Genomic DNA, 72,089 nt, shown 5'->3' with positions numbered 1-72,089 from the left:
TAGCTCCAAGATGGAGAGTCCACAACCTCTCTGGGCAACCAGGTATGGCATTTGATCACCCTTACCATAAAAAAGTTTTTTCTTATGTTTAAGTTCAGTTTGCTGTATTTCAATTAATGCCCCTTGTCTCTTGTCTTGTCACTGGATACTGCTGAGAAAAGTCTGGCTCCGTCTTCTTTACTCCCCTACAATCAGGTGTTTATACATGTAAATACATATTCAGACATATATATACACATATATACACATACATATGTGTATATGTAAAATCCTTCCTGAGACTTCTCTGCTTGAGGCTAAACAGTCCTAGCTTTTTCAGCCTCTCCTCATATGAGAGAAGCTCCAGCCCCCTCATTGCCTTTGAGGCCCTTCGCTGGACTCACTCCAGTATGTCCCTGTCCCTCTTGTACTGGGGAGCCCTGGACTGCACACACCACTCCAGATCTGGTCTCACCAGGGCTGAGGAGAGGGGAAGGACAATGTTCCTCTGCCTGCTGGCAACACTCTGCCTAATGCAGCCCAGGACACTGTTGGCCTTTGCCGTAAGGGCACAGTGCTGCCTCATGGTTAGCTTCCTCCACCAGGACCCCCAGGGCCTTTTCTGCAAAGCTTCTCTCCAGCTGGTCAGCCCCCAGCCTGTTTTGGTGCATAGGGTTGCTCCTCACCAGGTGCAGGACTTGGCATTTCCCTTTGTTGAAGGTCATGAGATTCCTCTCTACCCATTTCTCCAGCCTGTCAAGGTCCCTCTAAGGGCAGCACAACCATCTTGTCTATCAACCGCTCTTCCCAGTTTTGTGTCATCTGAAAACTTGCTCTGCCCGGCATCTAGATCATTAATGAAATTGTTGAACAGTATTGGCCCTGGTACCAGTCCCTGGGGTACATCACTAAGGAGTGGCCTCCAGCTGGTCTTTGTGCTGCTGATCCTTTGAGCTTGGCAGTTCAGCCAGCATTCAGTCTACATCGCTGTCCATTTATCTAGTCTGTACTTCATAGTTTGTAAATGAGAATGTTATGGGACACACTGTTCAAAGTCTTGCTAAAGTCAAAATAAACAAGAACCACTGCTCTCCCCTTGGTCACCAACATAGTCATGTCATCATTAGGAGGCTATCGGATTGGTCTGGCATCATTTCCCCTTCAGAAATCCATGCTGTCTACTACCAATCACCTTTTTGTCCTTTGTGTGCTTGGAAATGGTTTCCAGGATTATTTTGTCCATTGCCTTCACAGGGATCAAGGTGAAGCTGACTGGCTTGTCATTCACCAGGTCGTCCTTCCGGCCCTTCTTGAAGACAGGAGTGACATTTGCTTTCTTCCAGTCCTCAGGAACCTCTCCTGATTGCCATGACCTTTCAAAGATGATTGAGAGTGATTTTGCAATGACATGAACCAGCTCCCTCAGCCCTCATGGGTGTATCCTGTCAGGATCCAGGGACTTGTGTACATACAATTTGTTTAAATGTTCCCTAACCTGATCCTCCTCCACTGAGGACAAGTCTTCCTTGCTCCAGACTTTCCTACGGGTCTCAGGGGCCTGGGATTCCTGAGGGCAAATCATACCAATAAAGACCAAGTTGAAGAAGCCATCAAGTCCCTTGGCCTTTTCCATGTCCTTTGTCACCAGGGCTCCTGCCCCATTTAGCAGCAGGCCCATTTTCCCTAGTCTTCCTTTGTTGCTGATAGACCTGTAGAAGCCCTTCTTGTCGCCCTCGCCAGATCCCTGCATCCTTGGACAGTGTCTCTATTTTCCTCCTCGGTCACCTGTCCCTGCTTCTGCCTCTTGTACAGTTCCTTTTTATGTTTGAGTTTTGTCAGGAGCTGCTTGTTCATCCATGCAGGCCTCTTGCTGCCTTTGCTTGGCTTTCTGCACATGGGACTACAGCATTCCTGATCCCAGAGGAGGTGATCCTGGAAAATCAACCAGCTCTCCTCAATCCTTCTTCTCTCCAGCACTGTATCCCATTGACCCTCAACAGGCCAAAGTCTGTTCTCCTCAAGTCTGGGGTTGTGATCCTGCTTTTTGCTTTTTTCCCCTCCTCTCAGGATCCTGAACTCCACCCTTTCATGCTCACTGCAGCAAAGACTGCTGCACCTGACCTTCACCTCCCCAACCAGTTTTTCCTTGCTTGTAAGTATGAGGTCCAGCAGAGCACATAAGCTCCTCAATCACCTGTGTCAGGAAGTTTTCATCACTGCACACCAGAAACCTCCTGGATTGCTTGTGCCCTGCTGTGCTGTCCCTCCAAGTCCCCCACAAGCACCAGAGCATATAGATGTGAGACTTCTTCCAGTTGTCTGAAGAAAGCCTCATCTGCTTCCACCTAACCTGTAGCAGACACCCACCACAACGTCGCCTACATTGGGCTGCCCTCTAATCCTGACCCATAACCTCTCAGCCGAGACATCACCCATCCCTAGGCAGAGCTCCATGCATTTCTGCTGCTCTCTCATGTGAAGGGCAACTCCCCCTCCTCGCCTTCTTGACCTGTCCTTCCTAAAGAGTCTCTATCCATCCATGGCAGCGCTGCAGTTGTGGGAGCTATCCCACTATGTCTCTGTGATCCTGATAAGATCATAGTCCTGCAGCTGCACACAGAAATGTTCATTCTGTCTGCCCCAGCCCTGCTTCCTGCAGCCCCAGACCTGGAGAGCTGCATTCTCCCATGGGAGCTTGGTCTGAGCTGAGGCCTCTGACATGATGATAATTTCTGCTCCAGTGGGTGCTGGGGTGTGTCGCCACCAGTGCTGAAGCACAGCGATGGTGCCCTCAGCAGTCCCATCTGCTGCTGGAGCTGGCTAGCGGTCCCAGATGCCTGTCCTTTCCCAGCGGCAGCAGGTACCCTGAAGCTCCTTGTGGAGTCCCCAGGAGTCCTTCAATGATCCCAGAAGTTCCCAGAAGATCTAGAAGGAGGGCTGAGAAACTTTTGCACGAGCAGCTGCATCTGTTGGATGCCTCTGTTAGCTGCTCTGTTCTTTAGTATGATGCACAAAAAGGATGTAGGCATATACGGTAGTCCTTCGGCCAGCTTTGCATTCTTGTGCGGTTTCTTATTATGCATGGCTGTGTGTTTTTCTCTCCTATAATTCTACTCATGTTTTTTGTATAAATAAATATTCATTGAACCAAAAAGGACAGATTCTATAACTACTGTTTAGGGTACATGACTCTGCTGCAATGATAATTTATTTATCTACAGGAGAATAACAACGGAAAGACATATAGCTACATCAACCATAGGCTGCCAACTAATAGCATTAAACACAGAAGTTTCTCTGACCCGACTACCGTGTATCGATTGCTTCTGCAGAGGTTTTCTATAACCAGCTTGAATCCACATTTCCTACAAATCCCATGTTTCTTTGTGGCAGCTGATGCTAGAAACTTTCAACCATCAGTCTTTCTTAGACATATTCTCTCCTTGTTTGTTTTTTGTTGATTTGGGGTTGAGAGATTTTAGATTTGTTCTGAAGGAGAAAAGGAAAAGTAGTTACACATATTATTGGAAGAATAGTATTGAGTCAAGTAATGTATATCATTCCTATAAAATGCAATGGTACTAAAGATTCCAGCTTATGCGGGTAACAGAATTATGAAGGGATTCTGTATTTTTTATTTACTGTCACTAAACAACATTTCATTTCAAGTTAGTTACATAGGTTTTTCTTTTTCTTTTTGTATTTTTCCTTTTCTAAGAACTTTAGAAAGCAAAATGAGAAAAATAAAGTGTCTTACTATGTGTTCCTATTACACTCTAGACCTACTTCTTTTGTATATGAAAAATAATGTCCAGGAAAAATTTATTGAAAAATCTCTTTATAAATAATAATTTAATGGTCATGTCCAGCTCTTGTTAGTGCAAATGGAACCAAGCTGTTACAGGTAATGACAAAACTGAAGTCGATATATTACAGTCTCAAGCTTGTCAGTATACTATGTGGCAAGTTCGTATGTTCAAGACTGGAGTTCCAGTGCTATCATTATATGTCAGGCTAATTTCACTGTACTGTAGACTTCACTTCATGACTTTGTATGAGAAACAATGAAGTAATAAATTTTCAAGGTTGTGTGTCAAAGGGAAGAATAGGACAAAACATACCCTCCCCCCCGGAAATTCCCAAGCAATCCAGACTAACTAAACATTCAGCTAAAAAGACTTTACTGTGATGAAAATGGATACTAGAAGTTACAAGCCGTAATTAAGGTTGGAGAACCTTCATCTTTTGACACATGTCCATGGCTGACTGTATTTTCTCCTCAACGTAGTTAATATATTAGACTTCAAAATAAGAAGATGCCTGCATTAAATCTAATTTTGACTTTAGGGAATCTGAGCTGGCATATCTCATTATTTTCCCCTAGAGCTAAACAGGCTTCTTTGAGCTTGAGCAAAAGGTTTATTAGTTTATTGTTTAGAGGCATTTGGGACATAAAAGAATCCTGAATCTAAACATCAGCTTTTAAAAAAGATCACCCTGCTGCTATCACATGTTGAATTATAGATGCAGTGATATTTTTATTACTTATAGTATCAAGCAAGCAAAACTAAAATAGTATTCTTGTGGAGCTTTTGAACATTTTACATTATATTCAAAAATGTGAGGTGAGACTCTGCTGACCTACTAAAAATTGTGCACACTCATCATGTTTGTTTTCATCAGCTTCATGGTGTGGATTATTCCTTGCAACATTCCTGCTGACAGAGATTACCACTATCAGACCAATCTTAACTCACTATCACTGCTTTCCTGTCTGTTACTCTCAAGTCTGCCCATGGCTTTTGTGATCATTTCCAAGCACTTTCATCACATTTAAATGGACTTACTAAAATAGTAGGTCCTGGCTAAGCTGCATTGCTTGCCATCTTCCCTCCTACTTATTGCTTCCTTTGATCCTTCAAAATTCACCAAGAATGTAATCCCTTTTTCTCCTTTGTATCCACAAATTACAGGCACCCTGGATAAAGACTTCCCAGAAGTTCAAATGCAATCTACTGTTTAGTATAAATTTGCACAAAAATGGTGGTGAACACTCTGCAGGAAACTGAAGGGTTCTGGATAATAGATTAATAGGTAAGTTTATACAGAACAGCTTCCAGCTGGAGGTAATGAATTTTAAGTCTCAGCCAACAGTACAGAAAATGTTTTCATTTACATGTGACCATTGCATATGGCAGTTATTTTGAAAATAAGCATTGCTAGCCTTTAAAGTGCTGTCTTAATCCAAATATGGTTAAATGTCATGAGAAAGGTATGTCTTTAAAATTGTCTTAGTATTTCTTTTACTTCTAAAGGACATGGCCTCAAGCTGCTTAAATTGGTCTCATGGCATCGTGCAGCTATAGCAATTTACTCCGCTAGAGAATCTACACCTCAGTAATCAAGTGTCCCTGTCTTAATTGAAGCTTCTAAATGTTGAGGCATTAGCTTAAAGTTCACTTTCATTTGCACAAAACTGGAAGCGATGTAATCGCATCTTGTAGGTGTAGGTCTCATTTCGATTAGCATAACAGTTTGAGAATAGATGTCAGGAATGTCAAAGAGTTTTTCCCCTCTTGTTCAGCAAATAGTAATTAGTTATGCAGCAGACACTTGCATGGTGTTTTAAAAATAATAGATACTTTAATTATACAGATCTTTCCACAGCTATTTGACTTAATCAAAATGCTGCTTATTTGTATGTAAACAAATGCATAAGAGGAATTGCTCTGACGTGTTTTATTAGAGGAACTCTTAAAAATATAGCTGAAAGTACTCATGTAACCAGAGAAGTACCATCTCCTACACCCTGAACTTTTATAATTTACAGCTTTCTTTTTAAAGTTATGGACATTTTAGAAAATGTAAAAGATAAGACGGAGAGCTCAGCTGAGCTGCTGTACAGATATAATTGTCTATATGAACTTGTACCTTTCGAGCAATGTCTGTCATCCTTGAATCACAGAACAAGATTTAATATAAAGATTCCTGTTGATGCTGCAGTGGTTGGAAAATATCCTGGATACTGGAAAAGGCAAATTAGACTTGCCCTAAACAGGCCTTTTAAGCCCTCGTCTGTTCCAACCTCCTCTGATCTCTCATTTTACAAATGGGTCACCTTGAACGAGAATACTTTGCATCTATGTCTATTATAATTAGGCTAGATTTTAGTAAGCTTCTTTTTGGTAGATGAGTATGTGCTTTTTTGATAAATGCAAGGTCACTGCAGTGAGTGTATTGAAGTACTGATTAACTGATGGTTTTACAGATGAGGTTCACACCCTTGAATAGAAACTACTGAAGGGTACAATCTACAACAAAAATGTTGATCTTGGTGGTTCATTTTGTTAGGTATGCTGGCCTTTATGTTTAGCTTTAGATGGTGTCTATTTTTGTTTCTGGTTTTGGCAGGTTTGTTTCTCTAAAAGAGGAGCTGCTAATTTCCATTAGCAACGGAACAAGCCATTCATCATGGGACCTCATCAGGCAGAAAGTCTACAAGTCTCTTTGTCAGGTGTTCAGTCTTAAATGTCTTGGCTTCCTGCAATTCTTGATGTGTAATAAGTCCATAGCTAGTCACAGAGGATGACAGCTAATGCACCTCGATGATACATTACGTTGAGTTTTCTTCTTCAAAAAAATCATCCTATATTTTATCTTACTTTCTGGTACAAAGGTTGGAGCACGTGATGTGAGTAATAATGTCTTGCTTGACTGCAACCCACCATTAGTGCATTGTAGCTCTGTTGGCTTTCCTTTTGCAACTGTCATGGTTTCAAGAAGATTGGTGGAAATGATGAAAAAAATGAAAAAACAATGAACAGAAATATAAATAATCAATAGACTGGGAACAACAAATGTGCTTTTTGTAAAATAAGTCTTTCCTCACCAGTCACTTAATGATTTTTACTGTAGTCAAAAGCATGCTGATGAGGATGATCCAGTAGCTTTAGTGTACTTGGCCTTTCAAAAAGCTTTCAAAAATTTGCACCTATGGCTCGTATAGAAATTAAGTTCTCACAAGCTAAATAGGAAGGCTATAAGTTACTAACTAGAACAAAAAGGTAGAGAAAAAAAAGTAGGAATATATGATTATTTTTTACAGAAATTGCTTCCCAATCAGAAATGCTATTTGTGTGCTTTTTATTTCCTCCCTACTGAGTTGCCTGGCTATTTTGTGAACACAGCTGACTGCAGCCAAAATGTGGAAGGGGCTATGCTGAGATGCTGTTTAGCCCTATGAGGGCCACAGAATGAACAATTGAATAAATAAATAAATAAATAAGCTTCCCTTTGATGCTATCTGTATATTATAACAGCAGTTTGTGCAGTTTGTCACCGATACACATCAAGCTAAGGCAAATATAATATAGTGAAGTATTTGTAGCTCCAGCCCAGCTTGGTGAGGTGAGGCTGAGATAGGTCGTGCCTCAACGCTATGGTCCCATCTCAAACAGCTTCCAGACAAACGAGTTCCCCCATTACCCCTCCTGTCTTCAGGTGAAATAAATCGCAGGTCCCCACGGCACAGCTCTGTCTCTGAAGCATTTCTTGACCAGACTGCGACGTGCTCCCCTCATTGCACAGGGCTGTTGCTGCAGCTGGCTCCAGGCTGTGCTGAGCTTCATGGAAGACCCTTTCCAGCCTCCCACAAAAGGATATCATGGCACTTGCACAGCTGCCATCTCCTGGATCCTCTGCACAGCCTACATGTCATCTGCTGCTGATAAACTTTGCCAGTTTTTAATCGTTTCCTGCCATTTGACTATCTGTCTGAGTTGTGCTGCCACTAATTAACTCTGCCACTTTTCACCTCACTGTTGCCATTTGATTAACTTTTCCATTGCTGCCTTTTGGGTTTTGGCCTGTTTTTAATTCATTGCTGCCATTTCATTAACTTGCTCTGCCATTTAATTTAACTTTTGTCTTTTGATTTACTCACTGTTGCCAGTTGATTTAACCTTGTCTAACCAGGCAGCCTGACTTTGTCTTCCAGCTCTTCCTCTAACCCTTACCTATTACTTTAGCCAAACGTTTCACCAGTTCCCTCCCCCAGGCTCCACCAGCTCTTTTATCACCTTCCTTCCTGTTTCTTTGTCTTCCTTTCTGGGTAAGGTATGTTCTTGAGGCACTAAAGATTAAGTTCATCACGTTTTTTTAAACTGAGTCATGTGTCGCGTATCAGGTGATAACACAAATTTACATTGTGAGCGCTTCAGTCCTTCCTTTGTTTTAACACTCACCTTTGGAAATTACTTTTAGTTCAATTTGCTCTAGGTTTTAATCTGCAGCTACTCTGTGCAGACTCCATTTTGCCAAAGGAAAGCGAAGTCTTTAGAGCTAGAACTGTGTCCCTAAAGCATCATGAATATATATCCTGTTTGCAAAGAAAGTTAAATAATGTAAACTAAAGATATAACAGAATTTTGGAGATCTAGGAAATGCCTATAATCCTCAAACTTCAATCTAACATGCCTTTCATATTTTAATAGATAAAATTAAAATGTATTGCTTTATTTTACAGAACAGCTTGGGAAAAATGCACTTCCTAGGTGCTTGGGATTATTTTTAAATGAAAAACTGTTTTTTGCTGTTGTTATTGTTGTTGGCCTGCCCTCATATCTCTCTTTCTTTGTTTTTTATCTACATATTTTGACTGTGTCTTTTTTAACAAAGATCAGAAAGTAAATAGGCAACTCAAATATATTTCCTTCTTTGTTGCTTAGCTGTTGATGTAGACTACCCTTAGAATCTGTCTGCTCAAAAACTAATGCATAGGCAATGGGAAAGATAGACGATTACTTTTTAGCTTAGAGAGGGGCTATATTCTACCACTGATTCTTCAAGAAAGATTGTCATTCCCAGAGCTAACACTACATTTTAAAAGCTGAAGGCAGTTCAGCGACAATTATGGACAGTGTATGATTGATTATACAATTCTATATTAATCTTCTGTAGTGATTTTTGAATCATCCTGGGATTTCGGAGATGACTGTGTGAAGAATGGGAAACATTGGGATCCTGTTAAGAATTAATCTTTGTTATTTATTTGTTAACGTAAGCTCACTTAGCTTACTTCCCTTAACTTTCTATGGTTATTACTGAGAATTATGCCTAGATCAATATACTTTTGGAGAGATGTGCATAAGTCTTAAAACCTATGTCTTCCACAACCCCACTTTCTCTTTTCTTCACGTTTGGATTTTATTTCCTTAACTCAGTAAAAGTTTAGTGGATGTGAAAATTATTACCCCTGCACTGTTAGCTATCATCACTCAAGGAGAAGGAGGTTAAGGAGTCTGGCCCATCCCCTCCATGCATTCCCTTGGATGACAACCCCCTCCACCACCCATGGGTGTACAGCAGACACTCCTATGGTCAGAGCAAGGAGTTTATTGTCCTATTTTGCTGTGCTGATTTGGCACCAGGCTGCCTGACAGCCCCTGAACAACCTAAATAGCATGATTTGCTACCCCTTGTACTCCCTTTTCCTCTTTTTCTCTTCCCATTTGTTCCTCTTCAGCATCATTATCCGCCCCCAAATAAACAGCTCACCTCTGTTTTCACACTGTTATTCAGTATTTGTGACATGGTTGCTCCAGTAATTACTACCTTAGGTCAGCAAATCTGTGAAGCTACCACCCCACTTTGTTATCTATAATATTTCCCATTTCTGCCTTTTCTTGTGCTGCTGCCTTGTTAGCGCAGTCACTGGTCAAGGTTGGCCAGCTGCTGCACACGCGTTGCTCCCCTTTGCTCTCTGTAATACCTTGTAATTCCTCATGTTGTTATCTTGCTAGTGTAGTTACAGGCCTTCTGCACTCATTGCCTAACACTTCCCCTCTTAAAGATATTATGAGATAATATGAGAAGAAGCTATACCGCCCCACCTCTCTGCCCCAGAGCCTGCATGCGCCTCCTGTTGTCCCCCTCTGTGGGCTGCACACATGGCAGCAGAGGCCAGGCTCTACTGGGCATTGCCTGCAGCACCAGGGTGCAGGTAGCTGCAATCGGCCTATCTCCTTTTCAGGCTCTGCCATGGCTTGTACAGCAGACACTCAACAAACACTTAAAATCGGTAACGCTGCCATAAGGTTAGTAGTCCAACGCTGCCGCAAAGGTAATAGTCCATGTAGAAAAGCCAGGCTCTTCGGGTCTGATAGCACACCCCATGCTTCTTCAGTCACCCAGGCGCGGGACACTGGCAGCTGGCACTGTCCCATCACTGATGCATGAAAGTGTGCTTGAAATCAGGAGTCTTTGCAATGGAATTGGTCAAAAAATATTGTGTGCCCTATCATCAGGCATCTGAATCTATCCGTTTTCCTGTTTGTCTCCCTCCCCCTCCCCCTTAGCCTGGCCTATTGGAGATATTTAATATATTCATTGTAAGTGAGAGTCTGAGGGAGACTATAGCTCTTGTCTTGAGCCTTGGTCTTCAGCACACTGCGAGAGTGCCCTTCACTGTGATACCAATTAGGCTGGGATGAGACTCTCACCTCCTTCTCCTCCCACTCCTTCCCAAATGTAAGCAAATCTTCCTCAATTTTCTTTTCTGGAAAACAGAGTTGATGCTTTCTAGGGAGCATTTTGCAAAAGATGTGGGAGGTGGGAACTGAGGGCATTCATCACCTTGCAATGTTTAGAGCTCAGCCAGGTAACAGTCTGAATATGTAATTATCTCAAACCCAGCTGTGAGGGATTGCAGTTTTAATTTAGGAAGAAAGCAAAGTAGCAATCAGATAGCTCACCTTATTCTTCAGAACTGTGGTCCCACTTTGAGAACTGGAAATTTTGATTGGTTTATGATGTGCTTTATTTAAAGAAGAATAAGTAAAAATAAAATAGGATAAAAGGAACATGCTGCTGAGGTCAAAACTACTATATCATCACAGGAATATGTAGAATAAAACAAGATGATGGCCAAATCAGGGTAAAAAACTGAAGCTGAATTAGAATATTAATGAGCTATGTATGTATGATATAATCAGCTTATTGGAACATCGTGCTAGTATAGGAGGTTCATTTCAGGTGGGTTTCATGTGGTTAAAGCTAGGAAGTATTCGGATTTATCTTACACCAAAAGACTAAAGGAAGAAACTGTTTTGTTTTACACCTCACTAGTGAGAGTAGCCGGTTCAGTACTAGACAGTGTTCCTAGCACAGGATGCGTCTCATCCATTTTGAGTTCAAAGTGACAAAGAGACAGTCCAGACAGCTTTAAAATGAGTGTATTTTAGGGAAGTAAGCAAGTTCAGAGACTTCAAATTGTTTTGTTTAATTAAAATGTTACTATTATTACACCTCACCTTACACCTTACACCTTACACCTTAAACTTTATTCCTTAGCCAGCTCTACCCATTTTTATTTTATACTTCCCTCTCTAGTCTTAATTTGACCAAGTGGTTTTAAAACAGTGCTGACTTTTGATTCAGTCTCATGTCTTCCAACGGTAGCTCTGAATATCACCTCTTTAAAGGCTGAGGTAATTCTTAAATTATGGCATGCTTTTTGAACTTGGGATGTAGCAAAATCTTTATGATACCATTTTTTAAAAACAAATGAACTTGAATGCTGATATCACACTGTAGTAGGTAACATCTCCATAACCAAAAGAGTAGAGGGTTCAAGCATCTTTTGCTTTGTGTTTTGGGAACTTTGACCCCTGTGGCTATAATTCCCAGGCAACACAACAGTGGACCCAAGTTCTGGTCCTGCTCCGACTGACACTGTCAATGCAAAGGCTGATTGCTCTGACAAGGAAAGCAGGAAGAGGCATTTCATTTCAGATGTTGCTGGTAGATTCAAATGGCACTTTTATGAACAATGATGACCTTTATAGAGGACTTCTGCTGACTCGATTTCAGGGACAAACTTCATAGCTTTAGGCCAGTTCAGTGATTCAGTGCTCTAGAAGCAGTAATAGGTTTAATCCTCACAGAGGACGCTCATCTAGCCTGAGGTCACTGTGAAATATTTCCCTTTGGTGTGACCATAGCCTAGAAACAGCCACTGTTTTAGCTACAAATCACAGGCGCTCCATATATATGCCACCTGTGAAGCTGACTCCAACTTTCCAGCTGGGGTAGACAGACTTGTAGCCCCCTCCTGCATCTACCATTACAGGCCTAAGCTATTTCTCTTTAAAGTAAGTAATGATTCTTACAGCTATATAGGTTCATGTGTACATTCTTTCATTAACCTATACAAAGCAAATCTGGGGGGAAAAAAAGGAGCTCCTTGTACATCTTAGCAGTAGAATTTCCACTGGTATAACAGAAAAAAAGATGTCATTCCCCAAACCCTCACTTGATCCTACTCACATGTATGTAAAATGACTGCTCAGGATCTGGGACTTTGCCTTTTAGTATTGAATGGATTTATTGAATACAGCCTCTGATACCCAGCTGAGAAGAATCCCTATTTTCAATAAATCAAGTACCTGTATGAAATAATATGGGATGACAAGCCATTTGAGCATCCTATCACACTGTATGAGATGAATGTGCAGCTACTAAAGTGTTGAGAGGTTCAGACATATTTCAATGCTGAATTTGTATTCATTTGCCAAAAATAATGATCTAATTGGAAGATATATTTTTAGGAGTTCTCTGCAAAATGCACAGATCTAGATAGAAACACAATTACAAGCATGTGAAAAGAAAACTTGATAGACAACTTGTACCTTCCATAATGATGACATTTTAGTTTTTCTAGGATGTTTAATTGCTCTTGCTGAATTTGGAGAGCTGTGATCTTGGGCAACAGCATTGTTTTGAAGAACAAAAGCTATATCTATAAGATTGTTTGGCTTTGTATAGACATTTCTGCTTAGATTAAAGTTATGCTTCAGGGAGCACATCATATAACTCTTCTCCCCTGGTTTGTGCTTTACACAGATATGAACCAGAAGTGGAGAGAGCAGGCACATAATCAAAGTTAACCTGGCAATTTTTAGCAATGAGCTTTTATGATATGGCTTGTAAGGGACAAAATCAGATGTTCTCTGTTAGTATGATGAGTCAGAGCTTTTTAATATTGCATTAGCAAGCTGTATTTGTTCCTATTCTCATTGAGATGAATAATCAGCTTCACATGATGTTTGAACATGAATTTTGGTACAGTTCCTGGGGTTCACAACAGTTCATGTGTTCTTGCAGAATCAATTAAAATAGTTGCATGTGTTCAGCAAATTTTAGGAGTGAGTACTGGTATTTACCTGATATTTACCTTAATCAGTGCAGTATTTAGAAGAGGTGGGTTCACTGACTTTGTATAATTCAAAAGCCTTTAAAAAATAAACAGCAAAAATGCTGCAGATTTAGCTGGTTTTATTTTTATTTAGTTGATGCAAATGGAAACAATCCAATTGTATTATGATTGTTTTGCAAAATTATATTTAGATCTTGTTTGTATTTTGATTTCTGTGTAATTAGATCATAATCAAATAATTGAATTTGAACATATTTCTTATCTCAACTCCCAGTGAACACTACCACTGAGGCAGATAATGAGCTATGAAATCTATCATGTTGGTGAGAAAAGGTTTGCTTCTGAGATAACAGAAAAGCTGTATGATCACTTAGATCACTTAGAAAGAACGAGGTCGAAGCTGGGAATTACAGTAAAACACGATGATATGCTGTTTGAGTGGTTTGTTAGTGCAAATATTGTTGCTTGTACTCCACTTATCCTTTAGAAAGGGGTAGGGAAGGATTTCCAAAGTTCGAAGTGACTTAGCGGCTGCAATCCCATATACAGTGCTGCAGGTATATAGGAGCTTGAGTCGCGTGAACTTTTAGTGAGATATAAGCTAGAGCTGTGCTGAAATGAGAGGTGTGACTGTAGGCCTGAGTGGATGCAAACTGAACCAGCTTCCTGGTTTTGATCCCTGCTAAGTCAGGCAGGAACACTTTGAGATTTCTCCAGTGCCACCTGGGAAAGCTCATAGAAGAGCCCAGGTGCCTCGCAGGCCTGCGCATCCTCTCCTTCCCGGCACTGTTATAGGGGTGCTTACTCTGTCCTCTGGACTTCTTAGGCCTCCTAGGCTGCTTTCCAGAATGCAGTTTATGTCTCCTCTATACATGATGACTGTATACAAGCTTTAGTTGAAGCAGAGTTAGTGAAGCAGTTGCCAGGCCCTCTACCTGGCCCTATTTTGAGGATTATTTTGTATTTTATCTAGTCAGTGCTTGATGTAACAGCTAAAACCAGTACTGTGAGAGGAGTATCCAGCACCCAGGATGCTGCCTAGCCTACAGAATTGTGTCTGTCTCTCTTGGCCTCTCTAATTTGATGATTATTTCCTTGGCAAGGGCATTGCTCCTGCTAAGAAGCAGCCGGTGCTCTCTCACTGCAGTGCAGAAGTGAGGAGGTTGTTGCTCCTTGTCCTCTCCTGCCTCCCAACAACCTATATCCACAGCAGTCTGTATGCAGAGGAAGCTCCAGCTTCTTTGGCAAGTGCTTTGTTAAAGCTAAAAATGAAATAAAAGAAATGAAGGAAAATGACCATAACTTCAGTCTGTAAAGGATCTGATCTTATTGGGTCTTAGGTGTGGCCCAGTAAATATGATTTTTGCCATTACCAGGGGAAGGCAGCAGGCTCTGGGGCACCCTGCCCACGCAGGGTCTCCAGCAGTGGCTGGGCTTGCCGTGTCCCGAGCTGGGCTGCGCTGGGCTGACCAGGTGCCTCGTGGCCGAGTGCCCATTGCCCAGCCTGTCTGAGCCGCAGCTCGGTGAGTGCCGCCGGGGAAGGGTCTGACAGCCCCAGGCAGCCCCTGCCCTGCAAACAGCCCCCGAGACCGGGTCTGTGGGGCAGCTTCACCCCTTCGCTGGCAGCAGGTGGGAGTAGGAAAATGTATCAAGGGAAAGTCAAATGGACCCCAGGGTCCCCACCACCAGCATCACAGTCCTTGCGTGGAGACCTGGGAACACCAAGGAGCAGCCTTGGCACCCCCGATCTGCTTGGGGAAGGGTGAAACTGCCGACTGTCAGATCCCAAGGGTCTTTGGGAGGGCGAGGGTCACACCAGAGGAAAGGGGCTGGTGCTCCTATATTTTCTTCTGTAATGATTTTAAGGGTATTATTAATGAGGCTTTTCTGTATTAACTTGATATATGAGTGTTAGTATTGTCGTAACTGGACTAACAGTAAGTGTTGTGTTTTGATTAGATTATTGAGATTTTAATTACGCTAACAAAAATACTTGGCTCCACATATAGCCCTTTTGCCCATAACAAGATTTTGAGTATAACGCAGGCAACACAAAAATATACTTTCTGGATTGTTCTCCTCACATCTGCTTTCTAGATGCCTAACCAGGTTTGGACCAGTGACAGGCAGAGCGCTCACAGCAGGGCAAACATAGAGACCAAAATCCAGGTATCTGGGGAACGTTCCTCAGTGACCTATTTGAATTTAATTACTTTAGGCTTCTGCAGGTTTAGAAAACAGACAAGCAAGGGGTTTCAGGATTTATATTTCAAATTTAGGCTCCTCAGTTTGGAGTCCTTCCTGTTTTATGCACTTATGACCTTTATTGAGCACAATCCTTAGTCACTGCAGGACTTTGAGATCTTTTAGCCAATGCCTTGGAAAACAAGCAACCTCTGAGCACTCTTTATCCAGTGCTTTATATTAGTAAGTAAACGAATGAGCTCTATTCAAAACTGGCAATGTTTGTAACCCTCAGCTGGGGCTGTTTTTTCTCTCATCTCCTTCGTAGTTATTTTCAGATATTAACAATATTCGAAGCGTTCCAGATTAAATGCATGACAATAAATGACCTTTTCATGTACTGAAATAGAAATGCTAGCATTATTTTCTACCAGTCTCAGAACAGAGGTTTCCCATTAGGTATTAATTTTATGTGTGATTACTGTTTCACCTAAATGTTAGAAATAAGATCCTATTCGTCAGCTGTAAATAGCTTAAGCTTGCTTCAGCATTGCATAAAGTTGAATAATGTGGTCACTGTCATCAGCAGCCTGCCTTTTCAAGCATTTATGTTTTTTCCTGTAGCAATCACCTTTTTTCAAACAACTGTTTATTTGGAGGAAACTGTTAGTATTTCACAGTAATAATGGTTGTTGTTATTTACTTCCTACTTAGAGTTGCCTCAGATTCTTTCTTTAGTGGGCAGATAAAGTGCATCCCTTTGAGTTTTCCTAGTTAACATATGTACAGTCCAACAGAGTATTTCTTGCAGCAATACAGAAATGTGGTCACATAATAACATTTCTCTGATTTAAATGGGTAACAACAGCTCTAGAGAAGTTAAATCACGAAGGCCATTTTTCCAGAAAGAATATGTTTGCCTTTTTTCCTTGCAGACAGTGACAAAGGAATCTCAGGATAATCACAACCCTCATGAAGCAGAATAGGAAAGAGACTAGAACTGTCCTTTTTATTTTTCTTTATGTTACACATCTCTGTGAAATTAATTAGGAAAAAAAAAAGAGTTGGTGTGCACAGTGTACACATGCAGAACACTCAGATGTATGTTGAGTGTCCGGGACATGGTCTTCACTTATGAACAGAGCTTAACTTTCAGAGTGTTCACACTTCAGTGAAAAGCAGTGTGAATAGAATCACAAACACTATTTGTAGCTTGCGTTTGGGGGTCTCTATAACTTGCAAGAGCTGTATTTATTATTATTTTGACTGCTTACAAATCTATTAATTTTTCCATTGCATCATTCAACAATTTTTAAATAAATTAACTATCCACTAGAAGTTTGGCAGGGGGATGGGGACGGGGCACCAAGAGTAGCAGTAATTCATGTTTGCCACAACCAAATTATATTGTGCTCTCAGCTAATAAGTTTTATGTATATTTAACCATTTACAGCAAGGGTTGTCCTGCTGAAGTTTCAATCCTTTCTTCTGTAAAGAAAGTAAAAAATATACATATATGTAGATATAGTGCATGTAAGGTGAATGGTTGACTTAATGAGTAACTGTACAATGATTATGTGATCCCCAAAAGAATGATAAATGCATTTTTGCAACTATTAAAATACCTAACTTCAGTATCTCAGATATCTGAAAATAAAGATGATGTTTGATTAAGCATATATTGAAGTTATGTTTGAGAAACTTCTCATAAATAGCATTTTTATTTCCATGATTTTTAATTTCCTATTGAAGGAACATGTTTTGAGACAAAGGTGGTTCCTAAGTAGCTAGCTACTTGTGACTACTGCAAGAGCCAACATTTGTCTGCTTGTGGGCATGAAATACTGCTTTCTAACCTAACATGTTCAAAATTGCAAAGCTGTGTGGCATTACTCAACATCACTCTTGACCTCCTGTGTCTTGTTTAAAAAGTTATCAGGTGAACAGGACAAAACATACTATCTAATTTCTGTGATCTGCGATAAGTGACAGACACAGAAGGGCAAGTTATCACTGAAGAAAACATCTTAATTAAAGACTATTATGAAAATGTGGTGGGAAAGATAATGATTTCCCCAGTACAATTTCAGGAATTATAGTACACTCACTAGAAAAATGCCACTTGGTCATTGACGAGATATAGAAACTGTCTTCGTAAAGGTCTTATATTGCTCTACTCCTTGCCTTCCATGAAGTCTTGTGAAGTCTGTTTTCTTTTAGCACTGCCACGTACAAGTCAGACAGGTGATAGACGTGCTGGGCTGCTCTATCATCAGGCACAACTTTGACTTCTAGGCATATCTTTCAAAGAATCATCATAACTCCCATGTTCACAGAAGTTTCAAACTGCAGTATTTTCCCTGGTTCAATATCTGTCCTTTACATACTAAGTTAATTCTAATTTTTTTGCCCTACATTAGGGAAAAGAAAGGTAAATCCTCTCTGCATCACACTGTACAGGCATACTACAGTTTATAGGAATATTTCATTTTTCAAGTCTTTTACCTTTTAGCACTTTCATATTTTCTAAGTATTTCTTTTCAGATTGTGTTTTCCTCATTATTCTTTATCCATCTTTATCTTCCTCATCATTTTGTCATATTTTGATTGATTTTCTGTTTAACATCATGTTTCATTTTCCATAAACATGTTTTAATTTTATTCACTCTATACACATCTCTCTTTTTATAGCTTCTGTGTCTTCTTGTAACATTTGTGTAGCTCTCTCCAAAGTTTTGCTATTGTCCCTCGAATTAAAATGCTACTCTGCCCTGAATTAACATATGTATGTCTTTTTTTCCCCCAAGTTTTATATGATATTTGGTGTTTAATGTTCAATGAGTTTGTATTTCTTTCCTGTCCAGAAAGTTTCTTGTACATGATGAAAGGTGAAAGAGGCATCCCCAAAACACTATCCACTTAGCTATGACTAAAAATAAAAGTTGTTCTGTATGACTCAGAGAGAATATTAACAAGCTTTCTCTTGTGTATAATTCATTGCATGGTCATTGTTCAGGGCAAATTCATAAGTACATATTTAAATCCATTTCTGCATAGCACTTAACTGAATTCTCTTTTTTAAGAATGAATTCAAATTCCATTGTCATCATGGAAATTCAGTTGAGAGATTATCAACCTCTCTCTAATTCTTTAGGGATTTTCTACAGCACAGGCAGATTGTGGGAGTTAGCCTTATAAGATCAGTCTTTGAGGATATCTAGTACTCGTTGCACTAGAGAGTAATGAGAATATCCTGTTCTTGTTGTTGCAGCCTTTTCTGAATGCTACTGAGCTCTTGTCTTCCATAATATCTTGTGGTGTTCAGCTGTGCAGCTTATTCTGCTTCTGGGAAAGTATTCTCTCCCACAAATTTTCTGAACTTTAATTCCATTGAATTCCTTCTTTCCTTAATGACAAGTGTGAATGAAAGAAAAAAATAAAAACAAAAACCAATTTTTTTTATCTCCCAGTTTCTCTACTCCAGAAGGTTCCTCTACTCTGCTCTTCTACTTTAGCTACTAAACTAAACACTTAGCAGAGATTCAATTTATATTCATTATTACTGAATCTAAACTTTATAATCTGTTAGGCTTTCTCTTTTACCTAATCACAGAAACTTGACTAAGTAGCACCAGTTCTTAGACATTGAACTTGAAATATTCTTCCAACATATGACTTTTGTCTCCTTACCAGGAGGCATGCTGATGTACAAAGTTTGTTCCCTCAGAGAGACTCTTTCAAGTTATTTCTAGATGCAATTTTACTTATTACAGTTTCAGCCTGACTTTCCTGTATGATGTTGCATACATAATTTATGTCAGATGCTCATAATTACTGTTGATTTAAGTTTAGGAAAGTTAATAAATAATGTTTTATCTTTATGTTTTTAATTAATATATTTATTTTATCTTGTATATTAATCTTCTCTAGTTTACTTATTCAAAACAGTCTTAAGAGGTGTTGATATAAAATCAGACCATCTTGCAGACATTTGATACAACAGATACATTATTAATTCATATCATATTGTCAGAAGGCCATTATCTCTGACTGGTAATTTTCTATTTTGATCAATTCCTTTGAGGACAAGGTATTGCTGAATTACAGGACTAACTTAGAAAACAACAACATTTGATGTCCTATCTAACTTTCTCAGTCTTGCAAAGTCCGAACCCAGCAATGTTATATATAGTTGGGAGACACTTAGTATTCAGAAGAGGTTGTTTACAGTAAGCATGCATGCAGGAGAAGGCAGAGCCTCTTCTGAAATATGCTAACGCACTTTTATTTTCAGTATCAGAACTGCTGATTTAAAAATGTTTTAAATGCCAAAATATATGTAACTCTCTGCATATTCAAATTATAAAAACATCCTTGTTCCAAATACTTTGTTTTAACAGACAAAGCAATCATTATCTTTATACTAAAGACATTTAGATTCATTGACATTTATATGTTATACAGCCATTTGCTAACTACACATACATTGATAACCCATGATTTATTTCGGTTTACTAATAACCAGTTCTGAAATTTAGACCTAAGCTGGATTAGACTGGTGGATCTGAGCAGTGAAAATTTAACCTCCACCGCCTTAAAGCACTTCACTAATTTGCAAAGAGCCGTGTTGATTTACATCACTTGAGCATCTGGTCCTCCTTTTGGTACAAATCACCTGAGAGGCTCACTCCTATTTATATGTAATTAAGATCTTTCCTCACCACAACAACTTGTTCTCTTGTATTCCCTCTTGTCACAGCGAGAGTGTGGATCTGAAGCAAGAGCAGACTTCCACCCTTCATCCTCCGTTGCTCACTCCCCTGTCCTGGTGCTAGCATTCTTGTGGCCATGTAGATTTGCTTGTTTGTTGGTTTTTAGGGACAGTTTTCAGTAGCATCCATCCCAGCTCAGCTCACTACATGGCCATACAAGAGCCCCTGCTAATGCAGGAAAGGTGAAGAAGCAGGAGAAGCGGCAGTTGCTCTTTCTGTGGCAGCCCATATGGTTGTCACATTGCAGTGACAGTGGAACTGCATCTTGAGTACTTTGGATTGAGTCGATAAAATATGAGTTCGGTGAACTAGAGCAGTGAGATAGCTTAGGATCCTTGTGTTGTTCTTTTTATTAAGTAGTCCAAATACATTTGGTTTATTGCATAAACTGGCAAATATGTATTTGAGTTTTTAGTATCTGAAGTTAACTTGATGATGGCTTATTTGAACAATAATTTGTGACAGTTTGTCTCTTAGAATAACTTGAAGCCATATTCCACTACTTCAGTACATAGCTTCAAAGACACTCACAGAATCACAGAATGGTTGAGATTGGAAGGGACCTCTGGAGATCATCTAGTCCAAACCCCCTGCTCATGCAGGGTCACCTAGAACACATTGCCCAGGACCCTGTGTGGGAACAAGAGAGAATTCAGGGAGAAAGATAAGGGGGCACACGGGAAAAACAGTACGTGGCAGCCAAAGCACATCACCCTTTTGCAACATGAGTAACGAACTAGCTGGTGAAGGCCAGACAGTTTGTTCCAGCTGCACGGCGGAGGAGGGAGCGATATGGAGGTATCACAGTCCTCCCCTGTTCGCAAAGGGTTGCATCCCAAAAAATAATTGCTGCTCACAGACTAACTGTTGACCTATAGTACCCCCAGCCTCATTATCCCTGCTTACCATATTAAAAATCACGCCCTTTGCTGCATAATGATATGTAAATAAGGGGGACATACCCCCAACAACCGCGCAAATGGCAATCTGGCCAATGAAGTATGTCTGCCGCGCTTCCACATCCCACCTTCAGCAACTATAAAACAGAGGATAGCTCACTAAAGTTTTTGGAAGGGAAGAAAACTGAACCGCTGACCTGTTCACCGGAGATTGCTGACGAGCGAGCCTCCTTCTCCCCTCCCCCAAACAGGGACGCCTCTTTGGTAAGACTTGCGCCTCCGACAAACGTTGGACGTTACCCGGGAAAATATATTATTATTGAAAGCGCTTAATTGTTAGTTTGAGCTCATAGAAAGAACATTTGTAGCAGCAAGTGCATTTATCAACGGCAATTCCGAACCTGTTGTATCTGTCGCTTTAATAAAACCTTATTCTTTTTTTTACTTTGCGAAACTGTCTCAGGGAAAGTCCTCAAACAGGGGGGGCTCTGGCAGGCAAAGGTAAATTACAAAGATTCTTTTTACTTTGCGAAACTGACCCAGGGAAAGTCCTCAAACAGGGGGGCTCTGGCAGGCAAACGTAAATTATAAAGATAAGGAAGGGCCTTCCGTCCCTCCCTTTCACGCGACACCCTGTCCAGACAGCTTTTGAATATCTCCAAGGATGGAGACTCCACAACCTCTCTGGGCAACCTGTTCCAGTGCTTGGTCACCCTCACAGTGAAAGTTTTTCCTTACATTCAGACACAACTTCCCATGTTTCAGTTTGTGCCCATTGCCTCTTGTCCTATCACTGGGCACCACTGAGTCTGGCCCCATCTTCTTCACACCTTCCCTTCAGGTATACACACTGATAAGATCCCCCCTCAGTCTTCTCCAGGCTAAGCAGTCCCAACTCTCTCATCCTTTCCTCATCTAAGACATGCTCTAGTCCCTTAATCATCTCAGAAGCCCTTCGCTGGACTTACTCCAGTAACTCCATATCTCTCTTATACTGGGGAACCCAGAACTGGACACAGTAAAATGTTGAAAGCTTTACTGAAGTCAAGGTAGACAACATCCACTGCTCTCCCCTCACCTACACAGCCAGTCATCCCATCATAGAAAGCTATCAGATTGGTTAAGCATGATTTCCCCTTTTGAATCCATGCTGACTACTCCCCATCACCTTCTTGTCCTTGACGTGCTTGGAAATGGTATACAGGATGAGCTGTTTGATCACCTTTCCAGGAACCAAGGTGAGGCTTATTGGCTTGTAGTTCCCTGGGTCCTCCTTCTTGCCCCTTTTGAAGACTGGAGTGACACTTGCTTTCTTCCAGTCCTCGGGCACCTCTCCTGATCACCATGACCTTTCAAAGATGATTGAGAGTGGCCTTGCAATGACATGGGCCAGCTCCTTCAGCACTCATGAATGCATTCCATCAGGGCCCATGGACTTGTGGATGTCCAGTTTGCTTAAGCGATCCCTAACCCAATCCTCCTCCTCTTCTTTCTCTCATCTTCCTTTCTGGTGTCCAGAACCTGGGATTCCTGAGTGCCAGTCTTACCAGTGAAGACTGAGGCAAAGAAGGCATTCAGTATCTCTGCTTCTTCTGTATCCTTCGTCACCAGGTCACCTGACCCATTCAGCAGTAGCATTCAGAGCTGCTTGTTCATCCATGCAGGCCTCTTGCTGCCTTTGCTTGGCTTTCTGCACACGGGGATATAGCATTCCTGAGCTTGGAGGAGGTGATCCTGGAAAATCAACCAGTTCTCCTCAACCCCTCTTCCTTCTCTAGGATCCTATCCCATGGGATTCTTCAAAGAAGGTCCCTGAAGAGGCCAAAGTCTGTTCTCCTGAAGTCCAGAGTTGTGATCCTGCTCTTTGCCCTGCTCCCTCCTCACAGGATTCTGACCTCTACCATCTCATGGTCACTGCAGCCAAGGCTGTCCCCAACCTTCACCTGTCTTTGTTTGTAAGTACAAGGTCCATCAGAGCACTTCTCCTCTTTGGTTCCCGTACCACCTGTGTCAGGAAGGTGTCATCAGTGCTCTCCAGGTACCTCCTGGATTGCTTGTTGCCTGCTGTGTTGTCCCTCCAGCAGATATTGGGGTGGTTCCCGATGAGGACCAGGGCCTGTGAATGTAAGGCTACTTCTAGCTATCTGCAGAAGGCCTCATCTACTTCTTCTTCCTGACCCAGGTGGCCTGTAGCAAACACCCACAACAGTGTCACCCATGTTAGTCTGCCCCTTAATCCTTACCCATAAGCTCTCAGCCAGCCCATCATCCACCCCTAGGCAGTGCTTCATACTTTCCTGCTGCTCTCTCACATAAAGGGTGACTTTCCCTCTTCTCCTTCCTGGCCTGATCTTCCTAAAGAGCCTAACTCTGACTTCATCTCTCTGCTTAGTGTGAAATGGAGGTGGTATCTTTCATTAGTGCACCACACAATAATTTTGAGCTCTCATCTTTTATCCTTTCTGGGATTTTTCTTTTAAAAAAGAATGCAACAGAGCCTCTGCTATCAAAGCATAGCTCTGTAGACAATGTACAAACAAGGAAGAAGAAAAGATGATCCTTCAGCTGGAGCTTGAAGACTATTCTAACTGCAAAAGTCAGCAAATAGGAGAAACAACAAAAGCAGAGGGAAAATAAATATCATCTATAATACTTTTGCATATAATAAAATAATTTTAGCTTTCCATCTCTCTTCAGGCAAAATACTAGAGAAAAAAATCTATAGTTACGCAATAAAAAAGTACAAACTCTGTAGCTGGCATGCAGCACAGATTTCCATGGAGAAAAACATGCATGCACAACTACTCTACTAAAAGATGTTAGTGCTGAATTATTAAGGGTTGTTTTATACAGATGTTCTTGCCAGGGCTCTGTGTGCACTAACAGGCTCTAATTGCCCTGACCAAACTGTCTTTCTGTGTAATGTTCTTCTGCAACCTTTCTCCCCTTATCCTTCTTTTTGACGAAAAATACCCCTAAAAAATATCCAAAAATTATTTGCAGGGGCAGTAGTGGGGTAGATGAACCCATGTGCTGGGTGCTCCCTGAGGTACACTGCTAATTCAGAGCGTGCCAAAGCATTGATACAGCCGAAGGGCACCTTGTTTCCTGAGAGCAAGTCAATAGGGTGGTGCTATGGGTGGAGATATTTCCCTTCCTTTCTTCTCAAAGGTGTTGGAAAAGTCACTGTATTCAGCTGGGGATGTTGCTGGTGGGGGTGGAGTGGCCAGGGCAGAGGCATGCTCCAGGGCTGCAGAAGAGGGCAGAGCCATGGGGGGAGCAGAGAGCTTGGCCCTGAGTTGGTGCGGTGAGGATAGGGCCATGGTTTGGGGATATCAGGCTTGGTACAGCCATGGTAGGATTTTTATCCTCAGTCACAGGCCTCAGGGCCTTGCAGGGGTCTCTTCAGCAAACAAGGCCACGGCAGTCCTGTGGCTGGGCAACATCTCCCGTGGTGCGCAGGAATATTGGCACGAAAGCAGCTGGATGGCTGTGCTGGAAGAAGCATCTCCGAGAAATCCCAGAACAGGTTCATGCCCTCAGGCTTTGGGTCCCCATTTCCCATAAGGAAACATAAAGTTTCCCGCTGCCACTTAAAGACCAGGTTGTGCTCCTGCAACCAGGGCAGCCTGAGGATGGGGGAGAGGTTGCACAGGAGGTTTACAGAGGAAGATGGCTACAGGTTGGTGAGAGCAATCAGCCTGCTGGTGTATCCACAGCCCTGGCAGTTCTGAACTATGTGTATTTTGAACTATTCACAGTTTGCTTTGTTGGGAAAGAATAAAATTTTTACTGTTTTAACTAATATATCATAAAAAACTTAGTTGCTTGACTTTTGCAGAAGTGGATTTTGTACATCACTCAGACTTTCTGAAGAAAAGGCTGTGTACATCAGTGATTGACAACAGGGATGGTCTCAAAATAAAGATGTGTAATTTCAAAAGGAGTGATTTTAGGAGTTAGTCAGCCAGGTACAAGTGGCTCTAGATAAGAGAAATCATCTGCTAACTGTTTGGCTTCTAGAGACTAAATCATGAATAACAGATGTTTCCCGATGTGTAGTGACTAGGAGCTAAGTATTTCTATGAGAGCTGAATATTTTAGACCATGATTGCTGTAGCTGGGGATAGCGATAACTACCCTTCTTCTTCCTGCTCTCAAATCTAACACTGGAAAAGGGAGTGAAGCCTGGAATTGCTGCAGTGGCCTTGCTTCTGATTTTTTAACATATCCCTGTAATTTTATTAAGAAATCTGATTTTAACTATTTTTCCAATAATCTTCCAGAAGCTTGCTTTGGAAATCTCTAATCAATCCTTTGGCATTTTTTTTTTCTTTGTTTGTTTTTATGTAAAGCACTGTAGCTCACCTAGGAAACATCTGTCATGGCAAAATGTTCCAGAGCAGACAGAATTTACCCTTTGGCAGTTGCTCCTCTCCACTGCTGTGATGCATGCAAACTCTGCTTTGTTGCATAAACAATGGCTTTGTTTGGAAAATGAACAAAATTGCACTGGCCTAAATTATTTTGTTTGGCTTTCTAGAAAGCTGTCAGAAGGCTAAAATCATCATTTTAATTATGTGCCAATCTTTTCACAGCTCCATTCATATGGTGATACAATCTAAATAGATATGTGTGTTTAGAGGTGTGAAAGGCAGAGTCCTACTAAGCACTGGATAAACAATAGTACCTTAATGGTAACATAGGGTCAAATCTCCATTGATGAAAATTGTCGTAGGTGCATTGACTTCAACTGAATATTTGCACCGGGGAGATTTTACTCTGTGTATTTTCTTCATTTGTGCGTTTTTAAATAACATTTTCTAAGCCTCATTATATTGATAACAATACTACTCAGATTAGATCATAACTACCACCAGAAAGTGCATATTTTGAGAACTATCATGTAAAGAAGTGGTATTTTAACCACTATAATGATACTAGTATCCACTGACTAGAACTTTATGTTTGCCATCTATTTTCTGTGGAAGATTTTGAGCCATATGCTTCTTATTTCCAATAGGCACATAACTCAGCTCTTGCACTACCAGTTAAGGTGGAATTCAGGCACCTACTGTTCACCAGAATCAGACTCAGCTACATCTTCATTACTGCAAAGATGTAACCGTGACAAAACTTGCTGCCTTTTTGACCTCAGGCAACTAATTTGGTCCTATATAGAACATAATGGAGTACAGCTCCTCATGCTATAGTGATAGGTGTCTGTGTCAAATTAAACGACTGTTAACATAAGATATACAGTACATGTGAATTACAAGTTATAAGTGAAGACATATTAGCCTAGTTGTTTATTATGCATGCAGTCTGAGTCTCTGGGGGTCTCTGGTGGTCCCTAGTGGTGTCAGAAGAGGTGTCACTCAGCATCTTGCCATGAACTTTGCTCTACTTTTCCATACATGGTCTCAACTTGGCCTGCTTCCTTGTTTGAGAAAAACTGTTTCAGTCCTAATCTTGGCTCCAACTGGCTTCTGCTGGTTTATCTGTACTTTCTCAGGATGTATCAGTCCCAGCTGTACTGGTGTCCTTGGGTATGTTTGTCTGAGGCTTCTGTTGAGACTCCTTCTTGTCTGAGCTGGTAACAGTTCCCCCATTCCCACCCCCCCCACCCCCCTTTGAGACTGCTTCTTGTCTGGGGTCTTTTGGTAACACAGTAGTTCTTCTTTATGCTTTCAGTCATTTGAAAGTATGGTACCTAATTATATTATTTCTCAAAAATATCACCTAAACTGTTTTTTATTGCTTACAGCTGCAAAAGAGGAAAATCAATTTTATTTTAGTTAGTTAGTTAGTTTAGCCTCAAATTTTGTTTAACCTTTATATAGTCTCCAAAATCATGCTGTGTCATGGTGTGTTTTGATGTTCAAACTTCAGCACTATGAAAAAAATATAATTTGGTGACAGTACTGTGACCTGTGATGCAAGATTTGTGATTTTTACAGGTATTCTTTTCTGTCCATTTGTCACTTTCATCAATCTCATCATAAGTAGGCAATATCTTTTTTTCTGAAGTTCAGTTTCAACTTTTTCCACTTAACTGATCTCCAGGTGTGTAGTGCAGGCATTAGCTATAAGCAGTGCTCATCTAACAGTCACTGTATTCCCAAATCCTTTATCTGAGTGGAGAACATCATGTCTTAATCCCATTTTAACCTTCAACAGGATGACAGTCCTGCTGCAACATTCAATCACAGTAAAAAACAGGAGAAGGTGGGCAAACTCATATTTCTCTGGCCAATGACTTATGAAAGAAATCAATCCTTATCTTCTTCAGGCAGCAGGTGTCCTTTGTTACTGACAGTTCTGCTCTCAAAAGTGATTTCTGGATATGATAGCACAGAAATAGAAATCATGCCTGTCCCTGGCAGTCATGATTATGCCATGTGGTTGTGAATAGGTATATTAAAGCTAGTGAGTGGACAGGTTTGGCAGGCCCTAAACTTCAGATTATCCAGAGAAATAGCACGTGCTTTGTTGCCACCCCCTTACCTTTTGAATTTACTGAAATGTGCTTAGGTGGTTCCTTCTTTTCACACCCTTTCCTTTCAAACGCATCAAGTGAGTGTTCTCTCAAGAGCCATCTAGCAGTGCTCCTTCCCAGCAACAAGATAGAAACTTGTGGAAACAGGCCTAACCAAGGCCTAACCTATTCTTAATTAATCATATGTAAAGGAAGATTGAAATGAGGTTCTCAAGATAATTTATGTGCTTCTTTAGGAAAACAGGATGTCTATTTTACTGCTTTCAGACTCTCAGTTTACTGACAGAGAGATATACATCTCTTTTCGTATCTGCAGGCTCATGAGGCTTCATTTTAAGCTGATGATTATATTACTTGTTCTTGTTCTTCTTGTTCGTGTTCTTCTTGTTGTTCTTCTTCATCATCATCATTCCTAGTTAAGCTTTGAGCAACATTCAAAAAAAGCACTACACTTGTTGCAGCTGATTAACCTCCTCCTGAACACATTTCTTTTTGATTTCCTCCTTATCTTCCTGGGTACATATTGAGATTTAAAAGGGTTTTGGCCATTCAAAAAATCTTTTTGAGCCTACACAACTCTGTTTACTTGAAAGCTAATGAAGAATCCATATTGTTTACAATGAGCAACATGGCAGCAGTGAGAGAATGTCCACTATTATAAGAAGTGCATGTGTAAATATTCACCATGAAGTACCTTTGTTTCATGTCATAACATGTTTGGTTTTTTTTTTTTGAATTTGGAGGTTTCCCTGAAACATTTTCCCTATAGCCAAGTCATTATATATTCATTCTTAAGGTCAACTAATATTTCAATGGCCTTGTCTTACAATCCTAGCAGACTTTTTAAAAGCTAGTCACATAATACTTGCATTTGGTATTTTCAGCTTGGTATTTCTTGCCTGGTTCTTGTTTTCTTTCAGTATACCCCAAATTTTCAATACAACTTTGAAAAAATAAATATTCTAAGCATTCTACCCTTAGAGCTCCCATATTATATAGCATGACTCTGTAATCACTGGAAGAACCTTCGTGTACATTGGTCTTTTCATAGATGTACAGAAGCCTTACAAATCTGAAAGTCTATAACTTTTCTACTTTGCTTACTGACTAGCAAGTCTCTCAAAGCATATGGATTTAGAGCATATAGATTTTAAGTGAGGGAGTGGTAGAACAAAAAGAGACCAAGAGGGCTAAAGGAAAGAATGGGGGGACTTCTTTCAAAGACTACTTCAAGCAGTAGTACCGGTGTTTCAACTGACTCCCGTTGATGATTTCAAGAGTTGATATGGTTTAGGCAAATTTTCAAAAGTGCTGTGTAGGAAAGTGCAAAAGATAACTGGAAGAGTTACCTTTATTAAATTTATAGAGGGATCTCCTTTTGGTGAAGCGAGTGGGTGATGATATGGAAAGAATAACAAGACTGGACAGAAATGCTGGAGCTTCTTTCATTTTCACCTCACTGGAAGAAGCGCAACTGCAGAGAGGCTAGGCAAGCAAGTGTGAGAAGGAGAGAAAACACTAATCAGTATTGCAGAGCTGTGCTTTGTCCATCCCAAAGTGGAGTGAATCAGTAGGTGCACTTGGCCATACAGACTGCTGGGATTCTTGAAGATGTCATCCATGTTATTCTGTCAGGCACACTCTGTTGGCATTTGGTGAAAGCTGTAAGGGACAGATGACTTTCCCCAAAGTTAGGAAAGTATGCATTATCCTACCTAATGAAGTTCCAGATCAGTATGGATTTGAGTAGTTTTGCTGTGTATTGCTGGGATATCTCTTTTCTAATTTGGTCTTCAGTGTGGTAACCCTGGTCATGGGATGTTTGTCTTGGTGCCCTCCCCTGGAACACGGTGCCCTCCCCTTACTACAGCTGGATTTGGTTAGGGGACCGAAAGCATTTGAAAGGTGCCAAGACATGAACTCATGTCTTCCTCATAGCCACAAGATGTGCGACGTTCTTGCTATTGACTGGGATGTTGCTGAGGCAGTTCCCAAGACTTATGCTCTTTGCTGGCTCAGGGATAAGTTGTAGACCTTGAGATTTTGGAGAACAGCATGTGGCTGCTGCCTCAAGAACCATGGATTTGTGGGGTCCTTCTGATCCTTTAGCCTCTCTACAGCTTTGTTGTTTTTGGAGAACTCTCCCTTCATTAAGCTTCCCAGGTGGTGAAAACACAACAGTGTGGTACCCACCATTTACCTTGTGTAATATTCCTAGTGTCCCATGTGGGACTGTGACCTCTTGATGCAGAGTCAGGTGTGGTAAGAGTAATCAGGAAAGAAGCATGTTTAGAAACACGATCTCCTAAGTCTGGAATATAGCCTATCAGTGGTTTTTCTGTGCTATTTCTGTTTAAATGACCGATTGTTTTCTGTTCCTCTTATTAGAGAACAACCAAGCAATCTCTTTGCAAAAGGGAGCTGTCATAGTTGTGATAAATGTTTGAAGTGCTGTGCAAAATCATAGAGGGCAGAGGGAGAGGACATCTTGTGGGTCTGTCATAAGAGCATCTTGCAGGCTTCAGGCTATCCAGCTGCCCAGGTCAAGATAAAAAGGAGATGGATCATTCAGTATGAGCTCCTGCCATCCAAAGTACTTCCTATGGGACATAAAGATGATATGATTTATCTGGCCATAGGGAGTTTCTTTGCAACTGAAAGGCAGCTGGCTAATTTGGGGAACCGTCTAACTGCCTTTTGGCTGACTAATTCAGGGGAGATGAGTCTGGACTTAAATCACTGAAAAATGTTCTTTCATATTGACAGCCTGGAGATAACCTGGTAGCTAAATAGTCAACTCTGATCTTGTTTTTAATCTGTAGCAAGTAGTTTAGAAAATAAAGTTTGGCTTTTTTTTTCATTTTTCCCTAATAAAATATTTAGAAACTGAAATAATGTTTAATTAAAAAGGCAATGAAAAACAGAATGGAAATCTTTGGAGTTCAGTTTTTAAGAATACTTTTCCCCACAAGACCAACAACAATATCCAAGGAAGGGAAGATTAATTATATTGAACACCATTAGCTGTATTCCTCTTGTGCAGAGTTAAACTAAAAGAAATTGCCCTACCTGAGTGGCAATGCTTCAAATGTGAGAATAGTTGCACTCCACTACTCGTGTCACATGAAAACCATGTATTAATCTATAAACACAAAAGATTTTTTCCTTATGTAGGTAAATTAGTTGAGACACAGAAATCTTAGCTGAGGTGTCCACAATTACAAATAACTAGGTGTGTAGTCCCAGTTTCCTGATGTGCTCTCTCTAGATAAAGTTTCCTTTGTTTGGGTATCTGTTCCTGAGGTTGGGCCTGATGTAAAACTCACTCATTTATATCAATCTGTCCCTGCCAAGGAGGGAAAAGAGGGCCTGGGAGCCCTTCCAAATCTCCACTGACCATGGGATAACAGCTGGCTGGGTATGGGGTTGTTCTCAATCACCTCCATTCCTTTGCTTTCCATGGGCAAGAAGGAGACTTGGATGAGATGGAGAGCAGTGCTGCTAATACACTATGAGGTACATCTATACTTCATGTAAAAATTTCCTTCTCTCTTATTTTTCATCTGCAAGTAAAAAGCAGTTGTTCAGCAGTGCATTTTGCCAGCTTATTATTGAAGGAATGCATTTGACTCAACTCTTCCCTTCGTTCTATAATGTCCTCAACTGATGTTGACCAGGTAAATTTGCATTTTACGTGATTGTACAATTCAGGTCTCAGGAACTAGAAGTAAAAAAACAAAAATGGCAGGTATTTTCCTTCTTCTATAAAAGCTAGCCTTCTGCTTATTGTCCAGTGAATATATATACTGCAGAGTGCCACCAAAAATCAGTTTTGCACATAAAAAAAGGGCTTACATTATTTCTGAAAATTAAATGCAAGCATTATTCCATTTAGCCTTAGCTTTAGGCTTCAAGGTGTCACACTAATCTGTTAAAGCACAGTCCTATTTCTTGTTATGTTTCTGCAGTTTTTTTAATATGAAGAAAATTTAGAATGTACAATAGCAACATATATCAATGCACTAGAAAAGAGTGTAATCAGAATAGCTTACTGATTTCACAAAAACGGCAGTTTACTATAGGTTTCAGGTCTCTTTTTTCACTTAGCTTTGTTTTTTTGTACAGTGCAATGCAGTAACTTGAAACATTTTTATTTTAACTTCTCAATTACTTCTGCAGAAATGATGATATATAAGTATTAACAACAGAACTTTCAAATGTATCTAATCCAGATGGATTTTACTAATAGAGCAGTACATAATGCTACTTCAATGCCATTTTTTCCCTTTTAGTATGTGTGCATTTATGGTGTATCACATTAATAAATAACTACTCAACAAATGTGCTTTGTTCTCCATAAATGAAAAAAGAAGGATCCTGAGTTAATCCAATTAAAAGAGCAAGTAAATTAATTTAAATCGTTACAGCAGAAATGGCAAAAATATAAATTGTTTATTCCATTGTCAAGGTGTTCTTTTATGTTAAAATCTTAATTTTCACTTCTCAAGATGCAATGAATAACACTGCAATTTAAAATTTTGTTTGTCATTTCTGTTCATTAAATGAACAAAAAGATAAATCTTCTAATGGTGTGACGTGCCAATAGAGGGGCATCTGGGATTTTTTCAGATTCTGGGGTTAGTCGCACTGAACTCAAGAGATCATTTGTCAAATATAAGAATTTATTAAAGCTAAGCAGTTCTACACGTATGACGGACACTGGACAACACTAAACAATTAACACCAGACAATCTATAAGTAAAACAAAACTAAAAAGTATAGTAAAGCTAGAAGTATAACAGAACTAAAAATATATATATTCATGTATGAGAGCTCTAGAGTTAAGCCATGGGTGCATGGTACAATGACCGTTCTTGGATGCATGGTACAATGACCGTTCTCGCCCTTTCCATGTTCTTATGGGCCATGCCTTTGGTATAGTTTTCCCTGGCCTGTTTGCACCATGCTCAAACTGTGCCAAGATGATTCAGGTTCTCCCTGGCAGTTGGCATCAGGGGTGTCCCCGCTAAATGGGTGGGTTGTCGGGTCCACAGGTCAGCTGACGGTGAGCCCAAGTCCACACAGAGATATGTGGCTTACTTTCTTTTATCCTTCCCGGGCTTAGTTCATTATCCAGTCGAACAATGCCAGACCAGAGTTACACAATAAAACAGATATTTTCAGTCTATAACAATATGCATATCAATGCAGAACAGTACGGATGTTCAGCAGATATCAGTACACATGTTCAACAGATAACCCAGTGCAAAATTTCACAGTACCTAGATGCTTATGGTGTGAGTTTGCGGTGTCACTTCCCCTTTGCTGACTAGGTTTGCTCAGCACTCATGGGTCATTGGAGGGCTACAGCAATCCCACAGTGTAGTCACTCCAGCCGTGGTGCACCCAGGGTTCCTAAACTCTTGGGGAGCAGCCCAGAGCAAACCCCTCTTCTATGGGCTGCACCATCCTGAGTCCTATGCTTGCCTGTGTGGCACCTATCAAATGGCTAGTAAACAGATAACAAAGTTCAGTCAAACAGATAGAGATACATCTAATAAAAAAGATATCAGACTACTATGTCATTCAATGAAAGGTATTAGACAAAACATCAAGTATAGAACATGAAATGTGAAGATGAGCAATAAGGACAAATGATAAAGTGGTTGAAAAGAGTCTCTGTGTATGTTGCAGGCTTGGAGGAAACTCTTATGAAACAGAAAAGGAGAAATATTTTACATAGAGGATGGTGGTTCCCGTACAGCCCCCTCAGTGTGTGCCCATACATCCTCACTCAGTGAAGATGTTCCCTTTTAACAGCGTCTGCCTAGTCTTTCCATTCTGAGATAGAATTCCAGGCTAGTTAAACTATATCAAATAACAACATGCTGATAATTGACCTGGCTTTATTCTGCAGACTGTGCATGAGGAAAAGAAAAGTGATTAGAGGAAATGGCTTAATGTCCTAATGTGGCTGCAAAGCTGAAAGAACTTTTTTGAACAAATACATTTTTTTCACAGATGCCCTGTTCCCAGCAGCTTGTCATTCAGGTTCAGTATTTTTATAGTTGCTATTTGAATTATACAATTGTTCTGAAACATCTGATCAGCCTTATGCCTTCCCTAGCTAGTGTTTTTGGAGGGCCTTGCATCCTGGAATCAGTCATATTTGTGCAGCTATGACAGAGCTTCATGGATAACATACAACGTGGAGCTACAGGAGCCAAGGAAAGCAAAAGTCCTCAAGATCTGCTTCTACATCTTTCTTGGTCCCAGAACAGGGAGATGCTCATCAGCTTCCTCCATGTGGATAAAGATGAAGCTCTTAGGCATGGAGCACCAAGAGAGTCTTTATCTAAAGTGAGAACAGAGAAAGGCTATTTGATTAGGGCTGTAAGTAGATGTGTCAGAAACAGGTTTTTTTTACCTCAAAGAGCTGGTGATTAATGTACAAATAAGTGGGTGAAGTTCCCTAGAATGTAGATGGGCTTGATCACTTTCTGTCTTTAAAACCTATGAGTCTATGCACCTCCCATTCAACTGCAAAATGAACAAACTACTATCTTTTCAAACTCAGACAAATACTAGCCCTGAAGCAAGGATTTACATGAAAAATGTTACTGGGAAAGTTTTGGCTGTATTTTTACAGTGTCCAAAAAAGAATCTAAGCACATCATTCTTCCCTTCTTTCACATCTTTCAGGTAAAAACCTGGCTATTAAAATAAAATGAGAGTTTTGCCATTGATTTCAACAGAGTAGGATTTCAACCCTTGTTTTTGTCTTATGAAATGTATGGATCAAATGTTCCTTTCATGCTGGTAGGCACTTGAGCCATCTTGATCACAAGTATTTTTTATTCATAGCACTTTCTATTCTGTTCAGGAATCACCTATACTCTTGAGCAAGATTTTTAGCTGCTTCTCTCAAGGAGACAGCATGAGCAACTGAGCTGCAAAATCATTTCATCTTTGTACTTCCCTAATTCTGGGGTATTGCAGAGAATAGCTCAGTGTTTAATGTGAATTAGATCACTCAGGAGCTCCTCCACATTTTCTAGCTCTCCCAAAAGAGCCCCTCCTTTACTGAATGCAGAGTCTAGGGTTCAGAGTATAAAACTGATCTACTCATAGACAAATCATGTAAACTATTATTTGCTAACTATACAGGAAGACAGCCAGTAAGACCAGTCTAGTTCCAGCTACAATATTTATATAACTTTTTGAACCCTGGAATCAGAAGTGACTTGTACGGAAGTTCCTAACAGGAGAAAGGTAGGTAGAACCATGGGTATGTGGAAAAGAACAGAGAGTATAAAAATTAGTGGCTAAAAGAGAAAATAAATCTTCTAGAAGAAGCAGTGTAAGCCATGTAAACATGGCACATTTCACTTTAGATGCTTTCAAAAGACTATAGTTGCAGATGCTTGACCAAAAGCTTGGATTGTACTCATTCTTCTGAAAATGACAGGAGATAAAACCGTTCCCCACTCAGTCCGCTGTAACCGTATTGTATTGCAACTTTTGACTGCAGAGTATCTACACAGTCTTTGATAGCTGTAACTGCAGAATACACATCACTTGTTTTCAGTGCTTTTAGTGTGCTTCTGATTGTGCATCTTACATCACCAAATTACTGTTCTCCACAGTAATGGGTCCAGTTCAAATGACAAAAGATAAAGTCTGCTTAGTAATTTGGTGCACCTGCTGTGTGTACTGGACTACATTGTGTTTAGTTGTGTTTGGTTGCAATCCACAGGCATTTAAAAGTATAATTTTTCCTACAAAAGGAATGTCATACTTTTCCAATTAATTTAACAGGAGCACACTGAGAATTACAAAGAAGGAATATTAAGTAATTGAATATAAAGGATTTTGTGTCTGTGTTTCTTTAGTTTATTTCAAAATGTTGATGATTGTAAAATAGCAGAATATTCTACATAATTTGGGGTTATTTTTCATTGTAATAGACAAAGAAGTACTATCCTGTGCACTTAAATACATTTGAATGTACTATAAAACTATTCATTGTGTGATTGCTTATAATGCACAAGTTGTGGTAAGTACATATGACAGCAAAAGTACGTTACTCCAAAACTGTTCTGACAGTAAGCAACAAGAGTGGGGCTGCTCCTGCGGGGGCTGAGCTGGGAGCCAGTCGACCCTGGTGCAGGCTGTGCTGTGCCCTCCCCCTCCAGCACCTGAAGGTGGCAGGCAGAGCTGGGGGCTGGTGGCAGGGGCCATTGACAGCCCTGGGGACAGTGAGGGGACAAACTGGGGACAACCTGGGGGGTCCTGTCAGGAGAGGCAGCAGATGGGGCCAAAGACAAGGCGACTGCACGGGTCCGTGGCCTGGCCAGGGCTGGGGCCAGGCTCAGGCTGCATCCGAAGCAGCCCAGGGACGGTGAGCTGAGATGGGGCTCCTGGGCCTGGAGCAGGGGAGCCTGAGGGGGCTGTAGAGGCAGTGCAGGCCTGCTGGGGCCTGATGTATACCAAGCCATAAGATCTTCTTTTAACTTATGCCTGATAGTCTTTCATGATTCTAAGTATCCTGTCTGATATTCATTTAGGGCTGGAAATAGAAAGCATCCCTATACCATTGTGGGCTTTTCTGTAAGTATGAATAAAGTTCATTTATACTTACAAATGAACCTACACCCAAATAGATCTCCCAGATCTCACCAATAGGCCAATCTGGAAAAGGGGAAAACTGAGAAAATCAGAGTAAAAGTTGAGGAAAGTTTTAGTTCTTACATTCCAATATTCTTTGATGGATGCCCACTGATGTCAAAGGACACTACCTAGGAATGACTTCTGTGACATGTGGTTATGTCTGTTTGTTTCCACCTTAGATAAATGTTGTTTACCATGTGAATGTTGAACATTTATAGCTGCTGTGTATTAGTGCTTCTGGAAATTCAGGTAGTTTTGTGCATTCCTGCAAACATGAAGACCACATAAACAATACCCCAAGCCACTGCTAAATGGTCTATTTGCCATGGCAAATGGAAGATGTACTGTAAATGGTTTAAAATGTGATTATACTTCAGGAAAAATCAACTGTGTGATATCACAAGATATTTAAAGATAAAATATGCTTTTTCATCTTATCCCCAGTATGATCCTTTTTTTTTTAGGGTCCATAAGTATTTATGATGTTCACTGAAGTCCAGATTCTGGAAAGAATCCTTGTTCCACCAACTGCTTCACAGTGGGTTAGTTTGGTATGACTCAGCTTGATCCTATAAACTTCTCATAATTGAAATTTCCTTCCGATTTCCAGGAAAATTGTCTACATATAAAATTAGTAAATAGTGATATTAACTGTTAACTCATTCCATCTATGACCATTTTTCTTTTGTTGTTTAAGCAAGGTAATCAGTGACTTCAATGGGAGGAGATTTGCTTTATTTGAGCAACACAATGCACACCTAAGTTTTTCACAACTATCAACATGTTCACATGACATCAGAGAGGCCACAAAGATGAATGTCAGGAACCCCAAGCTTCATTTGGATAAAATTCCCAATGATCTATGAACAACTGAAAACATAACTGAGTAATTATCTTGCTTAATCATGCCCCTTTATTAAAAAAGATCCAAAGATCAGGCATATTCCCCCTAACAGATAAAATGAGCTGTGAACTATTTGAGCAAGGATGAAGAGAAGGGCTGGACTTCATCTTAGAATTTTACTCTGTTACAGGTTGATTTTCAATTAGCCTTGGCAGCACTGAGAAACTGAAGTATAAATATTACTAGCAGAATGTTTCATTCAAACATTTTCAAAACTTTGTTGACTTAACAAGATTCAAAATTGTTAACACAGAGGATTTTCTAACTAATTTTCGATGGATATTTTGCTCTACTTTCTTTACAGGTTTTGTTAGGAGGTTGAAAAACAATGGTAAAAATTCTGTGTGGCAATGTAGAGCACTGAACAAACACAGCCTCATGCTCTCTTTAAAACATACTAAGCACACCATATGAGCTTTAAGGTGCATGCTATATGATACATACGTAGGAGAGCTTCTGAATTTTTTTCAAGGAATTATAATCACAAAATTTAATAGAAGTACTTAAACCATTAAAAAAGTAAGGTAATTTTCATGTATTTTAATTGGTCGTGCACAAGTGAAAAGATTCACACTAGTTCACAGTCTGATACACCTCAGTTGCCTCAAAAGGAGCTATATCTTTCTCCATTTTCAGTAGATTTAAAAGTGCTATAAAGAAGTCACACATTCCTGAAAATGCACCTAATACTCTGTAGAATGCTACCTAGTTTTCAAAGATATTTTTATATATTGAATTTCCAGATAGATACATTCAAATGGGAAAAGGCAGAAATTTTAAAATCAAGAGGAATGGAGAAATTAACCACTAGAAAATCTAGGAAGAAAGATGCTGCATTTTTTATATCCTCAGATCAAGACATGATACCTTCCTACAAAAATCCTTTAACCCAATAAAAAAAAATTTTAGACAAATATACCGAGCTCAGTACACGGATAACTGGATGAAATCCAGAAAGCAAAGTTAAACACTAACAATGGTCTTTTCTATCTTTAATTCTGTATTAGAACAATTCTTTCCCGATTAATTCTCATCTGTGAAGTGTTCTAGTTTTGCAGTGAAACAGATCTTGGCACTTCAACCCCTAATGCTCTCCTGAAAGCTATTTTAACAACATCACAAGTATGGATTTCCAGATTCACTGCCAGTTTCTGTATTCTCAGAAGTTGAGCAGAGGACAAAGATTTCCAAATGACAAAACAGAACTGTAAGAATATGCCAGTGTATATAAGCCACATATCTGTGCTTGCACAAAGTATTAGCTTTCCATATTTATGAAACCCTGATCCATTGGTGCTTGTGAAGTATGCCAGAAATCCCAAACAAACAACACAGAGAACAGAATTAGAAACATGTAATAGCAGGCCATAGAAGAAATCCTAGTGGGCCAAGCTAGTCGCTGAAAGGGAATTTGTGGGAGAAAATCAGTTTTCCAAAATATAAATGGGAAATCAAATCTGCCAGTGGAAGAAGAGCTCCCCCCCGCCCTTGCTTAGAATAGCCCTGGGTGGTCTAAGCAACATTAGCCATACAGGCTCTGTATAAAGTACAAGCGAAAAAAAGGACATTTTTTTCTTTTGTGTGTGTCACAGTATGTCTCTATAGCTGCTGATTGTCAATATGTTCTGTTTAGAGTAACAGATTGTCAACCTAAACACTATGAGCATTCTTCAAAATAGAGACTGCTAAATTTTAAGGTCTCAGAGGAAATGATGAAAACTATTTAAAGAGGTACCTAAAATCTAACTCTCTTGATAAGCTGTTTGAGTCATTTATGTCTGGGCCATGATCGTGACTACTTACTGCACAGTTAAACATAACTCACGTAAGTAGTGCCTTTTGAGTCAAAGATATATGGATATTTATGGGAGTTCAGCTTTGTAGTGGAATAGGGGATTAGATTTCCTTGTGAGAACTGTTAATTAATTTCAGATGACTGAATTTGCATGAACAACCTAGGCTTCAGTTCTGCTTCTGGTCCCACCAGAAATCAGGAATTGCAAAGGTGCACAAAGCTGAAGGATAATAAAAACAAACAAAACAAAACAATCCCAGGATATTTTTTAATGTAAATAAGGTTCAATTTCAGTCAGCAGCACTGTTTGCTGAGTAACTCTTCACTTCATGTTTCTTTTCTTTTTTTTTCCACCTGAAAATATTACTATTATCATAATTATGTGTACTAAAATCTGATAAAATCAGCAACTGGATAGTTAGATTTTTCCCGAAGGAACACAGCTTTTTAACTGAGCAGTAGCAAGTGACAAAGAAATCTTTAAAAATCTTGCATTCTGGTAGTTGTGAAAGACATCTTGCAAACACCTCCTACAGCTATATGTACTTATATCTCGAGAGATTTTTGCATGAATCATTCCAAGATATTTTTGCATGTATTATATATTTTTATTTTCTCGTTCTTCAGTTGACAGAATTTTGGTAGGAAATGGAGACTGATTGGGAAAGAAAGTAAATACTTTGCAAACCAAACTGGTTATCAGCTGAAGAATTTCTCTGTCATGTATGAGATACCAGTTTGAGTTTCTGACCTAATCAGTTACAACAATAACTTGAACCAAAGTCTCTCACATCATAGGTGAGTACTACAACTACCAAAGCACTCGCTATTCTAGACTGAAGGAGGAATGGCTTTACGTAGCTAGAGGGAACATAAAGCAAGAAGAAAATACAGCTAGGCAATGTAACCTGTTAATCACAGAAGTGTTTCAGCGAGTGCAAGAATGAATGATAGTTGGATCAATTTCCCATACAGTTAATTCTTTTCAAAGCAAGAAACCTGTCAAAATACTGATCTAAAAATAAATGAGGTTTCCAAATGAACAGCAACATGAAGGATTCTAAAGAGAAGTGGAGTATCTTGAAAGATATGTCAAAGGTGAGCCACTGCTAAAATACAAAGGAAATAAACAGATCTATAATTGTTACCATTTAGATACACAGGAGAAAAACAAGTCTGAAGTGTATGTCTCATTAGCTCAGTCTGTCTCAAATCCGGATGAGAAGGCAACAGAGATGTTATCATCTTTCACAAATAAATTAATATGGTTTCTGTAATTATTTAGTTATTATTCATACAAAAGAGGACACAAGAAGGTGAACGCAGAGAAACAAAAGCAGTCCATTCCAGGAGTATGATATTCCAAACAAAATAACCTAAGGATTAGCAATAATCAGAAGGTATCACTAAACCAAAAGTGACTGCTGCTTAAATAATCCAGCACAACTTGCTCAGTAAACTGCACTGATGGGAACAATTTTATTGAAAGAAAAAATAAAATTGAAAAGTATTTTAACGTCATCTAATGGGATGATAGTTCCAGGTGACTAAGTCATGGACTGCTGATATGGACAGGAGGAGCCCAGCACACCTTTGGTAATATTAATAACAACGATAATGATAAGAAACAATTTTTGAAGGAAACAAGAAAGCTGTATCAGTTCAGGATCCATTCCCTTCAACAGCATTGTTCCACTGGACTTCACATTCAGCTTCTTTAACCAAGTTCATATGGCAATTTCTTCTCATATCAGGCTCGGTATCCAAATCATTCTGATTTTTCTTCATTTTTGGTAGTATTTATTTGAGTACTCTATTTATTTGCAGTTGTAAATAGCCCACTACGTATCCTGGTGACCAGCTGTACCCTCCATCATTTCTTTTGGTTCCATGCCTGTGTATGCACATTCTGGAAAATGTACCTGTGATGTGTGAGTTGGTAACTCATTCGTATGCCTAACTTGCAGCCCATTGTCATGATCATGCTTTTAAAGCTTCTGTGTAAGTGGCAGACTTCTGAAAATCAAGCCATAAAACAATTCAATTTAAATCAACCTAGTCTAAAATAAGTACCTTGGAGCAAAGCTAAATTAAATGACTATCAGAGAGAGGGTGAAAAAAATCTTACAAATTCAAGCAGTGAAAAATAATTCCAAAAAGCAAGCTCAATCCCATCAAAAGCATTGAAATACCTTACCTATTTTTTTTCTTATTTCATTTGGGCTTCAGAAGTCATCTGGTCAATGAGATTTGACAACATCCTCTTGGGAGAAAACCATACGCTTGTTTTTTTCAAAATCAATCTTCAGTCTACCAGGAAAAGAAACATGTAAGCCTATTTTAGTTAGAGTGGATTTTTATTTTACAATTTTTTTCTTGAGTCCCGTTAATATTTTTACATGTTTAAAATAACAGTCATCAATGCTTTTTTAGCATCCTTGCTGAGGACAAATTCAGTATTCTCTCACCTTTGAGAATGGAATAGAACCCAAATTACAGGGTTTGAGTCTCGACTTTGACTTCTTAATTTTTAATATCTGATTATTTGGAGGTTTAGAGGCTTGAATCAGCAAAGATAGAGGTCAGGTGTAAACTGAGGTATGCATATAGGTAAGGATACCAAAACCAAAGCCAATGATGAATGGGATAAAGAGATATTTAGTTTATCTCTTAGTCTGAAATTTCTCAGAAAATCCATAGGAAATATGGCTGCTGTAAAAGACCAAGAGTTCTAATTCTCATTTGCTCCTTGAGAGATGTATTATCAAAATTTACCATTACTATTAGTCAAATCCATATTAAACAATATTAGAGTGAATTTCATTTGGAACAGCTTTTATGTCCTTAAAGCTACATCCCCTTCCACACTGCTGTATGAAGTTCACCTGAAACAATCACTGAATAAGTTTCATAAACACTCCACCAACTCCTAATTCAATCAACACTATGTCTTCTTTATAATCAGAGAAGGTGGAGTTCATTTGACTAAAAGTAGAAAGCTACATCTCAAGTACTCAGCCAAAGCTGTATGTATACTCAGCATAGTCTAGGCTACAATTCATCCCTTCTTAAAGTAGGTATCTAAAAGAAATCTGATGGACTGTATCTTGAAAAGCCACTTCTTCCCATTGACTATAAAAGCATCCTACATTCAGAAGTATACAGTTGTGAAGGATGTACCTAAAATTATCATAATTTTAATAATCATAGGTTCATAGAAATTTTGATCGGAAGCTGTCTCTGGAGGTCACTTAAACACCCTGCTCAGATCAGGCCTATTGCCAAGATTAGATCAGATCAGCTATAGCTTTGTCTAGTGAGCCTTGAAAACCTCCAAGGATGGAGATCCCTCCCCCCTTCTGCATAACTTGTTCCACTGCTGCACTACACTGCTAGTAAAAATGTCTTTCTGATGTCCACTCTGAACCTACCAAGTCACAATGTGTGGCTGTTGCCCCTTGCTAAATCACTGTCACTTTGCCATGAATTACTTACAGCTTTTAGCTTTTATGATAAAACTGATTCTAATCTTTATGTATGCAGTTATTCTTCCAAAGATGTTTCCAATATAAGCAATACAGTGCTGTCTTCCTGAATGTTACCAAGAAAGAGCTCTTTTTTTTTCCAGACAAAAGTGTTTTGAAGTGACAGGCAATCTCTAAATCTGTGTAATTCAGTTATCAAATCTACACTGAGCATCATTTTTTTAAACTTAATGGGCCAGATCCTTCAAAGGCTGCACTGAACAAACATGTAGTTTGACAGGATCTTCATTCTGAAAATATTGCTCCTTTCTGCTCACAAGGAAACAGTCTACTTTTTGATTTCTTGTTGCTCTATTACAATTTTCCAGTGGTACAGAAGTTAACAACAGGTTGTAATAATATACAGTAAATGTTTTAGTATGGGGGTGTATATCATAGGCAAGTAACAAAGGTATCACTTTTGACTGGTATGAGAAGGTAAACATTTTGAAAGCCTTTAGTTATTCTACCTTCAAGTCATAAATCTATACATTAGGGTTTTTATTGTGTGAGAGGAAGAATTACTGGCTCCAGTGATAGATACTTTCTATCTTTCACTCATTCACAACCAGATATAGCATTATCTTTTCAGCCAAATAGCAAGTGTTTGCTATAAATGCAGAGAAAAATGCTTAATTATAGTAGCAATTTGTAGGCAGGTCTGTAGGATACTTACATTGATCTCTTTTTCTTCAGATTGCATGAATTACTGCTATTGTATGTCTGCTTCAACTGTTTTTTTAATATAAAAGTATGGGACAAGGAGAAAAAAAATGCGTATATTTCAGATATTGGAGAAAGCAAATATAGATAACATAGTTCTATCAGAATATAAACCATTTAAAAATCTCTGATCTAAATGGTGCAGGACAAAATGGGAAATAATGCAAAAGATATCTCAGGAAATCATTCATAAAAACTCATGGTAATTATGTGTTGTTTTTGTCCAGCTCCTATAGCAATGACCTCCAGGATCCCAGATTCATTAACCTACTGTTGTCCATGATCATAAATTGAACCCAGGGTTTGTCTAATTCATGCACTTTTAACTTTAGCTTGTAGTCACTGGTGAACTTAGCTTGACCCAAAGTTGAAATAAATTCACAGTGAAGTCTAAAACTAAGACTAAAGAATGATTAGAATCAAGAAAAATGATTCAAATATTTAAATGGGAAAAATAACCTGAGTGCCACACTAATTAATACACTAAGTACATTGTGTCAAATATATGACTAGGTTATTGACATATGGCTTCTACAATTCTATTGTTAGTACAGATTTTAATGACATTTATCAATAGGAATTATAATATCTTGGACAACGACATTTCATTTTCAATTTAACATGACATCTATGTTTTTAATTTACTTCCCGATTGTGCTAAATTATATTTATTTATTTTATTATATTTATCAAATAGCTTACTAAATACCACTACCATCACCAACAAAAAAGTTAAAAATTTATTTGAAGCCTGTAAATGCCAGGAAATGCATCACTGGTAGCCTATCTCAACCATAATGCTATGGCCTAGTATCTTATGACCCCCCAAAATTGATCTGTGACACAATATATGAAAAACCTTCCTTGCTTTTATTTTCCTTTTGTCTCTCTTAACAGAAGTTATGAAATTAGTCAGTCTTGCTGAAATATTTTATTTCATTTTGTTTCCAAGAAAATAAAGTCCTATCTGATGTTCTTTCTGTGTGTGTAGGTATAAAGGTGTACTGGGGTATATTATCCAAAACAACAATAAAGGATCTGTGTTATAATGTTGTTATATTTTTTGAAATTATTTTTACTCTATTATATATATTTCTTACTTTCATTATTTATTTACTTATTTTTATTAAATATTAGAATAAGTTTATATTATATACTTTATTGAAAATAAATGTATTTATTTATCTATTGTTTTATTCTATATGTATTTAAATTATTATATTAATTATTCAAAATAACAACAAAAACAACAAAATATAGGCATAAATATTCTATCTGAAAGGAACAATGTTACCAGCAGAGATGGAGAGTAGATGATATCTTGGCTCTATCAATCCACTGGACTAGACAAAATACTGGAGCCAGAAGAGAAAAGGAAGAAGCATGAGCCAAATTGGCACATACTACTTCTCCACTTGAGCAAATGAGAAGTACATCCAGAATGTGGATCCAGGAATACCTTCCAGAATAGCTCTCTAGTTTCACCTCTGCTCCAGCTGCACAGCTGTGTCCTATCTCTTTTTCAAGTGGAATCATAGGTGTTAATGAAATATTTTCCTATAGCAAGAACTTTTGCTTCTGTCCAATAGTTAGTGAACAGAGATGGTAGCTGCATTCAGATTAATTATTTACATTCTAATTTATTGATAACATGAGCTTTTCTACATTGTAGAATAACATGGTGCATGATACAAACTGTGTCAGGAAGAATTCAAAATTCTCATTTCTCTGTTTTTCTAGTCACTTGCAGTGGCATCTTTTTCTTATCCATTTCCTTAGGTATTGGTTACCTCCCTTCTTAATTAGTGTGATAGTAGACTCAATTTAAATGTTTAAATTTGTTCTTGTCTCTTCTTAGGCTCTTTTCCTAATACTGGCTAGAATCAGTTTCCAGATACCTATAGAATTAAAGAGATTTTATTCCCTTAAATTATCGGGGAGAGAAAGGGGTCAGGTTCTCATCAGTTCCTCTTCCAGGCTGTTGCTACAACTCATACATTTGTCTTTTTAATGCTATCTTTATCATATTCAGAATCAAAAGTTGTAGTCCAGAGGATTAAACTCTCACCATCCCATCCTTTACTGGTTGGTCTTCTTCCTTTTCCTCTGAATAATCTAGGAATATGTGCTGTAAGAAAGAAATGACACATTAAAAAAAAATCTATGATCAGTGATACACTGTACTATAGTACAGAATGCAAGCAAACAAGGCTACACAAGTAATTAATGGCTCCCATGTAGCTGACTTGTTAATGAAAATTAAAATCTGTGTATCAAAAAACATTTCTGTGTTTGCACATTTAAAAGTCCATGGCTGCAGCCATATATATTTTAACATTTTGTTTCAGTTGAAAATGCCCATAAAAGTTAAGCTAAGATTTGAAGAACTACTGGATGGTGTTTGGAATAAAAGACACTTTATAGCACGGTGTCATTAGACCATTAAAAAACATCCTATGAAGGTAAGAGGGACAAGGTTTTCTCAAAGGAAGTATGCCAACTATCATCTGCCTAGGGGTCGGTATGGACAGCATGTCACCTGACCCTGTCATTTGGCACTGTGCTAAGAGCAGAAAAGCAGGAAAGCCATTGCTGCTGGAAGGCTCTCTGTGGCATTTAGTTTTAAGGGGTGAAGGAATAATGAGTAAACAGTTAAAACAGGAGGCACCTCACAAACAGTTTTTCAAAAACTTTTCTTCTGTTGGCTTTTACTTCATGATAAGGAGTTCTGAGACTTTTTTTCCCCATGAATTCTTAAAATGTAGTGTATATATGTGTGTTGGGTGAATCATAAAAAAATAGTTATCCTGAAAGTAACACACACAACCGCATGTCTTAGTGGCAAACAGTTGCCCAGGTAACTCCTGTGGCACTTATTTATGTGAAGAAGGACAGAGATATAGATTAAAGGATCTAAACTCAGTATACCAGAACTTACCGGTCTTCAGCCCATGCTGACAGTGAACAAAATTAAGTTCAGTTCTCAAGCTGCTTTGTTGTGCCAGGAGATCAGGCTAATGCATATTAGCTGAAGAGAAGATGAGAGCAAAACTAGTTAAAGCTACTTGTATATGCAAGTATATATGATCACAGATGCACAACAAATCCATGCGTTTCTCTTGACCTGCAGCTGCCTGTTGACTTGACTCAGCTAGAGCTGAGTTTCAAGTCAGTATTTTATATGCATTTTGAATAGAAAGTATGGAAAACAGGAATATTAAAAAACCCTACTTATTTAAATATAAACTCTCCTGGCGTTCTTTAATTTAGGGGAAACATATCTATTTTAAAATTTGCATTAGTGATTCAGGTTTCACAAGTCATTACCTGTAAGCATGCAGAAATAAATGTGGAAGTATTCTTTCTAACTAGCTATTAGGTGAAAATTATAAATGAGTAAGTAACATCTGCCATAGATCTTATTCTTAGGAGTACATATTTTGAACAGGAAGAATACTTTTACATCTTTGCTAATGCAACAGTATTTTGTAAGCATAAAACAATGAAATGACAAAATAACGAAGTTACTGTGCAATTGCTGTGGATGCTTTATAAAGAATGCATGATATGTCAGTATACCTGTCACCATTATATATTTGCTTTCAAATTAGCTTTTCAAAATGACTTACAGACTATTATTGAACTAAAGCAATCCAGGAAAAGTAATACTGAAGTATCATGTTGCTGATAAATTGCTTGGTAGTACCTAAAATATTGTATATGTTGGATATACAATATCGGTGTATGGTGTTTTGAAAGTAAATCATGCTTCCCTTTATTGCCTCAGGAATCTGTCTTAGGAAATGAACTATGTAAACGATTATTTGGGAAGAAGATAATCTACTTAGTGCACTTTGAAAATGGCACATTTCTATGACAAGTTTGTCTAAGAACTACAAACAAAAAGGCACATATTCAAATACACAACTGGAACATCTACCCCTAGCAATACAACAAAGGCCAATTCCATTCAGCTTTCCACATCAAGCAATATAGAGGATACTAGCAGAATACTGGCTGCTGCTTCTGTCTTCATGTGTGACTTTTGTGGATAGTGTCATACCTGCAGAAAAATACATGTACTTTCTGTTCATAGTCAGTCAGGTATAGGTGGGGAACAAGCAAAGGAGAACTCTGTTATTTATTACCTTATCTTTAAGTCACAGTAATGCAAGGCAACAGCATTTCAATGGTGGAGAAAGGGAATACAAGAAATGGGAAGGACTCTTTTATGACAGAGCTACTGACTACTGCCTGAGGTAAGTTTGTATCATGAAATCTCTGTTTTAATATTTACTCATAGGCCTTAATCTTACAAACAAGTGTTCATGTTTTTCACATGTATAGTCACTGGCTTTCTTCCAAAAAATAATGTGAATGGGTGTTAAAGTACTGGACTGAAATCAGATCATATGTACAGATATAATAATAATAATGATAATAATTCTTCAGTATAGTACTGCTAATTAATATTGCTTTATTATTTTGCTTTTCTCTTCCTTTTACCAGTGGCCAAAATTAAATTCAAAAGATAAAGTACTATCAGGGTAAACTGTGAGATATATTTTCCCTTTGCCAGTTAGAAAGGTATTCTTTAAATAATATAATTAACAAGTCTTTTATACTGGGTGATGTTACAGTGTTGTTATCAACTACTTTGGAACCTTGAGGGAAGTAGAAATATCTTCCCTTTACTGCATACCTGTGATGAAAACTCTTCTTAAATACTAGAATTAATTGTAGATTGGCCCTTGTTTGCATTTTCTATTGAGGCATTAGGAAGGTTTTATTCTGAAACTACCATACAGATAAAAGAAGGGCTAGAGGGTGAAGCAAAGAAAATCAAGATATTGTAATTATTATTCAGTAGCCCACTGATAATCACCATAGTCAATTTTAGGTTAGCAGGAGCTTTGCTGCCAAAATGAAAGAAGAAAACAGAGTTAACAGAATAACATATAAATTTGTACAACCCTCTTTTGCTGTTCAGAAATGGATCAATGGACAAGCAAAAAGGTAGGAATTTCAAGCTAGCACATTAGATTTTATCTTCATTAAACAGCTATGAAAATTGTAATCATGTAATGATTTTCTGACAGTTTCCATGGGAGGAGCTGAAAATCTGACTGATGTCCTTATGGGGAGTTGTTCTCCGTTGTTTGGTGTTTTCTCTATAATGTAACCTCATGTTACAACTAAAAAAAGATTCAGAATGTTTTCCTCTGTTCTTCTAATAGTAAAGAAAAGTAAAAAGATGCTTGCATCTTGTTAAACCTAATCACAGACACAAGTTGAAAAGCCACAATCTATATACTAACTTACAAAGCTTTAACTAGTATTTATACTGTATACAGCCAACTGACTACTCCCAAACTTTATACAGCTCTCCAAATTGTAAATGCAGCTCCTACTGAAATTCTCACCATACAACTGCTATGCGAGAGAAGAAGTAAGCCAGAGTGTCTGTAGCCCATGGATGCCCAGGCAAGCAGTAGTAGCTAGCTCCCATCCAAGCCTGGCAAGGCATGCTTTTATGGGGCAACAAGACAATGAAGAAAGCAGAAGAACAGCTACAGTTTTGGTGTTCAGTATTTTTCTCAGCGCTTGTGTTATCTCTAGAATAATTTGACAAAATATTTTAGCCTTATTCTTAGCTATATACTGCTTTATTATTGCGGCAACACAACATAATATGCAACCACATTAAAGTTCTAGTTATGTTTTGTCTGAAACAGAGATGATAATGACTAATCTTATTAACAAACAAAAAAAATCCAAACTACTGGAAATGTATTTGTGTGGTTGCAATATGCCATTTGATATGCTTGTAATAATATTTACAGTAAACATATCAGTGAATCTAAGTTAATCACCTCTTTAAAATCCTTAACACTGCATTGTTGTTCTCCTAGCTCTTAGACTGAGAAAAGCTGGAGACAGCATTCTAAACTAGTAACGAAAGCCAGCCCCTCCGTCACTCTTCATCTTATTTTTTCCTTAGCTATCTCTTGGGTATATTAAAACTGTGTAGAAATGAGCTTTTGATGGATTTTTCTTCCATGAATTTACTTTTTGTTTTTGCAAAGTGCTTTTTGACCACATTTGCAAAAGTCTGCAGCAACGAATTCCACAGTTTAGGAGTACATTGCATGAAAAATAACTGCCTGTGTTTGTTTCATAGCTTCTATTCAATGATTTCCTTTACTATCCTTGTTTCTTTTATTATGTGAAAGATTGTACCATCATTTCATATTCCCCTTCAATTCATATTCCTCATTTGACCATGTCTGAAGCAATAAGTTCTGTACACCATCCTATTTCACATATTTATTTTTAAATAAATTGATGATTTTTACTTAAATCAAATTTACAACTACTCAAAAAACAGCACGAGCCTTTTACTCACTATGTAGCATTACATACTTCTCTCAGGCATGACATGTTGCCCATCCTTAGTGACAGCAACATGACATTCCCCATACATTCTCCCTCTTTACATCTGTCATCACCACTGTGAAAAATGAATACTTGATGAAGAGAGAAGAGGGAAAGGCTGACAAATAGACAAGTCACATTGCAGAAGCTTCCTGACAAACTCTCAGAGGGGTGTTGTGTCAAACCTCATGATATTATCTGTAAGAGTAGCCAGTGTGCTGGCAGACCAGGAGGGGAAAAAAAAGGTCAAATCCATGAAAGTGATGGAGGATTATTGTTTTACTGTCTGTTTGCATCCTTCACTGGTATGGTGGATCCATCTGCTACATCTTAACTTATGCTTAAGACTCTAACTCTTTCAGATACTATTCTGTTCCATATTGTTTTGTTTGGTGTTTGTTCAGCATCGAACCAAATGAGGACCTCTATCACTGATCATACAAATATTAATAAGGGAATAGATCTGTGGAACACAAATGAGTGCTTTATCAAATAAAATTTCCAAATGTTATGTCAAGTAACATCTACGCAAGGACAGAGATCGAAAGAAAAAAACCCACAAAACTAAAAAGCTTTTCAAGGTCTGAGGTGGAGACGATTTTGAGAACTAATCATTGTGGGAGAGACAACTTAATTTATTAAAAATCTCAATAACAATTTCTCTCCAACCATTTACCAGCTGTCCAACCAACCCCCAGCTTTCAGGGTCCCAGTTCCCCAGCCCTATTATAAGGGTATTAGAACCTTTAGCTTTCACTGCGCAGTGTCCGAAACTTTAAAAAAGTCTTTAATAATGTGATCTTAATTCTCCCAAAGAACTGGAGGTACGTCTGGAACTCATCTTCATTTCATCATCAATTGTTTTCATCACAAGATGCAGAAAAAGATGCAATTAAACAGAGAATAATTTGCTATTTTTCTTTGGAGAAATGCTGTTCCATTGCATGCATCTCAGTGCAGAGGAAAACATTTCATCATGTTCTTCATTTTCTGAAGAACTGCTGCAATTCCATCTTGAAATAGCTTGCTAAGATATCCGATACAAGCTAAGAAAATAAGGATCCTGGTATCGTTCAGTGTCTGTGTAAACTCTTTCACCATTTAAGCCTGTTCTATTTGCCTATCCATGCAGCTCCTTCTGACCAGTATAGCCATTAGTTAGGAAAAATAATATGTAAGAGAATATGTTAGAGCAAAACTCTTCAGAAGTATGTCTCTCTCTCATAGACTTGCATTTATTTAGACATATTTATTTTTTATTGCTCACAGAATAGTTAGTCACATTTTAACAGTTATCCCCAAATAGCACAATATTCCTGTCTATATAACATAGCAACTATAAAAAAGGCAAATTTTTCAATAAGTGTATTCAACAGATTCTTCGAAGACTTTTCTCATTGAATGTTGCCAAAGGCAAAATGTGATCTAATGGCAAAATGGATTATTGAAACATCAGAAAGCTATAAATACCCAGTTATGCTGTCAAACACCAACTGCTTCATGACAGACTTGAAACTAATCAAGTGCTGATATAGTTACAAGGATGCTGAAGTGCTATCCCAAGAAAGAAACTAGTAAAGAAATATCAATACTAGGAATATTGTAGTTATTTGTTATCTTGTAACAGGTGTTTTACAATGATTTTCCACACCCAGGAAAACAAGAACATCCCTAGTTTTATTAGATGTGTTTCTTTTCCTGTGTTCTTGCACCATACTTTCAGAGGTCTCACTGAAAACTTATTAATTTATTGAAAGAAGCGTTGTTGAAGCAAGCATTTGAATTCAGACTCACATGAAAGAGAATGAGCCATTTATAGAACTACATAAAAGGAGAGATTAAAGAAACAAGAAAATGAACAGTTTGTGAAAATGAACTTGACTGCCATGATCCTGGTCTTAATGCTACCTCTGTGGACATAAATAAGATTGGAGATGTCAATGAGGGAAAAGAAGTCTTATGGTATTTGAGGAATAATGGGGTGGCTTTAGAAGATTGTGCTGGCCAGCTAGTGAGTTTAATATATGTGAAACTGCAGAGAGATTTACTAGTTAATGACTTTCATTTTTAAAAGTCTATATGGAATGATTCTCTTTCGGTTGTTATACAAACTTTCCAAAGACAGCAAGCACTCTTCAGAAAATTCAGAGGAGGAAGTGAAAGAGAACCAGAGAGTTACGGATAAGGAAGATACACAAGCTGGAACTGAAGAGCCCCACAGTTTGAGGAATTATCCCAAAAAACAGACAGAAGCCTCATCATTTGCATTTCCTGGTCATCTGTGAATCTTCAACAGAAATAGCTTATGTAGAAGCTGCAGTATGACAGCATGTATAGAGTTTACACCACTGGCTGAGAAATTAATTTCTCTGGCAGAGATCTTTGTTGGTTGGTTATTTTTTTGGGTATGGCATAGATTTTGCATGACATATTCTGTTCTTCCTTATGGGTGAAATTGAGCAGGAGCACCACTTCTGCAAGTTAGAACTGTGTACAGGTGGTGACAAATCTAGATGTTTTCCCAAGGGTATCCAGTTTTCCACATAATGAGACTATTGTTCAGGTATTTGTGAAAATGCCTGTTGAATTGGGAAGCAGTTAAACCACTTTCCCAAGAGCCCAGATGGTCCATCTGTCTGCTCAGGAAAACATGTGGGTACAGTTACAGTTGCCAATATTGTCCAGTTATCCATATGTCACCACAGTATTTATGGGGTCATTCCACTGTGCTGGGAATCCACATACCTTGACACAAGTTTATAGCCGTATCAGTTGAATGCTTGCTTTGGAGCTATTTTCAGATGGGGCTTAGGTCAGAGTAATTTAGAGCCTTTTTTTCCCCACTGATTTGTGCTGTGTTTGGTTGGCTCCAAATTGGATTAGTCATAGGAGTGTTTGTTTGCTCATGGTTTGTATAAAGAAAAGAAAAAAGGCTTTCCCCAAAAGAGGAGGGGACTTTCTTCCTCCCTTTTTTCATATGTAAACAAGCAGGAGGAGAGGAAAAGGATGAGGCAGCAGAGAATACAGCAGTAGTGGTCAGGGTTGGAGGGGTGGTATGTTAGTCTCCTGTTGCCCATAAAAAAAAGATTTTTGCCATCACTCTGTGATGTGCTCTGCCTGCACATGGTCTCCGGCAGTGGCTGCGCTTGCCATGTCCCGAGCTGGGCTGAGCTGGGCTGACCAGGCACCTCGTGGTCGAGTGCCCATTGCCCAGCCTGTCTGAGCTGCAGCTTGGTGAGTGCCACCTGGGAAGGGTCTGACAGCCCCAGGCAGCCCCTATCCCGCAAACAACCCCTTGGGGACACAGAGGGCGGCGCTGTGAGGCAGCTTTCATGCTTTGGCTGGGAACAGTGAGAAAGAAGTAGGCTGGGATAAAGATGCATAAAAACAGCCCCAAGCAGACCCCCCAAACTGATGAAGAGGGGACACCTGCCATGAGTCTCATAGTCTTCCCAGTGAAGACCTCAGGATGCTGATAACTTGTTGTAATGATGCCCCATTCTTCTTGAGGAAGGCTGAAACTGTCATGTATAGGACCCTGAAGGACACTGGAAGGGTGAGCATAACACCAGGGAAACGGGGTAGATATTAGGCAGGTTTTTTATGTAACAATTTTACCTGCGTTATTATCATTGAAGCTTTTCTGTATTCGATAATTTGGATTACTAGAATGCTAAAACATTATTTGGACTGTCTATAAATTCTTAGCTCCATATATATTATCTGTTCCTCTTTGCTCATATCAAGGTTTTGGGTGTAACACTGCCCTTCCTCCCAAAGTCCTTCTGTGCAAAGCATGTAGGGGAGAGTCAGGTGCTATCTCTCAGCAAAGTGTGGGTCATGTGCATTGAGCTGCAGCTGCAGCCCCTGGTGTCTTTGGATACTGCTAAAGGTGCTATGGTTCAGTCCAGGTGTTCCCGGCTGTGGAGGTGACTATAGAAATAATGATGGTGGCTGTAGTCTTGATAGAGGAAGGTTCCAGCAGAGGTGTTTGATTCTTTGCTTTGACCCTGGGAAAGGTGGTACAGGGGAACAGCCTCTGCAGGAACTGCAGCTCCTGCTGCTACTGTGCTCAGTGAGCACTGCATAAGACTCAGAGAAAGTGGTGAATCAGTCCTTCTCTCCCTGCTGGCCATCACTAGCAGTTGTGCGTTCTGGAGAGTATGTTGGCAGGAACCACTTAAAGTAGTGAGACTGAGAGGCCCTCCATAAATAGCTGTCCCCTGTATAGTGGGAATGTTGTGACATCTGGAGACAGAGTATGGGCTAGAAAGACCAGCATTTGAACTAGTACAACATTTCTTATGATTTTGCTCCTCTTTATAATTTCTATAAATTTCATCAGTGCAGCTCATAATGAGGGCTAAAAGTGATACCCCTTACCATCTGCTATGATGACCTCAAAACACAAACTGTTATTAGCCATTGTCTAACTGTCCCAGGAAATTCCTTGACCAAAGAAATGTGTAAAAGCTGATTAATCTGGAAAAAATGTCTTGAAAGTACAAAGCCTACATTGCCTTTGGTACAGTTGCTTTCAAAAGCATATGCAAATATTTCTCAGAACACAGAAATTACTGAAAACATTTAGTTGAAGCTTGGCAATTAAATGTACTTACCTCAAATTTAAATATATAATGTTCTAAAACTGTATTTAAGCTGTCATGTTCATGTAGTTTATGTACTAAAATAAGACCTCTGGCTTGTCAGCCATCTCCATGAGGATTAATCCACAGCAGGTGACCTCCTTGATTTTGCAAGGTAAGTTTTAAAGTTCGTAAGTGGGGACCTTGAATATTCTTTAGGAGGTTTGCTGGTGTTTTATTTATTTAATTAATTAATAACTGTGCCATTTGCTTCTCCTCAGGCAAATTACTGGTGAAATAGCTGTTGGATGGCTACTGGGGACTGTTAGATCTGTTCCTTAATAAAATGATTGCCATGTGCATTTGAGGAGAACTTTAAAACTGAATGAATATATTGACCATATATATAAATTACATACATACAGAAACCACACACATATATATTTATATCCATATATATCCATATATAGAGAGAGAAAAAGAAAGAGAGAGAAACATAGAACATAACACTTTTCTTCTGGAAATTTTAATTGATTCTCTTTTTTTATAGGTAGTTAAATTGTTGGGATTTTACTCCCAATGATCATCCATAATCAGTGGTAAGGAGACCACTACCTCCTTTTCATTAACCCATGAATATTGTAGCAGCAGAGCAACAAAAGATGAAGCAAAGTCCTTGCACCACAGCATTTTGGTTAATTACAAAATATACAAGTTAACTGAGAGTTTAGCGTGGAGACACCAAGCGAAGTTCATATTAAAAATGTCATAGTGCTACTTACACCCACGAATTTCATCATTTCACCAGTTCTGGGTTCTTTTGTTCGATTTCTTCAGCAAAAGGTTTTGTACGTGTGATTTTTAGCTCCACAAAGAGCTAAATATTCTAGAAGCTGATGAAAGTGCCTGTGAGTTGGAACAGGCGATGGGCCTGAGGGAGAACTGTACAGGAGATATAAAATAAATGGTGATGAGTTATGAGTAAGAACAAAGGATAATTCAGACATGCACTGAAAAGGAATTAGAATTAAGCCACCCAAATCTAGTGGATGGAAGAGTAATTTTACAGCTAGTAGGAGAAGACACTCTCTTAACCCTACCTATCTCAGACAGTAAGTGCTCCACAGAAGGCGCACTTGTTTCCACATGCTTCCTACCTTCAGTTTACAGTCCTTTATTTATTTATTTATTTATTTATTTATTTAAAGTAGATTTTTTTATTTTTTAAGTTGTTGGGTAGGTAGCTTTTCTGTGATGATGATTGCAGAGCACGAGGGAATGATTAAAACAAGGAGGGTGGCTGGCTGGAGCCCCAAGGCCGGGGCGGAGGAGGGAGAACCTTCTGGAAGGCCAAGGGCAGGTGGGAGGCTGGGGTGCCAGGGGCTGTGCCTGGGCTGGGGGCAGGGAGGGTCATGGAGGCTTGCGGGGTCTGCCGCCCTGGAGCCGGCCTGGCTGGGACGCGGCGGGGGGAGAAGTACCCAGAGAGACGGTACCGAGGCTGCCGCCGCTCCGGATGTCCTTCAGGCAGGGCCGGCCTGCGAGGTGGTGGGGGGAGGCAGGTTTGCAGCCCAAAGCCCAGGCTGCGCCGTTTCATTTCTGCTCCTCTCCCCATTTACCTTCAAGCAGAAGAGCCCCATTTTCGGACCGCGGCTCTCCGGTGGGAGCTGCTGTTTCTCTGCCCTGCCGATAAGCCATGCTGAGGGCGGGGGTCTCTGGGAGAGCGGAGCTGCTGGAAATCTCGGCAGAAACGGTGGGCAAGGGGCGTCTGAAACCCTTTCCTACCGCGCTGAACCTGAACTGCCCCGAAGCCAGAGCTCTGCGTCGCCCTCCTCTCCCCAAAAGCACTGCACTATCTGCACGCAGAGGGGCCAAGGGCCTTTCCCTTGCAGGGCCATCTGTGGGGCATCGCTCTCCGCTCTGCCATCCAAGTTACTTCATATTTTTGCTTTCTGCAACATACTGTAAAAGCACCACCAGATAAAAATGATGCAAAGATGGGTGAGATCCTGAACCAAGAAACAGCGATGATAATCCCTGTGTCAGCAGCTCGGTCCCCTGGGCTATCTGATCTCTTTTAACAATCTGTGTGTGCCCACTATAATGTCACATCTTTTATCTCCTTACAGTCTTCTGATAGTTATTACAGAGTTTTCTCCTGCTTGTTGCTACCCACAGCTTTCTTATGCTTTGACTGGTTTCTTATGCATTTTTTAACTGTTAGTTGCAATAGGAACCATTTTGACACATTTAACCTTTAAAAATAAATCACATTTTCTTTTTTAAACTTCAGTGCTGCACAGTTTCGAGGGCCACAGACTAATGGTGTGGAATTTCTCCGTAATAAATCAAGCCTTATTTATGAGCTGAAGCTTCTAAACCACAAACGGCCACGCCACAGCATTTAAACCACAAAAATCCTTCCCCTCCTGCCCATTTTTTTCTTCTGATCATAACATTTGCAAAAAAACCCTGATTTTAAAGCAGCATAATAAGCAATGTGGAAGGGAAATATATCCTGAGAGTCTGTAGACAGTGTTGTTAGCTTTTAAGTGGAACTTTATAAGTAATATATGGTTCACCAAAATAGTTTTATAAAAGCCTCTGATGATACCAGACTTTAATTCCATTGTCTATATCAAGCAGGAACATTAACATGGAACAAAAGACTGTCTTTAAAGAGGGAAAAGAAACCCAACCCTTTATCCTAGACCTACTTTAGCCATTTTCCTAACAGCAGTTTTAATAGCTGATCATATCTTCATGCCTGAGAAAAAGCAGCTTTATGAAATCCTAAGATTAGAACTCTTTCACATTTATTATTTATTTAAGCGAAAAAAAATCTCGTTAAGTTCATAAAGTGTGTGAACTCAGGCAGACAGCCTGTTTGAAATTACATTAGGTACTTAGAGACACCTGAAAAGGTGTGAGCATTTTATCAAAAACCTGAACCTTCCAGGACTGAGCACGTGCCAGGCTCTCTCTACAGTCTCATTTGGAGTTAAAGGAATTGGAGATCACTCAGCACTTCAAGGCAAGTCAAGCGCTCAGCCTTTGTGCGTAAACAAATCAGTGGCCCAGCTTTGCTCTCATTGAGCTCAGTGGCAGAAGTCAGACCCTTCTTTTAGGAAAAAGATATTTGGAAAATCGGTATTTTTTTCATAATCTAGTCCTGTTGATGTAGGCTATAGACAGTACACTTGCATAAATAGGACACATCTGGTTGAATTAAGTTGGTTCTGAGCTATGGAGAAGACCTATCTTTTTTTTTCTTTCTTTTTTTTTTTTTCTGTCTCATCCATGTAAATTGGCAAATTTCTAAAGTGTTTGCGCGTGTGCTCATTTTCAGTGCTTTAACTTACACACTTTTTTCCCAGGATAATACTGAAATGGTCAATAAACCTTTGTTTTAGTTTCATGCTGTTTTTTATTACTAATTGTTTTCATTGATCTCTTTACTTAGTTGTGATTAGTAAGCTTCTAGTTTTAAAAGAATGTAGTATGAGTACCAAGACTAATTAATTGCAGTAGATTTCAAATACCTATCTTATTAATAACTTCATTTGTTTCAAATGTTAGAATGCTATCAGTTATTTCATTCTACCCTCTAGCTTAAAGTTGACTATGTTAGGTGTGATGCTGCCCATGCCACTGTCTGTTTTACACTGCCAAGCTCCAGTAGGTCTCCTAAGCTATGTTCTACATTCATTTTATATTCAAAATATTTAGAGGGAGGTATAATCGGTAAGCATTTCTCACTCAAAACAAGTATTTTTAAACTAATTTTTAATTAAAAAATCCATTCCAGCATCATAATAAAATAGGTAAAAATACCTAATGTCAAACTGGACTGTATAATAATACCTGATATGCTAACATTAAGGAAAAGTTCATTCTATGTGACTATAGAGAAGCAACATCCGTAGATCAGCTTAACATATAGCACAGTTCTTTTACTTTTTCCATAAGAAGCAGTAAACAGAGAATGAAAAGTCAGACTGAAAAGTAATTCTTTTATCTTGGTTCAGAAAAAATGAAAACTTTTACATGAAATTACTTTTTTCTTTTTTTTTTAAATCACAAAAATAACTTTTTTTTCTTGGCTTGCTGTCTGTCTTACAGTACAGAAGAAAGAAATATAACTACAGAAATCCTCTTTTTTGTATACTGGCACAAACAGCTGAATTACTTTTTCTCCTAGAATTCAGCAAGGTTTGATATGAAATGGTCTTTACATGCTGCATTTTTCCCTGTCTCCTTTGAAGAAGTAAAGAGTAATTTTGAAATTCAGAAGTCTGATATTTAATAAGATTTTTTTTTTGAGATATATCATTGCAGTTTAGAAAAAGATCCCTAGAATCAAAAGCCTGCCTTTTTTGGAATACATTTAATGTTTTTCACTCCAAATTTTACAGTGCACTATTGATTTTGCTGGGACTTACATGCCTATAACATAGACTCTTCATACAGGACAACCTTATAGAACGGTTGCAGATAGGAAACAGAGTTTTGAGCCTGCTTTAGCATATGGATATCACTTATTACTGTTATTTTATATGAGTTATTTTATATGACCCATCACTCAGAAAAGTCAGAAGGGAGAAATGCATGATATTTTTGTTCAGACAAAATATTTGAATTGTGTCATAGACTTGGCGTTGACTAATGACAGGGTGCAAGTCTAAATTGCAATGATAATATAACCCTAATGATGACAGAAATGTAACGTAAGTCATCTAAAGACATCTAAAAGATTTTTTACTCAAATCTTTCCCCAATGTGATATTTTTGGATTCTTGGCCCCATTGAGATAAAAAAAGTACATTCTTTTTAACAGGATCTTTGATTTGCCTATTGCAAATTTTCTACTGCAATTATAGCTACATGCACTTGATATCCTCTCTGCTATGCAGAACTCAAGGCCTTTTTTTATGTTTCCTAATTTTCGTTCCATCTTCATTCAAGTTTTATTCTATATTTTTTCTAATTTTGATTTACTATATTATCTGTCTTACTGCTTTCCAGTTGCACAATTATGCTTTTTTTCAAATTGTGTGAAATTGTGTTGGCCAGTAATGCTCTTTTACATGTTTGCATTCAATAAAGAGGAGCAAATGCTTTTAGCTTTGAGTAGATGCATTTCAAACTACTTAAAATAATTTGGATGACAGTAAAGTGTTTACTGGCTAATGAGCATGCAATATGAATATTGGCTTCAGTTTAGCTATCGGTTTCAAACTACCAAGTGGCTGACCTTACTCATTGCAAATGGGTGTGCAGCCTGTTATTTAGAGATGAAACTCGGTAACTAATACTGGATTGGATATTGCTGAATTTAGGTAGCATTCTAGACTTCTGCTTTGTACATTTTCATAACCTATTTTTCAAATTAGTTTGAAAAATAGTAAATGGAGTATTTGCTGCTTCTTTGGTTTTTTGAAGATACTTTTTGCCATAGCAAAACTTTTATGCCATACTATGAAGATACTTTTATGCCATATTTTGGCATACTAACATTAGAAATTTATGAAGGATTTGAACCTAGTACCACAGAAATCAGTGACAAAGCTCCCAATGATGATATGAAGCAAACCCATAGATTTTGAATATAAGACCAATAAGAGAAAAGCTAAAAAAAAAAAGAAGCTATGAAGATGGAAACTAATTCACCTGAGGGAGAAGCAAAGGTCTGAGTTTTTCACAATGAAAGAGGAATCAGACAATATTTGCTACTGAATACTGAAGAGAATGATATAAGAAATCTGTTATTTTAATAGATCTACCCAATGTCACAATGCCACAATGACTGGAAAACAGCAACCAAAGATTTTTTAGTCTAACCATAATAATATGCAAGACTAATAATATAGACAAGAATAATATGCGACAGTTTTTGAAGTAACAAATAACTGAAGATATTAATGATAAATTGACCATTTGATAAAGCCCTGGCAAAAGCACATTTGCGACTCTGTAAAACTCATCGTTGCCAAGGAGAAGATATTTCAAAGTGGAACACATATAATAAAAGAAATTAGGAGAAAGGAGAGCTTTTTTATGATTTGAAAAATGTAGCTTTTTTGATTTAGCAAAATGAAAGAAAGATATTTGTTGTCTATTGTATATTGGGGAAGGGGAAGTCAAGATGAGGGGACAGAAACTTTTTTAACCTAAAAGGAAATTATTGGCACAAGAAAACAGAGGAAGAACTGTAAATGAATTAAATTAAGCTGGAGAGGAGTACAGCTTTGTAACCACCAGAGCAATGAGAATTTAAGAGAATTGTCCATTAAGAAAACTTTAAAGGTGGGACTTGATCTGTTTTTATAAAGGACTTTGCTATATATGTATTTGCAATATCCAGGATGGGACAGGGAATTTCTTTCAGTCCTACTGTTTTATATCGCGTGAGGGAACTTCTGGGTCTTCTATAGAAAGCTGCTAATGTGATGGTGAGAAAAAATGAAATATGTATTTCGGGGGGTACTTTTTATTTGATAAGCTACCTATATTTACATCCAAGTTTTGCATGCTGTCAGGTCATGGGTTAAGTAAAGGATCTGAAAGGAGTTAAGGAACATATATGCATGTTACAGCCTTATTGGAGAAAAGTTCCAAATGATTCATTGATTACTGTAGTAAATTTGAAGCATAGGGAGTAATAGCTGGATGGCTAGTTTTTCATTTATTCTAGCAGTGTACAGTCCAGTATTAAGAACAATTTCCATCATTTCCAGGGAAGAATTCCTGGGGGATATGAGTGAAATGAATACACTACGCAACTCTTTTTCTGTGACCCTCTGTGGTACAGCTGTGTTTGTCCTCATGTTTCACCAGACGAGGATTGTGAAACTGCCTATGGAGAGTCAGTTCCATTTGCTCCCTCAGTTGTTTCCCAGCTAATCAAAAATATTCATTTATTTGTATTTTTTTTGAAGGAAATTATATTCATTCTACTCAGTTGAACTGTTGGAGTTTCATAAATAATTTTCTTTAGCGACTTAGTAGAATTATACTGTAGAGTGGATTTTTAAGAGAAATGTTGAATTCTACTGCCCTTTTAAGCTGAATAATTGACAGGGGACCTGATGCCATTGAAATTAGTGATGAACATTAATTTTCTTCAGGCATCCTTTAAAGCCATTTCTCACCTGCTTTATAATTTTAGCCATCAAAACAATCACTTTTATGTTTAAGATGAAAGCAAAGTATGCTTCTGTTTAATCATTATGAAGAGCTTTTCTTTTTAATCTTTATGCTTTCAAATTACTGAATGCAAATATTGATGTTTTCTTTCAGTTAGAAATTTGAAAATGTTGGGGGGTTTATATATTAAACTTCAGACTTGAATTGTATCCAGCAGCCCAAGGTCCTACCAACACCAATGATTCACCATGTTTTTACATGAAAGATCAGAAGACTTTAGATTGCTAATGATATATGCATAGGAACGAAGTTTGCATTCCCACAAGAAATGAATGCTAGAAGACAGGGTTACAGACAGCTGTATTATTCCCTGAGTCTCTTCCCTTTTCCTAATGTTTAGGTCACAAGGAACAAAATTTTTGAATCTTGTTCTGCATACCAAAAATGGAAAAAACCTGTAGATAAATTATATGTTAGCATCATACTTTGAGAAGTGCACCAATGCATAGTGCACCTAAATACATAGTTTGATTATCTCTTTACTCTCACATTTAAAGTTAGGCACATTGCTGAATGACTAATAACTAGGGCACATGAGAACTACTTCCTTGAACATTTTAATTTTTAAACTTTTAGTTTTACGTGAAGATCATAATCAAAGTAGAGTCCACTTGTAATTCCACATTATTTTCCATTAACTTGATCTCTTTCCCATTAATGTCAAAAGTAAACTACCCAGTGACTCTGGGAATAATATCACTTTTTTTCCAAAGGAATATGAGCTGAACATATATAGAATGGAAAAGAAGAGAATGTTTTGAATTTCAGTATTAATTAATTTAATAGAAAAGATAGATATTCTAAGTAAGGAAGTTGAATTAATTCAGAATCAAAAAAAACTTTCATTTTTTTCTTTCATTATGCCTATGTGGTTGCCCAGTTACACATTCTGTGTGAGCAAAAAACTACTAATTTCATTTAATTTTGCAAAGATTTGCATTAAGGAATCTATTTTCTTTAAGTCCATAGTAAGTACCACTAGTGTTTATGTGTGTTGCATATATGCATCTTGAAGACAGCAAAATACTTAACCTTGTCTTTGTTTTAATCTGTTTGGGTATTGGCCAAGAAGCATAGAAAATTATGTCTGGATTCACTAGTGAAATCACAGAATATAACATGAATATAAGAATTTATATCATTAGAAAAGGCACAGCACTATGTTGAACTGTATACAGCTTTTCCAGACTCTATTAGACTAAATACGTCAGGAGTTTTTAGTGCGTTTTATCATATAACCCTACTAAGATAATATCACTTTCAAATTTGCTAACTACTCTGAATTCGTCATTAAAAAATGCTTAGGGACCAAGTGATGAAACTCCCTCACTTTTAAAGAAGACAGCAGTGGTTATCACTTATTATGATGGCCTGAAGTTTTAATTCTACATACTTAAAAAGTGTAAGAAGTTATAATTCATACAGACCTTTATTCAAATGCTGTGGTGTTTCGATCTTTTTTTTTCCTAATATGAGTGATAAGTTGTCTTAGATGTTAAAAATCTATTGTGATACAGTGAATTGTAAACTTGAGAACTATTCCTTTCCTCTGAAAATAATTATTGATTAAATATAAAACACTTCAAGCACTTTTTTCATAAATGCATTTAGAAATCCTATTTGGCACTGGGTAACTATCCTGGTAGAGCTGAACATGAAACAATGAACTCAAACAACCCTACTGAAATATTAATTGTTAAATGTACCTATGGGATAAATTTTCTAAGCCTTTGTTATAGCTGACTCATGTTCTATTCCCTACTACCCAGTGGTAGGACCCAGTTTTTGTTTTTTTGAGAAAAGAAAAACAAGGTTGAGAAAAGAAACACCAGGTTTGGATGAAAACAGTTTATACTTTTTTTTCAAAAGAAAAAAAAAGCTAAACTGTTGCCAAATATTTTTTTTAATCTATCTTATACTGAAAATATAACAAAAATCATATATTTATTCTAAATTTTCTTTCCAGAAAAATCTGGAGTTTTTGGTGGAATTAATAGCTAAAAGCCATAGACATCCAAATTGTTTATAGTACAGCCTTAGCCATTAGAATGATAATACACACTTCATTTACGTTAAATGTTTGCCTCAGTTCCATCATATTGTCCTTACCAAAGGAAGGACTTTTTACTTGATACCTTATTTTCTCTTTCAGTAAGTATCTTTTGGTTGTTTTCTGTGAGTTGCCTTTCTTTAGTGTTTTTTTTTTTTTTTTTCCTTCAGTGGATTGTCTCTGGATGTTCAGAGCAGCACAATACTATTTCTTAATGGTAAAATTGCCATTGCATTGGAACTCTTAGTAATGACTAGGCTGGCCAGCCATATCTACCAGGACGAGCTCCATGCTTCTCATTCTGCAAACTCCAACTATTCAAGACATTTTTTTGAGAATGGATTAGAGTGACAGACCAAATAACCCTATTAGTTGATTTCGCTTGAATGCAAAGGGATTGAATATATGAGCATAAATAGCACTTTTTGCTCCAATGCAGCAAATTGATGTGGGTTTAATTTTAAACGCATAAATTGTTTTAACTGTTCCACAAGGAAATGCCTTTATCAAAGCAGGTAACTTTGTTTCCGTGATTCTGGGGTTCTAATATGAAAAATTTGCAAACTAACAAAGTGTGAGCAATATGTGGGAAAGTTGTAAGTGTAGGTCTAAACCAAGCCTCATTCAAAAGGCTTCTCTTCCCTTTGTCAGGGAGAGGGGGAATATATACTTTTCAGTGCAAAGAAGAACAATGTAATAAAAAAGATGTAAAGACTGGGAAAGAGGGTGATGTTCTTAGTATGTTAATTAATGTGAAGACTTGAGTAAGAGTTTATATCTAAGATAAATCTTTAAATAACAAGGATCTAGTTAACCAACTTAAAAGGAAAAAGCTTTTGAGGAAGGCTCTGTACTGGACCCTGGAGTACTCCAGAATTAGTTCTTGGTTTGTACTCTAGCAACATCCCAGTTCATATTGAAGTGAGATCCAGGTAGTCCCCAGCCCTTCTGTATCCTTACTATAGTTTCCATCATAAGGGAAATGAGGCATGTAGGCTAGTCTTGAGCTGACTCCCTAGCACATCCCCAGTTAAGCAGGCAGAGGCCAAGGACCTCAGGAGATACCCTGGAATAGCCTGAAGCTAGAGGATGTCGCTTCAGGTGCTGTGAATGACTCCCTTCAGAGGGTCTCTGCTTTTTCTTTCCACTGGGTATGGGAACCCTGAGGAGATTAACCTCTGTAAGTTAAAGCTATCCATTGTTAATATCCCTTTTCTTTTTTTTTCTCTCTGTCTGGTTGCCAACCCCCAGAAATAGCCTCAAGTCTGTGAAGGTGTTCTGCAGAAGTCTACTTTTCAGATCAAAACTCTCAGAAGGTCAGACTCAGGAGTAAAAAATTACTTCCTGTTTTTTATTTTTTGGCTGTAATTTGGAATTCATTTGCTTGGAAATTTAATTTCTAGTTTTGCAAATATGTGAAAGTTAAAGGCTATAATGCCCAAACCACTTTTGAAGGTCAGGCAAGTAGAAGACAATTTGAAGCACTTTGTTATTTGACCATCAGATCCTTACTTTTAATGTTTTTCTTTCCCTTTCTTCTTCCAAATCCCCCAATAACTGTGCTATGCAGTTTCTTTAAGATAAAACTATTTTTTAAGTGATATCAGTTACACAATGCCTAAAAGGTTTTAATGCTGGAGCTACTGCTATACTAGTATACTAGTTATGGGCTTTGGGGTTTTTTTTGTACACAGCAGAAGTCAATTTCTTTATAGAGCTGAGCTTGTGGTATTTAATCTTTTATTCTTCCTGAATGGTGGTGGGGAGGGAAGGGCTGATGCTACTTTATTTCTTAGAAAAAGGTGTACAATAAATGAATTCATGAGTGAGTGTGAATGCTCATTTATACATACAAACCATCCTATCCTACATATGGAGTTTACATTCCTATTCTGAAGTGAAAAAAGTTTAGGAACCTGCACCCATATGAGAGCACACATGGAGGAATTATTTAGTATTTATTCACACCAGGTCCTAGAAGCAGCACTGAAGAAAGATAGGGCAGTGATCACTGCTCCACTTGGTAATATGCTGAATGCTTCCTGTATAGGAAGTGTATCTTCACTTACTTGACTGTTGGAAGGGCAGACTCCTAAAGGTCTAATCTTGTCACCAACCCTATTTCCTCTCTAAAGTTTTCAGCTTTTGCATCCACTCAAATGTCTTTCAGTTCTTTAAGACTGGAAACTGAATGCTCCCCACTGCTCCTTCAGCACCTTTTCATACCCATTTTTGTATGTGTTCTAAGAGAATTTATCTTTTATAGGGACTTACTAAAAGCCTTATCAGTCTACATCTGTTATTGCAGTTAAACCCTCTATCCTTCTGTTAGTTAAAGTGAACTATATGCTTTCCTATTTGGAAATGTTTATTTTATCTTGAGAATTCTGGAAGAAATTTTAATAGTTGACCCTTTGGACATCTGTATGACTGTGGAAGCATATTAATTTCATATCTGTAGCAGGTCTGTAGCTTATAGCTTCATGTGACAATACCAAAAAAAGTTTAGTAAGTTTTAATTAATGTTTCTTTAACTAGGTCATCAGAGTATGAAATCTAACTTCGATGGTAATTAATTGGCACTTAAGCAAATATTCAAGAACTCCCTCGTTACTCTAATAAAGGCATCAGCTTTGTCTGTAATTATCAGAGCCAGACTTACTGTATTCTATAAATCTGGAAAACATAGAGCTTTGTATATATTTCACTATGGTTTTAATTCAAGTAATGTGGCATGTAGAAGAATTTCAGAGGGATGGATGGCTTCATTGTTTTGATTCTAAATTATCATTGATAGCCCACACTTTATGACTACATTCTACTTCAGTATTCTACAAGTCTCTATTAAAGGGGTAAAAGCATCATAAATTCTTTAGAAAATATAACTCAAGTGGCTAGTATTACAAAAACAGTTTTAATATATTTTAACTAATTCTTAGGAGACACCAGGGAAATAACTACCCTAGTTATTATTCAGGAGTCATTACATTATGTAAAAATATACAGTAATTTTTATTCATAGAACAAGTTATAGAGTTTTTGTTTGTTTTTGTTTTTTTGCCACTAAAATTGTGAACAGAAAATATAATCATATTAATGGTAATTAATTTACTAGCTGCAAAGGCGCTGAACAAATTTTTTGCCATTACCAGGGGAAGAGGGCAGGCTCTGGGGCACGCTGTCAGCGCAGGGTCTCTAGTGGTGGCTGGGCTTGCCGTGTCCTGAGCTGGGCTGGGTTGGGCTGGGCTGGGCTGACCAGGCGCCTCGTGGCCGAGTGCCCATTGCCCAGCCTGTCTGAGCTGCAGCTCGGTGAGTGCCGCCGGGGAAGGGTCTGACAGCCCCAGGCAGCCCCTGCCCTGCAAACAGCCCCTGAGGCTGGAGCTGCGGGGCAGCTTCCACCACTTTGCAGGCAGCAGGTGGGGGTAGGGGGCAGGCAGGGATAAAAAAGTACATAAAAATGACCAAAGACTGAGAAGAAACAAACCCTACCATAAATATTACAGTTCCTTCTGACAAAGATGTAAGGACGATGATGGCTTGTCACAACCTTTCCCCCGCCCAGTTCTTCTTGAGGAAGACTGAAATGCTCAGCTGGACTCAAAGGGACATTGGAAAGCATAACACCAGAAAAAAGGGGTAGATACTAGGAAGAGCTTTTTTTTTTTCTGATTAACAATTTAAACTGTATTATTATTGAAGATTTTCTGGTTTTGATAATTTGGACTGTTAGACTGTTAAAACATAAAGTGGGCTAACAATAAGTTCTTGTCTCCACATATATGTGATGTATTGTATCATAATAAGATATTGTACATAAGAAAGTTATGTGTACTTCACTATTTTTTGCCTTCAGGAAGTTGTAGAATTTTTCTACTGCTATTATGTAATATGCTGTTAGCACATGATAAATGAAAGATAAATAGTCACACTGGCACAGGTGTATTGAGAAGTCCTATTGAAAAGTTTGGCAAATGTCATTTAAGGAAGTGTTTGAATTAAAATAAATTTGTATGACAATTGGTAATACTCTAGATTATGGCTGGTGTCTAGCTACTAGTACAGAAAAGCACAGGTCACATAGTCGCATGTCATGTAGATGTCTTGGCTGTATGACATCTCAAGCACTATGTGCTTTGTTTCCATAGCTGAATCCCAAAGCTTGGATTAGGGTAACCAAGACAGCACTTAGCTTAAAGTGGTGAATGAAGAGAATCCTGTGGACTTCAGTGAAACTTCTTTTGGACACATTATTTCTTGATATGAGTAAGATCCATCTTCTGTTAAAAGATGTTTGATTAGAAATCACACTCTTTCTTTTAAATCAATTGTGTATTATTAGCCAGTCTTTGAAGAAACTAGAGGAAATTTTAAGGGGGAAGAGGTCGGGGTGAGAAGGTATATTCAAAAAAGGAGCAGTTAAATGAGTGCTGTCTTTCAGTGCTTTTTTTGCTGTACTGGTCACTTTGCTAACTGAGCCCTTCATAGAATTAAATATGCCAGTATCTCTGGTAGTCTGCCAAAGATTTTATTCTTCATAAATTTCCTATGACTCAGGGGCATCCAATGAGACTTATGGTGTGAGAGAGTATGGATGACTGTTTTTTCCAGCTCTATGATCACACAGTTTATTAATACTAATCTGAAGTCTCTCAGATTCATCCTGCTGATGCAAATCCAGAGGGGTACAATGCCTTCTTTTAGTGTCACCAATATAATTTTCAGTACTTAATAATATCAGAACTGAGGTCAATCCCATGTATCCTTCCTGCTAGTTGCAATTGCAGTGAAGAAGCTGAGTTGGTCTTCTAATATTTTAAATGCTTTTGGAAGACCGTTTGCATTAAAGAGCCAGTTTACATTTTAAAACTGTAGTTCATTCTCTGTATAAATTCACATTATCCTGAAATAATAATAGAATCCAATTACTTACTGTGAAGCTTGAAATTTAGAATCATAGTACTTTTTAAAGTTGTTTATCCTGTAGTTTTGGCTTCTTTAGTGTCCTGTGCTGATTCTTTCGTAAAAGCTGCAGGTATCAATTGGGAAAAAATCTGACTTACTTTGCTAATTTTATTAGAATATAAAATGGTTTGGGGAGAGATCATATATTTGGTATTATGATTGTCTCCAGTTTTTGGCTGACGAAAACTGCCTTTCAGTTATTGTTTATGGGGCTTGCACATGACCGAAAGTTTATATTCACTCATTTCAAGTTCAAAACACTTTTATGTAGTTGCCCTGCCATAAAATTAGGATTTTGGAACAGAAAAACTGATGAGTGTAGTGAAGATTTTTTTTCACAAGTATTGAAACAAAATTGGAAGGCACATAGGATCAGTTGCATCTAAAAGACAGTTTGTCCCTTGCAGTGTGTCAGCTGTTAGTTCACGTCTGTAAGTCAGTAAGTTTAATACTTTCTAGTTTCCAGCATATGCTTAAGACTTACGCAGGCTGAGTCGATTATTAAAATTTCCATTAATGTCACAGTCAAGCTAGAACATCACCATCTTGAACCAAAAAAGGTGTATGCTAGATTTTACTTGCCTGAAAAATATGTACAACTGAGATTTACATTTTAAAATAAGGTTATGCTTGGCCATACATTTCCATGAAATTTAACATCAAACCTTTCCATATATATGGTCATATGCACAAGAATATAAGAATTTGATTTTCCTTTTTTTTTTTCTTGCAAAGAAAACTATCCACTCTTTGAAGTATAAAAAAATCCTGTTGAGCATGGGGAGATGAAAGCATCTATAAGCAAGTACAAAGAATTTGTAAATCTGACATTTAGAATAAAACTACAATTCACTGTCTTGGCATAACTCAATCAGTGTGCAGGACTTTCCTGCGGGGGGAAGGAGGGCAGGCAGAGAGAACTTTGATAGGTTTAAGAAATCTGCTGTTCTTAAAAACAAGTTAAGAATAAAAGTGCATTGAGAATAAAGAAAAATAATGTTAAGTCATTGACAACAGGCAGAGCCTTCTGTTAATATTCACTCCTACTTAAAACAAACTGTCAGTCAAGGTATCTGCACAAAGAACACATTCAGTTGTCAATGCGGAGATTCAGTGTCTCAATTCCATATGTTACTCTTCCTATAGCCTCATTTCCTGTAGTTTGAATGTACATTTGAAGTTTCTTCCAAATAGAAAGTTTATTTGAACAACATAAGTTGTGTGTTTTTTTTTTTTTCTCCTCCTGAATTGTCTCTCTATATAGAGCCAAACTGAAGGGTTGTTTGAAAACTATGGAGGAAATTTCTATAGATCCAAACAGTCAAACTCTGTTTTGTACTGGCTCTATGCCCTTAGGTCACATTTCTTTTTTCCATGAGCATAGCATATGTGGAATTTTTTACATGGGAATAGAAATGATCAGAAAACAAATTTTCATCATGTCAGCTGAGTGTTCTTTTCTTTCTTTTTGAAACACATATGTCAGCAGATCTCTTTAGCTGTAAAGATACTTATAGCCTGTATTGCAGGAAGAGTTGATATTTACGTAACATCAGAAGTCATTTTGGGGGGTGATATGAAGACTCATCTTACAGTTTTTCTTTTTAGAAATTGCATTTTTTTATAGACAATAAATCACTTCGGATATTCTGAAGTTTAGTTCTTCTGACAGCATTACTTTCCCTTGTTAGGTATAGACATTCCTAAGGTAATAATGTACTTTGACAACAGCAGTATTCTTACCATGGTGTTGCAGACACTGACTACACTTTTAAAGCCATTTACTACCTTAACTTTTCACTAAAGATTTGCACTACCTGTTGCTGAAGGGATGTTAAGGGGCCTTGAGTGTTATTAGGGATAACACTTTAACATTAAGGGCAAACAAATCACTCTACATAAAATTATTTAAAGTGCAAAAGAATACTTACCTCTGGGATAATAACACTACACTAATACCCTGACTTAATTTTCAGTAGAGCAGCATGTAGGGCTCATGCTCCAATTTGTGATTTAAAATTGATTACTTTCTGTTATTAGTAAAATCTGTGTTTTCTTATCAATTTTCAGTGCCCCGTTATTTTCACTAACAGTGATTGTAAATCATTTGGATTATTCCCAAGTGTAGCCATATATGTTTAAATGTGTCTACACTGAAGATTGCATTTAATGTAGAGATTCCTGAATTAGTTTTGCTCAGGTAGCTGGAAGCAATCCAGCTCTGACAGCCTAGAGCTCAGTGTGGTTTCATTTATGTAGTTGCCTGACAGATTGAATCAGCCTGCACTAAGGTGCACTGTCTATCCTGCTTTACATGTAGCAGGTATATAGTGCACAGTGTTAGTTAATAATACCTGGTTTTGGATATATGTATGCTAAGAAGTTAGTCAATATTTTAAAGACAATCAATAAAATAGATGACCAAAATGGTGAAGGAGAAGATGGGATTAGGATTCAGTCTCTTCGTGGGGATGTCCTTCAACCATCTGAAAAAGACTAGAACAAGACTGATGCAGTATGCTCCAGTTTAAGAAATCTTTTAGTATTCTATGTATTTTGCATTGTCCCCTTGGGATAATGGTACATTTCACACCGTGCAGTTTATTAAAATCACTATACTTAAATAAATGGAATGGGATAATAATTGAAGAATTATCATAATTTATTTCTTTCTCAGTAATGTATTGAACTTCATAGAAACGTGATGTAAAAATATATATATTTTTTAATATGACTTCTCAGAGAAGGGTATATCTTAGCATTTTCTATTCTTTCACTCTTTTATATTTTACTATTCTGTCATTGTAATATTAGAATTTTTCTTAAATAATCAGCAAAAGTACAATGCATAATAAGCTGTTTTGTCTTAGGCTATGTATACTATGCTAAATAGATATTGAAAATCTGTTTTGCCATTTTATTCTTCAGAATTGAAATGAGGTGAGGTGTGAGGGCTGTTAGAATGGGCTGAATAAAAAAATTCATCACTAATACCTAACCTTTGTGTGAATTCAGACCCTTATTTACATAAATCAAGAAGCAGACCTAAATTTGATCAACTGAAGCCAATTCTAAAGAAAACCAACAGTAGGAAGCCCAGGCTTTCTGAATCTGAAATACAAACTGACTTCATTTTGAATTCAGGATGAACACTCATGCCTGCCTCCCTCTATTCTCACCATTGACTCTGTCTTCCTGTTCTGTATCATTGCTGGACTATTTCATTTTTGCTTTCATTAGTCTCCCCCTTGAGAGGTGTGCCTAGAATTACCTGAGGGCAGATGAGTCTCTTGAGCAGTCGATTCCATTGGCAATTGCTTATAGGAAAGTGTGAATGCAGTCTAAATGATGCCTGTGGGCTCTAGCTGTAGCACAAAGAATGGCAAAAACACCACAGTTTCTGTAAAAATGCAGAAATGTGGTACTGCTGTTGCTAGTGTGTCCATTGCCTCACATTTAACGCTGGGCTGAATACTAATCTTTTACCTTTACGAATGAACTGTGTAAATGCATATGTGCAACAAATTTAATTGTAAAGGAATTCACTGCATGTGAGTTATATCACTGCTCTGGGGAGATGTTTGGCCATGTGGGACTTTGGCAGTCCTTTATGATTTCTCTGAATCACACAGAAGTATCTGAAAATCTCTGAAGTCATTCACTATGCTTCACTGTTGTGCACCAAGTGAGC

Source organism: Apteryx mantelli, chromosome 1, assembly GCF_036417845.1.
Source record: "Apteryx mantelli isolate bAptMan1 chromosome 1, bAptMan1.hap1, whole genome shotgun sequence".
Lineage (NCBI taxonomy): Eukaryota > Metazoa > Chordata > Aves > Apterygiformes > Apterygidae > Apteryx > Apteryx mantelli.
Note: the sequence above shows the minus strand (reverse complement) of the source record.